Source organism: Mercenaria mercenaria, unplaced genomic scaffold, assembly GCF_021730395.1.
Source record: "Mercenaria mercenaria strain notata unplaced genomic scaffold, MADL_Memer_1 contig_645, whole genome shotgun sequence".
NCBI classification, from domain to species: domain Eukaryota; kingdom Metazoa; phylum Mollusca; class Bivalvia; order Venerida; family Veneridae; genus Mercenaria; species Mercenaria mercenaria.
The window spans coordinates 1-68049 of record NW_026463532.1 but is presented as its reverse complement, the minus strand read 5'-3'; the positions used below and the strand labels follow the sequence as shown (position 1 = coordinate 68049).

Sequence of the window (68049 nt, the reverse complement as noted above, 5' to 3'; positions counted from 1 at the left end):
TTAGACCTAGGGAACTGGTTCTTCCGCATGACACTGCGTCTCATGGTGGTGAACATTTGTGCCAAGTTACATCAAAATCCCTCCATGCATGAAGAAGAAATACTCCGGACAAAGTTGTCATTCTTGTATCCTTTGACCTCTAAGTGTGACCTTGACCTTAGACCTAGGGACCTGGTTCTTGCGCATCACACTCCATCTCATGATGGTGAACAATTGTGCCAAGTTACATCAAAATCCCTCCATGCATGAAGAAGAAATGCTCCAGACAAAGTCATTTTTGAATTTGACCTTTGACCTGTAAGTGTGATCTTGGCCTTTGATATAGGAACCTGGGGTTTGTGCATGACACTCCGTCTCACTGAGGTTAACATTCATACCAAATATAAACAAGATTGCTCCATGCATGTCCAAGTTATGGTCTGGACAAACAAATCCGGACGGACGCACGCACGCACATACACCGAACAGACATTTGGACAACTATGTCTTCGCTTCCGCAAGCGGGCTCGACAATAACAAAACCAATGTGATAATACATTATCTCTTAAAGTAACAGAGCTTAGTCAATCACTGCTGCTCTCAAAATAAATTTAGTTTCCAAGTAAATCCTGAATTCCTATCCTTAAATTTTTTTGCTCACCTGTCACAAAGTGACAAGGTGAGCTTTTGTGATCGCGCGGTGTCCGTCGTCCGTCCGTCCGTGCGTCAGTTGACCTAGATATCATCAAGATGAACATTCTGACCAACTTTCATAAAGATCCCACAAAAAATGTGACCTCTAGAGTGGTCACAAGCAAAAGTTTACGGACGCACGGACGGACGTGCCCGCGAAATGATGGTTAAGTGACTACATAACGGTACTTTCTCTTTGATGTCATGCATTCCGTTCTGTTTATGTGACTTTTTCTTTTTATGTGACTGTTAGAACAATAGAGAGAACAATGGGGGTGTCACATAAATACCGTTTCGTTAGAATGATGGTTAAGTGACTGCATAACGGTACTTTCTCTTTGATGTCATTCATTCCGTTCTGTTTATGTGACTTTTTCTTTTTATGTGACTGTTAGAACAATAGAGAGAACAATGGGGGTGTCACATAAATACCGTTTCGTTAGAACGTCCGTCCGTGCGTCCGTAAACTTTTGCTTGTGACCACTCTAGAGGTCACATTTTTTGTGGGCTCTTTATGAAAGTTGGTCAGAATGTTCATCTTGATGATATCTAGGTCAAGTTCGAAACTGGGTTACGTGTCTTCAAAAACGAGGTCAGTAGGTCAAAAAATAGAAAAACCTTGTGACCTCTCTAGAGGCCATATATTTCACAAGATCATCATGAAAATTGGTCAGAATGTTCAACTTGATGATATCTAGGTCAGGTTTGAAACTGGGTCACGTGCCGTCAAAAACTAGGTCAGTATGTCAAATGATAGAAAAACCTTGTGACCTCTCTAAAGGCCACATTTTTCATGGGATCTGTATGAAAGTTAGTCTGAATGTTCATCTTAATGATATCTAGGTCAAGCTCGAAACTGGGTCACAGGCCATCAAAAACTAGGTCAGTAGGTCTAAAAATAGAAAAACCTTGTGACCTCTCTAGAGGCCATATATTTCATGAGATCTTCATGAAAATTAAATCAGAATGTTCATCTTGTCGATATCTAGGTCAAATTTGAAAGTGGGTCAGGTGCCATCAAAATCTAGGTCAGTAGATCAAATAATAGAAAAACCTTGTGACCTCTTTAGAGGCCATATTTTTCATGGGATCTGTATGAAAATTGGTCTGAATGTTCATCTAGATGATATCTAGATCAAGTAAGAAAGTGGGTCACATGCCATCTAAAACTAGGTCAGTAGGTTAAATAATAGAAAAACCTTGTGACCTCTCTAGAGGCCATACTTTTTATGGGATCTGTATGAAAGTTGGTCAGAATGTTCATTTTGATGATATCTAGATGAAGTTCGAAAGTGGGTCACGTGCCTTCAAAACTAGGTCCGTAGGTCAAATAATAGAAAAACTTTGTGACCTCTCTAAAGGCCATATTTTTCATGGGATCTGTATGAAAGTTGGTCTGAATGTTCATCTTAATGATATCTGGGTCAAGTTCGAAACAAGATCATGTGCGGTCAAAAACTAGGTCAGTAGATCTAAAAATAGAAAAACCTTGTGACCTCTTTAGAGGCCATACTTGTGAATGGATCTCCGTAAAAATTGGTCAGAATGTTTACCTTGATGATATCTAGGTTAAGTTCGAAAGTGGGTCATGTGCCATCAAAATGTAGGTCAGTAGATCAAATAATGTAAAAACGTTGTGACCACTCTAGAGGCCATATTTTTCATGGGATCTGTATGAAGGTTGGTCTGATTGTTTATCTTGATGAGATATAGGTCAAGTTTGAAACTGGGTCAACTGCAATCAAAAACTAGGTCAGTAGGTCTTGAAATAGAAAAATCTTGTGACCTCTCTAGAGGCCATACCCTTGAATGGATCTTCATGAAAATTTGTCAGAATGTTTACCTTGATGATATCTAGGTCAAGTTTGAAAGTGGGTCACGTGCCTTAAAAAGCTAGGTCAGTAGGTCAAATAATATAAAAACATTGTGACCTCTCTAGAGGCCATACTTTTCATGGGATCTGTATGAAAGTTGGTCTGAATGTTCATCATGATAATATCTAGGTCAAATTTGAAACTGGGTCAACTTCGGTCAAAAACTAGGTCAGTAGGTCTAAAATTAGAAAAATCTTTTGACCTCTCTAGAGGCCATATTTTTCAACGGATCTTCATGAAAATTGATCTGAATGTTCATCTTGATGATATCTAGATCAGTTTCGAAACTGGGTAACGTGCGAACAAAAACTAGGCCAGTAGGTATAAAAATAGAAAAACCTTGTGACCTCTCTAGAGGCCATATTTTTCATGAGATCTTTATGAAAATTAGTGAGAATGTTCACCTTGATGATATCTAGGTAAAGTTTAAAACAGGGTCACGTATCTTCGAAAACTAGGTCAATAGGTCAAATAATAGAAAAACCTTGTGACCTCTCTAGAGACCATATTTTTCAATGGATCTTCATGACAATTCGTCAGTATTTTATCTTGATAATATCTAGGTCAAGTTTAAAACTGGGTCACATGAGCTCAAAAACTAGGTCACTATGTCAAATAATAGAAAAAACGACGTCATACTCAAAACTGGGTCATGTGGGAAGAGGTGAGCGATTGAGGACCATCATGGTCCTCTTGTTTATTCAAGTTCCTTTGTATTTCTGTCTTTTCATATTTTCTGGTGTTTCTTTCTTGCTTTTCAAGTATACTGGATTTGTTGACCTTCCATTTTGTAGCTGCCTGCTCTCAAGAAGTAAACCTGTAAAACACAAATCAAACATTGTAAATTGATAAAAAGAGACCCCAACCAACTTTCATACAGATCCCATGAAAAATGTGACCGCTAGAGTGGTCACAAGCAAAAGTTTACGGACGCACGCACGGACGACGGACGCAGCGCGATCACAAAAGCTCACTAAAAAATCAGTATCTGAGAACCGCTTCCTCCGGTAATACTAAGCTGTTAACAAAATTAAACTATTTGTTGATGTGATTTTTGGGAAATGTTACCTTGCATTTTGGGATGCTGGGAAAAAAATGCAATATATTTGGATTGGGAAGTGGCCGAATATAGGCCTCTGTCATATAAGGATGAAAAGCCCTGCCGGCTAACAATTTCTGACAAGAAATCATTTTCAAAGTTTTTCTTTTCGTTGAGTTCTATATGGAATTAAATCCTTTGGGTAATTTTGAAAGAGGACCACCCCATGATCATTCTTTGAAGTTTGGTGTAAATCTGCCCAAGGGTTCTGAATAAGATTTTTTACAAATTGTTGACACATGACGAACATCAACTCATGTTGTCACCCTGTGACATGTGATCGAGCTAATAATTGTTTAAATTTGCATACATGTATTAATTTTTATGGTTTTGTCCAGAAATGTTTTTTCATCAAGAAAATGAAATGGGAGTCTTTACTAAGGCCTAAAAAAATTCTTTGTTTCCGGTAACATGCTAAAAATAATTAGGGTAGGTAGGTCGGAAAAACTTTTTCTTTGGATTTTTTAAAATTATTTTTAGGGAGATTTTTTGGAAATTATTTTTGTGTCAAAAAATAAATACAAATAGGGGTGTTCTGCCTCTAGAGCATTAGTAAGTTGATTTATAACATCACTGTCCATGCTTAAAGCATAAACAGTGCAGTTTTGCAACTTTTTGTTAAAAAGTTGAAAAAAAAATGTTCTCAAAGGCCATAAAAACATTTATGGTAGGTCAGGATACAGGAAACAGACAATTTTTTTTACGCCTAATGTTCCTTGGTATTTGATTCTGTGCACTGACTCAATCGCAAAAATCTGTCCACACAAATACTAATTTGTATACAGTAATTATCATGCTTTTTGAATGATTGAAACTGCTGCCCACAGCTGCAACTATATAATAAAGAAACAGAAAGATAGAAATACCTTATGAGCTGCAAGCAAGTGGTTTCAGTCTGTCAACAAGCACTTTGGAGCAGTACAACAATACTCTGTATAATAGACCAAGATGCCTGAAAATAGTAAAAAAGTGAGCAAATTAAGAAAACATGGACAACCAGCAGTTTTGAAATTTCAAAGGTCTAAGGGCTACAATCTTTTTTGCAGTTTTTCAATTTTCATGCCAATAAAATGACCCTAATTATATTATTGGCATGGCGGGAGAAATTTGTGAAATAAAACTTTTTTCATAAAAATAAAACAGTAGCAAATTTTGTCAAAATGTACAATGAAACAAAGTAAATGCGGTTAAAATTTCAGTTTTGAAAAAGAAAAGTCACTGTATGAGTATAGGTTTGTTTACACGACTGACCAGCCAGAACAGCAAAACATTACTTTAACCCAGTGAATTCCAGGTACCTTTTTGACTTGGTGGTCTATGACCTTCACTTTGCTCGATATCATTAAAAGGCAAAAACAGACTTGTAAAGCAGCTAGAAGAATCTGTTCTGCCTTCCTCAGTTTAGTACGAAAACAGGAGCCGACAAAATGCTACAATTGTTTATTGGTATGTGACGGTCATGATTCATAAATGTATAAATATAACTTTAAACATATTTGAGTATGTGTGCAGTGTACAAAATTCAGATTTCAACTAACCCATTCTGGCAACCAGATAGAAAATTTTCCAAGCCTGACACCAAATTATTATTTCACATGCCTGAACTTAAAGCTGAATTTTGAACCATAAAACAACTGGTCTAGCTCATACCCTCAAAATACTTCATCATATTGTTTGGGACATGATCGACTGGGGATTCCTAGAAGAACAGGAATTGAATGCATCGGAACAACAAGTAATGTGAGCGGCTTCAGTTTGCATTTGCAGAGCTCAAATTTAACTTTTTTGACCAACGTACTGCAAATTTTAGCACGTAGCTTTTTTTTCTTGTTGCTAAATCTGAAATCTACTTGCAAATTTAGACTTTCAATTAAAAATGTTAGAATATCCTAAAAATCATGCTAGAACATCAATATTGTTTGCACGGTTTTCCTTGGCATACAATTTTGTGCGTTATAACTCAAAATGACCCTCAAAGTAATTCGGAACGCATCATTGATGGCGTAACTTAACTACTGGCTGAAACTACGGCAAGGCAAATTTTCTTACTTAATATTATAAATACCGATTCAACTGTATACATGTAAGAATTAGTAAGATAGCCTGCGTTCTAGATTTAATTATAAGATAGACCTCTACATTTCTTTTAATATAATCAGTAATCCATTCAACAAAAACTGGCTAACCAAAAAAAGATGTGATTTCTGTTATCCTCAAATGAAAGCGAATCTACAAACATTAACCAAAACCGCAACAATTTTGACTATTATTTGTATTTGCAAAATAAATTGTGTGAAATTTTTATCTTAACTCGCATTCCATGAAACTGACTTCATTTAGCGAGTCCAAAATTTGAGCCCTGTGATTTGTGAAAGTAATTACATCTTCTGCATGATTATGGTTCTGACTAACTCTTAAACTCTTGCATTTATGGAACAGTTTGAATTCAATTCCTTCATAATTCTGACCAACTAATCGAGCATGCTTCAGAGCTCCAGATAAGGGCTGTATTTTTGTAATTACGAATTTGTTAGGGATCAGATATGACTTAATCTTAAAATGTGGCCATATCAATACGGATTTATTTTAAAATGTGGTTGTATCAGTACGACATGTAAACAGTATTACATATTCCAAAGAAAGATCGAGCTGAATTGCATGTCTGCGCCAAGTTGCGCTTATCAACGCTATCCCGACTGTTGACAATTTGCACGGTGTCAAATGAGTGTGGTATATACGACACAAACGCCCATAGCATAATGAAAGGATTAATGTAATGCATTAACACATAATTATTTTGGACTTCAAAAATTATGCGTCATAAAAATCTGAAAAGGGGAAATAATTCTACCAAAACTGAAGGCAACCAAGTTATTTTTATTTTAATTTGTGTCATATGAACCAAGTTTGAAAGAAATATCTTTACTATTTTTCAAAAAATGTTAGTTTTTATGTCGAAAGCCAGATCGGGCAATGTTACCAGCCTGTTTAAAATCTATATTTTTTTCTATAAGCCAATCCGATTCCCTATATTTAGGCTGAGCACAGCTTATTGGCAGAATCATAAGCTCAACTTGCACGGTGTCAAATGAGTGTGGAATATACGAAACAAACGTAAACAGCATAATGTAATGCATTAACACATAATTTTTTTGGACTTCAAAAATTATGCGTCATAAAAATCTGAAAACGGGAAATAATTCTACCAAAACTGAAGGCAACCAAGTTATTTTTATTTTAATTTGTGTCAAATGAACCAAGTTTGAAAGAAATATCTTTACTATTTTCCAAAAAATGTTAGTTTTATGTCGAAAGCCCGATCGGGCAATGTTACCAGCCTGTTTAAAATCTATATTTTTTTCTATAAACCGATCCGATTCCCTTTAATTAGGCTGAGCACAGCTTATCGGCAGAATCATAAGCTCAACTTGCACGGTGTCAAATGAGTGTGGAATATACGAAACAAACGCAAATAGCATAATGTAATGCATTAACACATAATTTTTTTGGAATTCAAAAATTATGCGTCATAAAAATCTGAAAAGGGGAAATAATTCTACCAAAACGGAAGGCAACCAAGTTATTTTTATTTTAATTTGTGTCAAATGAACCAAGTTTGAAAGAAATATCTTTACTATTTTTCAAAAAATGTTAGTTTTTATGTCGAAAGCCCGATCGGGCAATATTACCAGCCTGTTTAAAATCTATATTTTTTCTATAAGCCGACCCGATTCCCTATATTTCTAAGGCTGAGCAATAAGGAATTTCTATGCTTTTTATGTGTGGGGTGTTTGTTTACATTATTATTATACAATGGAAAGTTAGTTACTCACGTTTCTAAAAATGTCAACAGATCCATCCATGCACATGCTGTACTGGAGTGCCGTCCATATTCTATACAAGTCAAATGGTTTATCGCGACCAGAAACTTGTACAAACCGGACAGAAGTTGCGAAATTGTCATTTGTGCAGGAATGAAGCGTTTACCATAATGTCCAGTACTGGACAGGTATAGTGACCATGCACGGACACAGCCAATTTTCTCAGAGGGGGTCCGATCCCCCACCCCCACCCGCCCTGGAAATTCTGCAATTTGGCACTTCATTTTTTGCATTCTGGGACAGTTTTATGGACTAACCTGTTAAATTTGCGAAAATGATAAAATCAAGCTTTCTTGAAGGTAAAATTCTTAGTTTCTTTTAGATAAATAATATGAATTATGTCGGGGTCGTATGTAGCAGCAGCCGCATATACTTTACATGCAGTCCTAATGTTGCCTTTTTCGAAAAACATTTTCTTTCCTTCTTGTCTTCTTTCCTTTTTTAAAGATTTTCCAGAGGGGGTCCGGACCCCCGGTCCCCACCCCCCATCTGGATCCGCGCATGGTGACATATCATGCTTTCTGTTTATGCAGGTAAACTTGTGTTTGGTTAAATTTCAACAGAGCACAATTGTCTGAACAGTGTACAAACTCATTACTGTTTTTTCAGGCAAGGGTGGAAAAAAAGTGGTAGACAATGAAAGCAGTAACATTTTTATTAAAAAAAAAATAAACAATGAGACAAACATCTTTGGACGGTTCAAAAATCCCATGTTAAACATACGATAAAGCCCGAAACGCGTGAAAATGTTCCGAATGTAAATCGGGTGAAGTAAGCGCTCTATGTAGATTATGCGTCTAGATTGATTAAACTGGGCGAGTCTACTTACTTATTACTTGAGGATGAAAAAAAAAACGTGTTTTTTAAATGTTGCTCTTAAACAAGGGTGGCGGTTGAACTACTAAAAGTACAACAACAGTTGATTCACAACAAATCGTACGGTATGTTTTATAATCAGTAGAAGCTAGTCGTATTTACGCTTATGAGACCTGTTTCACACATAAGTAAAGAATTGACAGGTCCATCATGAAATATTTTCCCCATCGTGCAAATACTTGTCCTATTCAATATGATCGCGGCCTCATCGGCCGCGATCAATAAAAGTAAAATAATTCCATTTATCAGTCATGCCTGCAAGTAAAATCACGGATTTCTTAATTCTAAAAATTCAATACTGTATGCTTAGTGAGTAATAGCATCGTCGGATACCCACGGTTGCTAATTACGCTAACGCTTCATACATCTATGGAGGTAACGGAATGGATCACCCGTGGGTATCCGACGATGGAGTAACAGAGAAGTTCAAAGAAACTAAAGTACCGGAAAGGAATTAAAATACGATCTGAAAAGCGACACAAAGGTGAATCTATTCTCTCATTCCCCGAGCTGAAGAACTCGTTGGAGAATGTTTTTGTTTTCTCAAATTTTCAAAATGTCGGCGCCAGTGTAACAGTACTGTATCCACTCTCACTCTAAATATAAAAATATTCAAAATGTCGCCGTTTAAAAATGCTACTCAGTATTGAAAAAAGCATGTTTGTATCACAAATTATATCAGTGTAGTCACGTTACCGGCTGATTAGCTTCTGACGCAACAAAATTAACAGCTTACTTTGAATATTCTTTCGGGTCGCAGACATCTTATTGTGCGGATATTGCGTTTCGCCTACTGATCTGACGGACGCTTATTAACATTAACGAAGACCGTGATATCCCAAATTTCATCGGGGTCGTCGCACGCCCATGGTCTAAACCGGAACTCCATATTTTTTTATTTGGATAGTATGTGTTGTTTGGATACCCTCGTATGTTACCGTAGTGGGATTCGATCCCGATTTTCTTCGCGACGAAAATCGGTAGGATCGATTCCCTATTACATTTGAAACATTACTTTATATAAATATATATCTGTTTGTATCATAATTTATTGTTTGCAAGAGTAAATACTGTCAAAAGTGGGTGGGGTACATTAATCATGAAAAAACAAATATTAAAAAGACTGACAATATTTACATTTCTCAAATGTAAACCATATTTTGAGATAGTAAGATATTTCGATTTTGGAATAATGTTCTTAATAAATATTAATTAAGAGCTTTTCAGCTCATTTGCATACTCATGAATATTAATTGAAATGTATCAAATATGCATTTAAAACGTTCATTTAGTACATATATATCTGTTCTTAACTTAGTTGATAAGAATCTTATCAGTTTTATAAATGTCCAAGTAAAGCTTGTAAATATTCCATGCATTAAGAATATATATTATTAGTATTTAACACTTATACAAATACTGCACAGCGTAGTTTACACAGTTCAATCTTGCTCATAGTCTTTTCTCTATATACAATACCATAAGACATTGTTATAAAAATGTCACAACTTTATTGTCCTTGTTGCCATTTACATTTCTAAAGTTGGTATATAAATAGCCTCGCGTGCACATTCAAACATGCAGACCTGGTTGGATCGGTAGCATTTGCACATTTAACTGCCACATTTCGTCATGCAATCCACATTAGTATATGATATGTTACGTTGGGTATTACTCAGTATAGGAATACAGTCATACATGTCACCCGTGGTATCTTTTGTATGCGTGCAAACTTAGATCCATTATTTTACGCTGTTGATGCAAAGTTGTGAAGCGTAATTAGAAGCGTATGTATATAACTGGCATATATAAATATGTATAGCTATGATGGTTTGTCAGTATAAACAGGATACACATGTTGTCAGCCTGTATAACCCAGATACCCAAAATGTCCTGCATCTATTCCTAAGGTACCAACAGTTGCCTCTTTTTATGCCACGGCCACTCAAAGTGTATCTATATGTATCACTAACCTGACCTGTATGTTTATCCATATATTACTTACCCAGAGTGACCTGTCTACCTTGGATACATTGCCGGTCTTTCTGTGTATCAAGGATATCTGTATTGGCATGCATATATAGCCCAGATAGCCTATATGTATAAAATGGATACCACGAGAGGCCTGTTTGAACACCTAGGATACCCAGAGTTTTCTGTATATATAACCAGGAAGACCTATATACCCAGTATACCCAGAGTGGTCTTTATGTATAGCAAGTTTACAAATAGCAGTACCCAGGTTCCAATAGTGGTCTGTATTTATAGCCAAGAAGACCTGACAGTATACCAAGGATACCCAGATAGACTTGCCTTTATACCGGTACACCGGTGGCATGTACTTATACCCAGGATATTCATAGCGGTGACATTAAGTAAACGGTCAGGATTTTTGTATACCCAGGATACTTAAGGTGGTCTACCTAGGGTGCACTCAGGTGACCTGTCCATATACCAGGCATACTCAACGCATATACTGGCCTAGCGAAGTAAACAAATTGCAACGAATTCAGAACATGTGTGCAAAACTTGTCCTAAATCGAAGAAAATATGACAGTTCCAAGCAAGCGCTGTATGACCTTCACTGGCTACCAATCAAAGCCAGAATCACATTCAAAATGCTCACCTACATGTATAATTGTTCAGTTGGAAACTCTCCAGAATATCTTTCTGAACTTCTCGTAAAACAAACACAGACAAGGAACTTGCGTTCTTCTAATTCCGTTACTGGGTGTTTCGTTGTTCCTTTCAACAAGCGCAAAACGTTCAGCGACAGAAGTTTTGGTACTGTTGGACCTAAACTCTGAAATGAATTGCCTCTCGAAATAAGGAACTCAGACACAATAGATGTTTTCAAAAAGAAGTTGAAAACTCATTATTTTGGAAATTACTATGCACTCTTTTAGAAACTGTGACTGTATTTTTTTAAGAGATTGAAGTAACGTGAACTGGATGATTTTATTGTGTAAATACATTCGAATTCTTACCTTGATAACAAACAGCTGTCTTACCGTATCTTAATGTTCTAATATTTTATTAATCTTATCTGATGTCTGATCTTTTTTTTTAATGCTTACTAAATAGTTTATTCACAATGATATTTATGCTCATTTATGTTATATGTCATTAAATATCTTATTTGTTTGTCGTATTTTTATGTATTTGTAAAACGCCATTGAATATGTTTTCCGTAAAAATAGGCGTTTAATCAAATAAAACAGTTTCAGTTTCAGTAGTGGGGGGGGGGGGGGGGGGGGGGGGGATATAGATTTGCTCTTGTCCGTCCGTCCGATCTTCCGAGAATGTTGTGTCGCGCCTAGCTCCAAAAGTATTTGACATAGAGTCACAAAACTTTACAGGAATGTTGGTCAGCATGTGTAGTTGTGCACCTGGGGTTTTGCGTCCGGATTCGTCTAATCATGAAGGAGTTATGGCCCCTGACTTATTAAAATATTGGTAATTTTAATGTTGTGTCATGCGTAGCTCCAAAAGTATTTGACCTAGAGTCACCAAAGTTTACAGGAATGTTGGTCAGCATGTGCAGTTGTGCACCTGGGGTTTCGCGTCCGGATTCATTCAGTCATGTAGGAGTTATGGCTCCTGACTTAGTTAAAAATTGGTCATTTTAATGTTGTGTTGCGCGTAGCTCCAAAAGTATTTGACCTAGAGTCACCAAAGTTTACAGGAATGTTGGTCAGCATGTGCAGTTGTGCACCTGGGATTTTGTGTCCGGATTAATTCAGTATTGTAGGAGTTATGGCCCCTGGCCTGGGAAAAAATTGTCATTTTAATGTCATGTAGTGGGGGCATCTGTGTCCCATGGACACATTTCTAGTTTACCCAGAAAGGCTTATTATGTAAAACCGGGATATCCATTATGACCAGTATGTACGGCCACGATGACATGTTTGTATATCCAGGCTACACAGAGTGGCATGACTTTATACCGTGGATACATAGGTAACCTGTCTGTATACCAATGCCATCCAAGGTGACCTGAATATATAGCCTTGATGGCGTGTCTATATACCCAAGATACCCAGAATTGTGTGTATGTAAATCGAAGATACCCTTAGCAGCCTTTATATACAGCTGTAAAGCCAGGATGACATGCCTGTATACCCAGAATATCCAGAGTTGAAAGGAAACTTGGTTTGCCCTTCTGTATATCCAGAATACCCAGAATTGTCTGTGTATTCAGTATACCAGTATTTGTCAGTATGTGTACATGTGTTACTGAGCCAATATGACCTGTCTGTATGCACAGGATACCCAGATAGGCCTTTCTGTATACCCATGACCTGTATTCATTGCCAAGGTACCCAAAGTGGACAGTATGTATGGTCAGGGTGGCTATACATGTATGCACAAAACACACAAAGTGAATGATTGTATAACTAAGATACCCATAGTGGAATGTACATGTATGTATACCCAGGATAATTTTCCTGTATAACTAGGATACCCATTTTATCTGTCTCTGTATCAAGGCTACCTATTGTTGTCTATATGTATAGCCAGGTTTTCCCCAGATGTCTGTATGTTTAGCAAGTAGGGCCAGTATGCATACAAAGGATACCCAGAGAGGCATGTCTGTATACCCTCGATACCGATAGTGGCATCAATATTTAGCTCGGATGGTGTGTCTGTAAACAAATGGTACCAAAAATAGTCTGACTATATATCACTTCTACACAGTTTGCCTGTCTGTATCCTAAGAATATCCATAATGACATGTATGAAAAGCAAAGTTTGCCTGCCGATATGCCAAAGATACATATTTGCCTTCTCTATACCACTAGATACGTTTAGTGCCAAGTCGTTATACCAAGTATACTATTGATACCAATCTAGGCTATCCTGTCTGTAAACCCAATATATGTTTTAAATAGTATATTGTTTAATTATCAGTCAAAATACTTCAAAACCTTACATAAAACCTTTTGTACATTCTCCAGTAAATTAGAAAAACTGAACATACTGACTACTTGACGGTCATTGTGAAAAGTGGCTGTCTTATTGGTTGTCTGAGATGGTGTCATCCTGATTTAAAATAGTAATGTTTTTCAATCACAATACTGTGCTAAACTACATACAACAACTATGTAAACTCTATAATGTATGCAAAGAAACCTTAACATATTGACATTTGGCAGCCATTTTGAAAAAATAAGCGCCATTTTGGTTATCTGAGGTTGCCTACATGGCGTATGGTCTTATTATCAGTTGTATTTATCAATCTTAATGTTGCAATAAATTACATTAAAACTTATGTAAACGCTCATATATATGCATACTTTTGAACATACTTACCGTTTGTGGTGGTTTTGGTCGCCATTTTGAAAAAATTGGCAGCCAATATAATATTGGCTGTGTGACATAGGTTCACAGTTTGAAATAGCGGCAGATGTGTACCTAATACAAAAGAATTGCATTGCTTTTGTGAAAACAACTACACAATTATGCTAAAGATAACTGTTGGTCAGAAGTCAACTCAACCCACCCACTTCTAGCAGTATCTACACATAAACACTTTTGATGGCGATATAAACAGTTGTGTTTATCAAGAAACGAGTATCTCACATATCATTTGTTACCTTTCTGTTTTTCAAATCATGAAAATTATATATAAAACAATAAATATTGTACAGCTGTACATACATGCCAATTTTTATCGTAATTTTGTACAATTTTGTCATTTTCATTAATATTAGTTAATATGCAAATGAGCTAATTTGCATATAGTGATTTATTTTCATAGTTGGCTTCAATTAAATACCGTTTTTACTCACTTATTTCATCAAAATGGCGAAGATATGATGCCATATAAGTGAAATTAGTAAAAACTGCACTTAAAACTTAAAGACCTTTGACCTAATTTCTTGACCTTAATTTGACCTTAGAATTGTGACTACCGGCATCAATGAACTACTTATATCATATACTTCACATATAACACATAAAACTTTCATCTTCACAAAATGCCTACGTGGGTGTTTTCCAGCCACATATATGAAATTAATTGGTAAACTAATACGGATAACAAATCATATGTTGTAATTTGTAAATAAAAAACTCCTTTACTGGTAAAAGCTGAATGAACAAATATTTATTTGGTATTTTGTTACTGTTATGACAACTGTCACATAACACCCATCTTAATTAACACAACTTTATAGGTGCAAGTTTGAAAGTACCAGAAAATAATCTGAACTGCACTTAACCTCATTCCAGTATATTTTGCTGAAAATAAGTCAATTGATTTCAAATCAACAGAAAACATTTGCATTTACATTGTACTTTGGATTTTATAGTATGAAAGTGGTTTACAATATACAGACAGTTTAACTTGTGTTTGTGGTCACCAAGATTAAACATCCATTCATCTTTATCAATCATTGACACTGTTATTATGTTTTATGTCACTTATATAAGCAACAAATTGTATAAGTTGCCACTTTTTCAGCTCAATACAGGTTTGACTGTAGTCATGAAGGGCAAGACATACTGTTTCCATTTCTAGTTAATTTACATACTGTAACTGTTTCATCTTTGCACTGATTCGACACATTTAAGAAGATTTCATCTAATAATCAGAATGCTGAATGAGAATTGCATTATATCACATGAGTTTGAAATTCTACCAATAAGAAAGACTCTGTATAGATGTGAAAGTATAAGCAACTTCAAATAGGTTTCTTCAGTATTTTAATTCCAGAGTTTTGACATTGAGTTAGTCTTCATTAGGGAATAAATGTCTGCATACAGTGAAAACACAGGTCAATATTAAGTGATGTATAAAGTGTTTATTTTGTGTAAAATGTGTATATATTATTTTCTTGATGAATGTATTCCGTGATCTTACTGGTTGAATTTCAAACTCCTGTGATTATATTATATATTCAGAGACTGAAATAGACTTAATTATATATCTTTGTCTGTCAGTCACTGTAAGAGAATTATTTATTACCCACTATCAATAGGTGCCAAGGAAACACAAACAAGTACGAGTGAGACGGTTGTGCAGGTGGAGGGGGAGGAGACAGTGGCAATCCACCCAAGTACTATTCATGTGCCAGTATATAATGTTGATAATGACTGTCCTTGGATCCAACAATGGCTAAAAGGTAAAAGTACATATTATTCAGTTCAGATGCATGCAAGCAGAAAAGGTGTCAAGTGGAAATGAAGTCCTTACGAAATCCCCCAAAATCCAGCTATGTTCACACTTAAGTTTATAAATGTCTGTCGGTTAAGGATTAAAAAGCATTGGAACAAGATTCCAATATGGCCAGTGCTCAAGTAAAATGTTAATTATTTAAAGTTTTAAGGGCTCATTCAACATCAACATACGTGGTGTCTCATTCAAGAGACATAAGTTCTTTTATATGTCAGTGTTGATAGCACCTATATATGAGATATTTTTAGCTTGACTATACGAAGTATGGAGAGGCTGTCCTACTCGACCTGGCGTCGGCGTCCTTCCACGTCCGCACTTTGGTTAAAGTTTTGATGCACTTTATCTCTTTAATTACTTGATGGATTTGTTTCAAACTTAAATAGTTATTCCTTATCATCACCCACATCATATGGCACAAGGGCCATAACTCTCACACAAATATTTCATGAATTATCTCCCCTTTTTACTTAGAATTTCAGGTTAATGTTTTGATGCACTTTTAATCTGTCTCAGTTATTACTAAAAGGATTTGAATCAAACTGAAAGTGGTTGTTCCACGTCATCTCCCACATCATATTATACAAGGTCCATAACTCTGGTACCAATAGTTCATGAATCATCCCTCCTTTTTACTTAGAATTTCGGGTTAAAGTTTTGATGCACTTTCACTCTATCTCAGTTATTACTAAATGGATTTGATTTAAACTTAAAATAGTTATTCAGCCTCTTCACTCATATCATATGACACAAGGGCCATAACTCTTGCACCAATATTTCATGAATTATCCCCCTTTTTACTTAGACTTTCAGGTTAAAGTTTTGATGCACTTTCACTCTATATCAGTTATTACTAAGTGGATTTGATTCAAGCATTAAATAGTTGTTCCACCTTATTACTCACATCATATGACACAAAGTGCATAACTCTTATGATTTATGCCCTCTTTTACTTAGAATTTAAGGTTAATTTTGATGCATTTTCACTATATCTCAGTTATCACTAAATAGATTTGATTCATACTTGAATTAGTTGTTCCACATTGTCACTTACATCATATGACAAAATATGCATAACTCTTGCACAAGTATTTCATGAATTACCCCCCCCCCCCTCCCCCCGTTTTACTTAGAATTTCAGAAAGTTTTGATGCACTTTCACTCTATCTCAGTAATTTCTAAATGGATTTGATTCAAACTTAAATTAGTGGTTCTACCTTATTCTACCTTATCACCCACAAGGTACTTACATGTAATTCTTGCACCAGTTTTTCATGAATTATGCCCCTTTTACTTAGAATTTAAGGTTAATTTTTATGCATTTTCACTCTATCTCAGTTATAGTAGTTTTTCATCATTGTCACCCACATCATATGACTCGCGGTGTATAACTCTTGCACCAATATTTTATGAATTACGTCCCCTTTTTGCTTAGAATTATACTTATTTAGTGTTTTGATACACATGATTTGTATCACTCTTATTACTTAATATATTTGACACAGACTCAAGCTATTGTCCAATACCTTCATCCACCATTGGAGTCATTAAACACTCCAATAACAGCTCCAGCTTCCTCAGATGTGCCCAGTTTCACTATCCAGCATTGAAATAGTCAAGCGTGCTGTCTCCTGTGACAGCTCTTGTTCAGTCTCTTGCAAATTCAGTTAACATGTCTTATAATAAAATTTGACAGTCATAGCATGTTAATGCAGAACAATGGGAAATATAATTCCATACCGAAAAACTGAGATCTATGAAAGAGGATTCCATCTGATAAGGATCTAATATTATTCCATTTTCTTCAAATTCATGCAATAATTTAACAGACTGTAACTTCCTAATGTTCTTTATTGTAAAAGACACATCTGAATGAAAAATACTTGCACTGCAGGTTGAAAGCAGAAAAGAAGTGGTAGATGAAGGAAGAGAGAGCAAAAAGTGGAAGAGGTATTTATACTCTTTAACATACTGTCGAGGACTTCGAGTGGTTTGTCGTCAAATTTACCTAAGTTAAATAATATAATGTTATTAATCAAGCAATTTCATATTGGCCTTGTTATTGGTCCAAGGGTTGTCGTATTGGGTCAGGTAGGTCAAAAACTAGGTCACAGGGTCAAATCAAAGGAAAAGCTAGTTAACACTTTAGAGGCCACATTTATGACCATATCTTAATGAAACTTTGTCAGAATGTTAATCTTGATGATCTTTAAGGTCAAGTTTGATTTGGGTCAGGTGGGGTCAGAAACTAGGTCACCAGGTCAAATTAAAGGAAAAACTAGTTAATACTCACATTTATGACCATATCTTAATGAAACTTGTTCAGAATGTTAATCTTGATGGTCTTTAGGTCAATAGGTCAGGTGAGCGATACAGGCCTTCATGACCCTCTTGTTTAGTAATTTATCAATTGATTTTGCAGAAACTTAGCTATAGAATTAAGGTAAGAATGCAATCATTCAAAAACATTTAGGTAAAATATAAGTACACTTACCAGTTTTCATTTCTTGTTTTTAGCTCACCTGTCACAAAGTGACAAGGCGAGCTTTTGTGATCACGCAGTGTCCGTCGTCCGTTGTTTGTCCGTGCATGCGTGCATACACATTTGCTTGTGACCACTCTAGAGGTCACATTTTTCATGGGATCTTTATGAAAGTTGGTCAGAATGTTCACCTTGATGATATCTAGGTCAAGTTTGAAACTGGATCACGTGTGATCAAAAACTAGGTCAGTAGGTCTAAAAATAGAAAAACCTTGTGAGCTCTCTAGAGGCCAGATATTTCACAAAATCTTCATGAAAATTAGTCAGATTGTTTACCTTGATGATATCTAGGTAAAGTTTGAAACTGGATAACGTGCCTCAAAAACTAGGTCAGTAGGTCAAATAATAGAAAAACTTTGTGACCTCTCTAAAGGCTATACTTTTCATGGGATCTGTATGAAAGTCGGTCTGAATGTTCATCTTGATTATATCTAGGTCAAGTTTGAAACTGGGTCACGTGCGGTTTAAAACTAAGTCAGTAGATCTAAAAATAGAAAAACATTGTGACCTCTCTAGAGGCCAAACTTATGAATGGATCTTCATAAAAATTGGTCAGAATGTTCATCTTGATGATATCTAGGACAAGTTTGAAAGTTGGTCACGTGTTTTCAAAAAGTAGGTCAGTAGGTCAAATAATGAAAAAACATTGTGACCTCTCTAGAGGCCATACCCTTGAATGGATCTTCATGAAAATTGATCAGAATGTTTATCTTGATGATATCTAGATCAGATTTGAAACTGGGTCACGTGACATCAAAACCTAGGTCAGTAGGTCAAATAATAAAAAAACCTTGTGACCTCTCTAGAGGCCATACTTTTCATTGGATCTGTATGAAAGTTGGTCTGAATGTTCATCTTGATGATATCTAGGTCAAGTTTGAAACTGGGTCAACTGCGGTCAAAAACTAGGTCAGTAGGTCTAAAATTTGAAAAATCTTTTGACCTCTCTAGAGGCCATATTTTTCAATGGATCTTCATGAAAATTGGTCAGAATTTTTATCTTGATGATATCTAGGTCAAGTTCAAAACTGGGTCACATGAGCTCTAAAACTAGGTCACTTTGTCAAATAATAGAAAAAACGACGTCATACTCAAAACTGGGTCATGTGGGAACAGGTGAGCGATTCAGGACCATCATGGTCCTCTTGTTTATTTATGAACTGTTGAAAAGTTTGATGTATTTAGGAAAAAAAGAATAAAAAACACCAAAAATAGTTAAGAACAGTTCCAGTCACTTGTCCGTCACTGCTTTGGGTTCAAAACCGCACTCTGGGTGTAGAATGATTTCAAATCAAACCAAACTTATTCATGTGTGGTAACTATTAGAGATGACTTATTCATGTGTGGTAACTATTAGAGATGACTTATTCATGTGTGGTAACTATTAGAGATGACTTATTCATGTGTGGAAACTATCAGAGATGACTTATTCCTGTGTGGTAACTATTAGAGATGACTTATTCATGTGTGGTAACTATTAGAGATGACTTATTCATGTGTGGTAACTATTAGAGATGACTTATTCCTGTGTGGTAACTATTAGAGATGACTTATTCCTGTGTGGTAACTATTAGAGATGACTTATTCATGTGTGGTAACTATTAGAGATGACTTTTTCCTGTGTGGTAACTATTAGAGATAACTTATTCATGTGTGGTAACTATTAGAGATGACTAACGGAAGGTGGATGATCCAACCCAGGGGCCAGACTGTCACTGAAATAGAGGACGGCGGTGTACCTACCGAATTCCTCTACCATCAAAAGCTAGAAAATCACCATATGATAAGAAAATACCTTAGAACAATGGAACCAGCTAATGTATTTTTTTTATTGAATCTGTACTTGATTTATACTGCAGAATAATGTCTGAATGATTTTCCTTGAATGCCAAATATTTTATTGAATTACGTATTTCTCTTTGGCATTTTGTAGATATCCATCGTACAACAACTTGCCAAGTTATGGCCGTGTAGTGAAGAAGTCTGGTGAATGTTGCCCAGTAGTTCAGTGTCAGGATGGATACTTCTTTTCCTCATCCACAAACCTCGGTTCCCTAGCTAACGGCTTGGCTCTAAGTGTTTCTAACCCTCCAGCAGGTGAGAAGAAATGTTTAGATATATATAATTGTAACATAAATTTATAAAAAGGAATTGTTTTGTACGTTGTTATTTCTGACGAAGACATAAAGGTCGAAACTAGTCAAGAATGTGTTGTCTTGGTAATTTTAAATCCTTTTGATCTAAAAAGGAATTAATAATATATCTCATTAGTGCTGTACTTAGATTCACATCACACATTACTGGCACGCAAGTATTCCCCGGACAGAAATTGTACAATCTCAAAAAAAAAGACGATTTACATAATAATAAATTTGGGCCATTCCATGAGAAAACCTGTATTAGTGACATGATATAACTATTGTATAATTAGTAGTGTAAAATGCTGAAAAATCGCTGTTTTTCTTATGTTGCTCCAGAAACTAGAAACTAATATATTGTAATTGTGTCATCTAAGACAAATCAAAATCTACCATATTTTTCATATAAATGTTGTTTCTGTTGTCATGGCAACGGAAATTCCAAAGCACCTATGCGTCATGAAAATATAGAGGTGTATAGATTTTATATACCTCAGCTCCGGTATTATCAATTTAGGGTTTTTCCTTTGAAATGACATCACGTTCGTGGGGGATTAGCGAGGCAAGAAAAGGGGTCTGTAGAAGGTCAAATTTTAACGTGCTTGATAGTAATGCCGGGACACCAGTTCTTAATGAATATACTTTTTGGAACTGCCCATATGAGCTGGAATTATGAAAAAGACAAATGATATTTTATATAACTGTAAAAAGATCACAAGTCATATTTATTTGTCCCAGCCACACAAAATTTGCGACAACAGAAAATAGGATAATTATGCTTAAGTCACAGATATTAATTTTACAATAATGAACTATTTTGGCAAATTAGTATTTTTGTCACAAAGAAAATAAGTTTTCTTGTTGAAAGTGTATGTCTGCTAGTCGTGAAGTAAAGACATGTAGCCTTAATTTTAAAACCCTCCAGACAGACCTCTTTTTCGCATCCACAATAAAAACGGAAGCCCCACCAGTGAAAATGTAAACAAGTAACCATGCTGTAGGATTTCCATGATTATTATATTCATTTGATTACCTGAAAAATGAACTTGATAAACTTCTCACATTAGACCCAAAAATATTTAGAAGAATCTCGAAAATAGGGCATTGTAGGAGTGTGTCCGGGGACTACTCGCGTGCCAGTAATTCCTGTTTAAAATAAACTATAACAAAAATATATTTTTTGTTACTAAGTTATTCCTAAAATGTAATGATGCTGTAGTTATTAAAGAATAAAGGATTATGTTACGAACAAAGCTGTCTTTGCCATCACAGTTGTAGGAAAAAAACAAGTGCTGCCAACTTTACCATCAGGGGAGGTGTTGCCACTGGGAGCTGGTAGTACAGGCTTTACAGCACCAACAATAAGTAAACGTTTTCATCATCATCTCAATATGTATTTACTTTTGACCTTTGACCCTTTCAAATGTAACTTATTACCGTGATTGAGAATAAAGACAAGAATCAGATATCTAAGTCGTTGTATTTCTGTACTTAACAAATGTCTCAGCAATAGAGAGACTATCATAAAATTAAAGTGGGTAGTTGACAAAAGTACCTACCTGGAATGGATGGAACATAGCAGGTGTCATCGTACCTCCCCAGCATCATGTCTAGGCTGATACAGCTGCAAAAAGTACCAGTTTAAGGAATTACCTAGCACTAACATCTAGTCACAACTGGGAATTGATACTCCGGTGTGCAACAGAAAATTGATACCAGGCTTCTAGCACAGTGGTTTAACCTGCTAACCACTGACTCCTATCAGTTACCTATTAAACAGAGTATCTACCTCAATTTCAACAAAAAATAGCTTTGAAAATAAGTGTCTGTCAAACAACAGTAACTTATTTAGTTGGCCTATCTTCTTGAGGTATATTATATTCTTTGCTATTTCAGATGGATGTTTATATTAAAGGAAAGTTGTACATTAAGGACCAGGCTTGAGAAGATGGAAGTGAATTTTCTTGTATCAGCAAGGATGCCAGTACAGGACTTTATTCATGCAAACACAAGTAGGTGTATTACTGTACAATCATTCTAGTTTTCATGGTTTTATCAGTCCATGAAATCAAATACCAATGAAACAATCTTTTTCACCAAAACCATAAATCTTCATGATCAGAAAATGAAATGAGTTCACAAGATATACAGTGAATCTTTATTTGCCAGAAGTTGCATATGAAACTTTATTATAGGAATGGTCTCCTTCCGTCCTTTGTGTCCGCTCTGTATCTCCTAAACCCCTTGAAGGATTTTCATGAACTTGGGTCAAATGATCACCTCATCAAGACAATGTGCAGAACCAATGAGTCAGTCATGTCGGTTCAAGGTCAAGGTCACAACTCAAGGTCAAAGGTTTGAGCCTACCATTCTGTGTCCGCTCTGTATCTCTTAAAGCTCTTGAAGGATATTATGAAACTTGGATTTAATGATTACCTCATCAAGATGATGTGCAGAACTCATGAGTCAGCCATGTTGGCTTAAGGTCAAGGTCACAACTCAAGGTCAAAGGTTTGAGCCTACATTTTGTGTCCGCTCTGTATCTCCTAAACCCCTTGAAGGATTTTCATCAAACTTAGGTCAAATGATCACCTCATCAAGATGATGTGCAGAATTGATGAGTCAGCCAGGCCGGCTCAAGGTTAAGGTCACAACCTAGAGTCGAAGGTTTCAGCCTTCCATTTTGTGTCCATTCTGTATCTCCTAAACCCCTTGAAGGATTTACATTAAAGTTTGGTCAAATGATCACCTCTTCAAGAACTCATGAGTCAGTCATGTCAACTCAAGGTCAAGGTCACAGCTCAAGGTCAAAGGTTTGAGTTCTGTATCTCCCAAACACCTTTTAGGATTTTCATGAAACTTGGGTCAAATGATCACCTCATCTAGACGATGTGCAGAATTCATGGGTCAGCCATGTCAGCTCAAGGTCAAGGTCACAGCTCAAGGTCAAAGGTTTACCAATTCACTATCCATACCAGTGGCGGGGGATTTAGCTGTCTTTCAGACTGCCTTGTTGAAGCTATGAGTATATTGTAATCAAAGGGAGATGTTTTTTATGTTTGAATACTTCTCAAAATATGATGGGTTTATGTGAAAGCAGTTGGAGTTTATTTTCTGCTGAACCCTTTTAATGTTTCCTAATGTTTCTATATCAGTGGTTTATGGCTTTCAAGTTTGATGTATGTATACAACATACATAATTATTACATACTAAATGGATGTAAAAACTTTGATGGTAAGTCACAAGTGATAGTCCTGCTCTAGTTTCAGTGGGGATGAGAAAAAAGAAGTTTTAAGATGTGAAATGAACAACATTATAACTAGCACTTACTTAGAACTTACATTTTCTAGTGATGTTAAGTATACATACTGAAACACAAATGCCACACATAATAATTTGATATGATTAATACATATTGATATATAGATAAAATTTACTATTTTAAGGTGCAGCTCAGGTACGGATTGATACGGATTACTGCATTTCTATCTGTGGCTAGACATAGCTATCCACGCCGTATGTGTGACTGGGGTATTAACAGTAACAAATTGAAGGGATTTTGTTTGGATTCCTGGTTAATTAGTTGATTTATTATTCCACACAAAATTTTATTGTACCCCCCGACAACAAAGTTGTAAGGGTTATACTGGTTTCAGGTTGTCTGTCCGTCCGTCTGTCTGTCTGTCCGTAGACACAATCTTGTGCGCACCATCTCTCCTCATCCCCTTGACACAATTTAATGAAACTTCACACAAGTGATCAGTAACAACAGTAGTTGTGCATGGGGCATGTTAGGTTCTTTCAGAAAAAAAAAACTTGCAGAGTTATGGGACTTTGCTTTTTGTTACTATACTATATACATAGATACAATCTTGTGCGCACCATCTCTCCTCATCCACTCGACACAATTTAATGAAACTTCACACAAGTGATCAGTAACAACAGTATTTGTGCATGGGGCATGTTAGGTTCTTTCAGAAAAAAAACTTGCAGAGTTATGGGACTTTGTTTTTTGTTACTATACTATATACATAGATACAATCTTGTGCGCACCATCTCTCCTCATCCACTCGACACAATTTAATGACACTTCACACAAGTAATCAGTAACAACAGTAGTTGTGCATGGGGCATGTTAGGTTCTTTCAGAAAAAAATTTTGCAGAGTTACGGGACTTTGTTTTTTGTTACTAAACTATATACATAGACACAATCTTGTGCGCACCATCTCTCCTCATCCCCTTGACACAATTTAATGAAACTTCACACAAGTGATCAGTAACAACAGTAGTTGTGCATGAGGCATGTTAGGTTCTTTTAACGACAAAAATTGCAGAGTTATGGGACTTTGTTTCTTGTTAACATACTACGTACATACAGTCTGCATATGCAATCTTGTGCATGCCTATTCTTCCGAACCCTTGCACACAATTTAATGAAACTTCACACAAGTGATCAGTACCAACTCTAGTTGTGCATGGTGCATGTTACGTTCTTTTAGATAAATATTCTGCATAGTTATGGGACTTTGTTTTTTGTTACTATACTGTATACATACAGTCTATATACATACAGTCCACATAATTATGCAATCTTGTGTGCGTCAAATTGCAATGTACTGTGTCAGTGCATGCGGGGGGTACATTCATCACCTTTAGTGATAGCTCTAGTTGCTTCAGGTTTTACAAATTTTAAAGATAGATCAAGAGCATTTGTTTGTTGGTATTTATAGATCAAGAGCATTTGTTTGTCGGTATTTAATTTCATGGATTGACAATGCCAAAAATCTACAAATGTTTCCATGCACTTAATATGTTTCCATGCACTTAATAATAAATTCTCAGTTACTAAGGAGAGAAAGGTGCAGAACACAAAGTAAGTCTCTTACAGACATCTATTACACAACAGCATTATCAATATCTATTATAGACACATTTGCATTCCTTTTGTAGCTTCAGCCTCCACCCAGTGTATCATATAGACTTGAGTTCTTTGGTGTGGCCATCATCAATTGTATTCTATCTATCATTCTAGAGGTAATTTATTTGGTATAATGACGTTTTGTTTTTAATCTTCAAAAAGGTGTCATGGATGAGCAGCTGAGAATGTTTTTTGTTAATTACTACTACTCTCTGCAGGTAAGAGCATTGCTCTACTTACCACAAGAAGCTCCTTAGTAGCTTTGGTATTGCACCCGCCTCGAGTGCAGGAGGTCATGGGTTCGCTCCCTGACCCCATCAATTTATACCAAAGCTGTAAAAAACAATACTTGTAGCTTCTTTACTTAGCAACCAGCATTAAGAGGATTCCTCCATCATTTAAAGCTATAAAGTCCCCATATGACCTAGACTGTACTAGTGCCCCTTGAAATCCAACAAAACGAACATTATTGCCAGTTGTTTAAGAAATAATTTATCTCATTCAGTGATTTGTCGTGGAGTAAAGTCATTGTTTGGAATTCAGAGGTGAAGTATTTATATCACGATGGCTAATAATGTGCATATCAACGTCAAACAATGATTTTATTCAGCGACAAATCACTGAATGAGATAAATTATTTTGATTCTAACATGTTACCAAGGATTTTAAAGTACATCCAACTGATATGCCTTTTGACGCTATGACATAGTAATTGTGACATTAGAAAAGTGAATTGTTGTAAAATAACACACAGTTTTCAACCTTCTTTGTTTAATAGGCAAATGAAACGGGTCATGTCAGAATTTCTGTCAATATTTATCCTTCTTCAGTATAGAGCTATAGTAAATAGTCTTTTTATCATATTGAACTTACTTTGTTAGTTATATATTCTGATATTTTGTCACTCCTATTATAATATATAACATCTATTGGTATTTCAGACATTCCTTCTCGGCCATGCTGTTGTCAGAGAAAAGTTCATGCGATTGAAGGAACGTTGGTTCCTGTATCTCAAGTTCAAAATATAACACAATTGAGGAGGAGATAGTATCTACACCAGAACGGCCACTTGTCAGAGGAGACCCTATTACAGCTCTATATTGGGATGTTGTCAGCTTCTCAGAGCTGCATCAGCAGGGGACGGACAAAATGTTGCCAAGTAATGCATACTCAAAGGACAGTTCAGCGTATTGCTCATCACAATCAGTTGGATTCACACTAAAAACGTCAACAAGTGAAAATCCAGTTGTCAGTATGCCTAAAAGCTCAGCATCTGATGCTGGTGAGGGAAGTAAGTTAGCTTCTGGAACCATAGCATAAACTGCTGAAATTGAGGACATTTTTGGTGATGAAAGGTAGATTGCGGGAGCTGTAGATTGGAGAGGAAGCACAAAAAATGTACTCTTGGTTCAACAAGAGGCAGAGCAGCCTTCTAGATGACACTCGTGTCGCTGAACACTATTTATATATAATGTCTTTGTTTTAGATAGTTAATAAATATTTGTCACTGATGTATGTGAAATTAGCTTTCTTTAGACTAATAATTTCAATTTATTGGCTTTATTTTAGCTGCATTTCATGTTGAGTGAATTAGGGTTATCAAAGTCTTACTGATTAGACTAGGCTGTAAGTTAAAATTTCAGGTTCAGGTCTTGCTAACTGGCCTAGATTTGTTATCACCATAATATTATTATATCTGCATCACTTGTTTCTTGATGGATAATTGTTCAAAGTAAAATTCATGTACACCTGTCTTACTTAACCTTTAGCTTGCTAAATTTCTAAAATGGATTGGTCCGTCATTTAATTTAGGCAGTACCATGGGTTGTTCACCTACCTTACTTAAACACATATAACCTGCTATTATGTTTTTGCCAAGAGCTGTCAACATTCCAATAAGAATTTGATTCAAAGACTCCAGCTTTTGTTTCACTATTTCTGTCTAACACATTGTTGTTTTTTTACTTGAATTTGAAAGGGCCAAAATCAGCTATTTTGACCTTGTCTGCACAATAGCAGCTTTATTTATGATTTGATTTTTACCAAACTTGCACACAATTTGTATCACCATAAGATCTTGGTTCCTTTCTTGAACTGGCCAGATTCCCTTATGGGTTCCAGAGTTATGGCCCCTGAAAGGGCCAGAATTAGCTATTTTGACCTTGTCTGCACAATAGCAGCTTCATTTATGATTTTATTTTAATCAAACTTGCACACAACTTGTTTCACTATAAGACCTTTGTTCCTTACTTGAACTGGCTAGATTCCGTTATAGGTTCCAGAGTTATGGCCCCTGAAAGGGCCAGAATTAGCTATTTTGACCTTGTCTGCACAATAGCAGCTTCATTTATGATTTGAATTTAATCAAACTTGCACAAAACTTGTGTTGCCATAAGATCTCAGTTCCTTTGTTGAACCGGCCAGATCCCATAATGGGTTCCAGAGTTATGGCCCCTGAAAGGGCCAAAATTAGCTATTTTGACCTTGTCTGCACAATAGCAGCTTCATTTATGATTTTATTTTAATCAAACTTGCACACAACTTGTTTCACTATAAGACCTTTGTTCCTTTCTTGAACTGGCTAGATTCCATAATAGGTTCCAGAGTTATGGCCCCTGAAAGGGCCAGAATTAGCTATTTTGACCTTGTCTGCACAATAGCAGCTTCATTTATGATTTGAATTTAATCAAACTTGCACAAAACTTGTGTTGCCATAAGATCTCAATTCCTTTGTTGAACTGGCCAGATCCCATAATCGGTTCCAGAGTTATGGCCCCTGAAAGGTCCAAAATTAGCTATTTTGACCTTGTCTGCACAATAGCAACTTCATTTATGATTTGATTTTAACCAAACTTGCACACAACTTGTATCACCACAAGATCTTGGTTCCTTTTTTGAACTGGCCAGATTCCATCATGGGTTCCAGAGTTATGGCCCCTTAAAGGTCCAAAATTGGCTATTTTGGCTTTTGCAGCCATATAGAGACTTCATTTATGGTTTTATTTGATACAAACTTCCAAAATATCTTCAACAACAATAAATCTTGGATTCCGTGACAAATCAGATCCAATTGTAGGTTCCAGAGTTATTTTATATCTGATTACCTCCCCTGATTGTAGTCAAAATGGATTTATATCAGCAAGTACTTATAGGACTTGTTTGAAATTTCATTATTGTCATTAGTTGGACTGAGCCAATCAGGGTAGATAACTATGGACTGATTTTATGTCAAATTACCTCCCTTTGTTTCAAATTAAAATGGGTATATCTCCGTAACTAATGAAGATACTGATCTGAAATTTCATTTATGTCAACAGATTTATTTGGCAGATCCTTCTTTTGTACATATTCTTTTTAATTACTTCCCTTTTACGTTACTATAAATAGCTTATTTTTAGTAACTTTTTTATTATTGACCGTAGGAAAAAACCGAGACCACTTTTCTGTGGTACAACATGGATGATACCTCCAATTTTTAGGTGTATTTTGACATATCTGTACCTTGTAAGAATTTTTTTTTCTTTTTGGTTAAATTTATTTCCTTTGTTGTTCCTGTCCTTTGGACTTAGATATTTTTTCTGAGGACCTTCTTGTCCTCAAGTGCAATGATAACAGGTGAGCGATATAGGGCCATCATGGCCCTCTTGTTTATTAACTGTGTCGCATGCATTTGTGCATTTAGTTTGTGTTATATATTGTGTAGAGACTACATTACAGTTTGTGTATTTTAGTTTTAAAGCAATGTGCTGTATTTATTTAAAACTAGATTTTATTTTCTGTTGTGTTATTGAAGGAGGTTAGATATTTTTGCCAATGAGAAAAAGTATAATTTTAACATTTGATCCACTTCTTCCATAAAAAGGATTTTCCTTGTTGATAATTTTAATTACGGTAAAAGACAATGCCATTGATTTTATAAAAAAAGGTAAAGGTAAAGGTCTTGTTATGTCTCCCCCAGGAGACATATTGTTTTTGCCCTGTCCGTCCGTCCGTCCTTCCGTCCGTCACACTTCATTTCCGAGCAATAACTGGAGAACCATTTTACCTAGAACCTTCAAACTTCATAGGGTTGTAGGGCTGCTGGAGTAGACGACCCCTATTGTTTTTGGGGTCACTCCGTCAAAAGTCAAGGTCACAGGGGCCTGAACATTGAAAACCATTTCCGATCAATAACTAGAGAACCACTTGACCCAGAATGTTGAAACTTCATAGGGTGATTGGTCATGAAGAGTAGATGACCCCTATTGATTTTGGGATTACTCCGTCAAAGGTCAAGGTCACAGGGGCCTGAACATTGAAAACCATTTCCGATCAATTACTAGAGAATCACTTGACCCAGAATGTTGAAACTTCATAGGGTGATTGGTCATGAAAAGTAGATGACCCCTATTGATTTTGGTGTCACTCCGTCAAAGGTCAAGGTCACAGGGGCCTGAACATTGAAAACAATTTCCGATCAATAACTAGAGAACCACTTGACCAAGAATGTTGAAACTTCATAGGATGATTGGTCATGAAAAGTAGATGACCCCTATTGATTTTGGGGTCACTCCGTCAAAGATCAAAGTCACAGGGGCCTGAACATTGAAAACCATTTCCAATCAATAACTAGAGAACCACTTGACCAAGAATGTTGAAACTTCATAGGATGATTGGTCATGAGGAGTAGATGACCCCTATTGATTTTGGGGTCACTCTATCAAAGGTCAAGGTCACAGGGGCCTGAACATGGAAAACCATTTCCGATCAATAACTAGAGAACCACTTGACCCAGAATGTTGAAACTTCATAGGATGATTGTACATGCAAAGTAGATGACCCCTATTGATTTTGGGGTCACTCCATCAAAGGTCAAGGTCACAGGGGCCTGAACATTGAAAACCATTTCCGGTCAGTAACTTGAGAACCACATGACCCATAATGATGAAACTTCATAGGATGATTGGTCATGCGGAGTAGATGACCCCTAACGATTTTAGGGTCACTCTGTTAAAGGTCAAGGCCACAGGGGCCTGAACATGGAAAACCATTTCCAATCAATAACTTGAGAACCTCTCAACCCAGAATGTTGAAACTTCATAGGATGATTGTTCATGCAGAGTAGATGACCCCTATTGTTTTTGGGGTCACTCCGTTAAAGGTCTAGGTCACAGAGGCCTGAACATTGATAACCAGTTCCGATCAATAACTTGAGAACCACTTGACCCAGAATGTTGAAACTTCATAGGATGATTGAACATGCAGAGTAGATGACCCCTATTGATTTTGGGGTCAGTCTATTAAAGGTCAAGGTCACAGTGGCCTGTTCATGTAAAATCATTTTTTGGAAATAACTTGAGAACCGCTTGACCTACAATGTTGAAACTTAATAGGATGATTGAACATGCAGAGTAGATGACCCGTATTTATTTTGAGGTCACTTGATCAAAGGTCAAGGTCACAGGAGCCTGAACAGTGACTTGAGAACCACTAGGCCAAGAGTGTTGAAATTTAGCGGGATGACTGGACATGCCAAGTAGATGATCCCTATTGCAGCCAACCATCAGTGTCTCTTTGACTTTCGCTCCTAACCCCTATTGACTTCTTGCCTATAGGACTTTGCATTGGGGGAGACATGCGCTTTTTTACAAAAGCATTTTCTAGTTTATTATAGTGTCACCCCTATTGAAAGGGCCAGCCAATTTGGCTTATGAGACACCTTTATTATGCATACCAATTACCTCCCAACTTTTACCACTATGCCAGGCGCCAGGCGGATAGAAGTCGGTAACCATTCATTTAACTAGCTCGCGGCTCACGAACTGGCCATTTTGGAATGAGTCCCATGACAAACATCCCCCGGACGAACGCTCCCCATGGGGCTTGAACCTTCGACCTCCCGATCCTGAGGCGGACGCCTTAACCGCTGGGCCACGATGACCGGTATATTTCATTCTAAAGAACTAAAGGTTGTAATAGGTAGTGGTTAATTTTTCAAAATATCTCGATTAGTTGTTTTGATGGGCACATTTTCTTCACTTGATTTTTTTCTAAATCAGTTTTGAAATTATTTGTCAATATTATAATTTTTTCAGGATATCTTAGTATTAAGAATAAAAACAATACTCCTATGCAAAAAAAAAATGTAAAAAGTCTAGAAATAAGTTGTCTTTTCAAAATCATAATTTTGCCTGAATTTGCAGTGTGAAAAATACATTTTTTTAGCCATAAAACTGACATATTTAATATATTTTAGAAATTCCAAAAGATCCTCCTACCGTTTTTTACAGACCATTAGAATGTTAAATAGTTTCTGTTAGGATTTTGCAAAAAAAAAAAAAAAAAATTCATGATAAAAACAGATTGGATGGATCAAACTGTAAGTTATGTCCAGTTTTAAAAATACCGTACAACCTGTAAATCAAGCATCATTAGATAACAGAGAGATGTTGTTACTTACAGTTACACAGAGTCTTGATATATATTTTCTTGTCCATTTGTAATTACAGTCCAACTTCATTAACTCAAACCCATCGGGATTGTCAAAATTTGTTTGAGTTGTCGGTAGTTCCAGTCTTTGAACAGTATACACAATACAGGGATTTTGCCGGGAACCGACAATGAGTTTGAGTATAGGGTGGTATTTGAATTATCCCATTTAAAGCAAACAAAGTTTGACTGTACCTCTGTACTTTTTAAGGTCATATATTTAATGAATATGTAAATTATTGAAGAAACTTTTGGAAACAACATACTACATATAGTTATGGTCTTTTTGAACTGTCTGAATGTCATTTTATCGGGTTTCTCTGTTCAGCAGAAGTAACTGAATATTGGTAAAAATGTTTTGTGAAACTGTATTCTGTGAATGTATTTTAAGTTTTAAATGCATACAGAATGAGTATATGTTTTCTTTTAAGGTTGAAAAGCGCTAATGTTTTAGGGTAATAGATTAGCATTAGGTTGTACATGTAGGGTAATATATAAGGATAAAGTGGGACAAATGTGTATGTAAGCTTTTTTTTTTTATAGTCCTGTCTGTAAAAAGTATTGCATTTACACTGTTACTTTGGGGGTGCTACGATTATTATACAGGTTCTATAATTATTAATTAAGGTATTAAATACTGTTTTTTAGCTAGACTATTCGAAGAATAGGGGAGCTATCCTACACACCCCGGAGTCGGCGTTAGCGTGGGCGTCACACAAATGTTAAAGTTTGCGTACCACCCCAAATATTTCCAAAGTCCATTGAGATATTGCTTTCATATTTTGCATACTTGTTAACCATCTTGACCCCAGTCTGTAAAAAGGAGGAGGCAGCTCTATCAAGCATTTTGACTGAATTATGGCCCCTTTTCGACTTAGAATAAATGTTAAAGTTTGCATATCACCCCAAATATTTTCAGAGTCCATTGAGATATTACTTTCATATTTTGCATACTTGCTTACCATCATGACCCCAGTCTGTAAAAAGGAGGAGGCAACTATATCAAGCATTTTGAGTGAATTATGGCCCCTTTTTTACTTAAAATATGCTTATTGTAATGTTAAAGTTTTACTCATTGCTTATATTATACTATCAAGCACTGAGAATAGTCGAGCGCGCTGTCCACTGACAGCTGATGTTATAGAGAAACATTTGAATATATTTTTGTTATTCATGTAAATAAGTGTTTATTATGAGGCTTATTGAATGGGGTGTATTTTAATAAATAAATTGTTATTTTCAAACAGTATGACTCTGAAATATGGCTAATATGAAATAAAACATGTTCATGATAAAAAGTGATTTTCTGTTGATAATTCTCTCAAATGGTTGAAAAACATCTTTGTTTACATTCCAGACTGGTGACAACAGCAAGAATACTTTTTTAGCACAATCTTATTCATTCTTATTTTCAAAATGAAAGAAAAACATGACCATGGCAGTAATATCAAAGATTCAAGAATGTTTAGATGTAGGAAGTGTGCATAACTCACAGTTCCCGATAGTTTCTGTAAATTTTTGCTGTTTTATTTTTATGCCCCTGAAGGTGGGCATATTGACTTGCACTGTCCGTCCGTCCGTGTTAATTCTTGTCCGGGCTGCAACTCTGACATACATAAAGGGATTTTGAAATAACTTGGCATTAATAAATGTTCACCATAATGAGACATCGTGTCCGGGACAAGATCCAGACCCCTAGCTCCAAGGTCAAGGTCACATTTAGAGGCTAAAGGTTAACAGGTCTGTTTCGTGTCCGGTCCATAACTGCCATCATTCAAGGGAGTTTCAAATAACTTGGCATATCATTACTCATTTGAAATGATTTTATTTAATTAAACTTTTTTAAACAATAAAGATCAAACACACTTACCTTTCAACATTCTTTAATCTTGTCTTTTGATGACGTCAAGTTTCCCGGATCATCCGGGAGTCTCACGGCTTTTTTGTCCAAGAGCTGTCTGTAAGACAGCGCGTTCGACTTTTCTCAGTGCTTGACTCTGAATTGGAGCTTTGCCAGTAAAAAAAATCCAAGTTAAAAAGGGACATAACTCTGTCAAAATTCAAATCAGACTTACGAGAATTGTGTGTCCTGGTGTAGACTTTAATAGTAAATAACTATTTTGAGTTTTCAAGTCAAAGCTTTAATAGTAACAGAGATATTGACTTATCAAAAAATTTAAACAAAAAATTCTAAGTTAAAAAGGGACATTATTCTGTCAAAATTCAATCAGAGTTATGGGGATTGTTTCTCCTGGTGTAGATTTTGATAGTAAATAACTATTTTGAGTTTCAAGTCAAAAGCTTTAATAGTAACAGATATTTGACTTTATCTAAAATTTTAACAAAAAATTCTAAGTCAAAAAGGGGCATAATTCTGTCAAAATTCAAATCAGACTTATGGGGATTGTTTCTCCTGCTGTAGACTTTGATAGTAAATAACTTTTAAGTTTCAAGTCAATAGCTTTGATAGTAACAGAGATATTTGACTTTATCAAAATCTTTAACCAACGGTGATGCCAATGCCGGGGCGAGTACAGTAGCTCTACTTTTTCTTTGAAAAGTCAAGCTAAAAACTGACCGGTTTTAATTCTTGACGTAGGGTTATTTAGAGTTTGAGCCATATCTGAATTTTATTGAGCCAAAATTAGCATCTTGAGCATTTGGCTCAAAATTCCCATTTCAGTGTTAGCCCTGTATTATTATTTACGTTGCTGCATTGAACGATAGGATTGATCAAAACCAGACAGCGGTGCTGGTAGATGTGTTTTGGAGAAGGGAAAAAATTTTTTGCTAATTTCAACTTTTTAAGACTTTTAAGTTGGTTTTATGGGTAACAGTACTGATGTGTCAAATCATAGAATTCTAGGTTTGCTATGACACAGTTGCAGTAAAAAGGTGCCAAGTTACTGGAATATCAGTCTGATTACAGACACAGTTTCTAAATGAACGTACCAGTTCTACTTTTGAATGGAGGCAAGTCGGTTAGCTAACTAAATGACCAAGCAGCAAAATGGACAAGTGATGTATGATTTACTGTAACAATGTTGTAATGTATTTTATCAATGTGACTGGTAATAATGGCTTTACGACATCAAGTAATAGTGAGAACTTTATAATTTACCAAATTTCGTTAGTGCTTTTTTGGTTTGTTCTGCTTTAGATTTGTATATCCAATGTAATTTTCAGTGATAATGTGAAATCGTTTTAATTTCATGAGGACAAAATTTTGTGGTTTTGCATAAGTACAGCTACTTTGCCGTTGGAATATAAGTTTGTGAATTCTCATCTTTAAATTATAAGATAAGTTGGAATTTTACTGTTTTGTTGGGAGTAAATTTGTGCATTGACACAACTGCAAAAATTAGTGATTCCACAGTATATGCTCTTTTCATTGATAATGCTCGATGTTAAAATTGTTCATTTCGTTAATTTTAGGAAGGGAGACAACTCATGTTGCCTTAACTGGCTTTTTACTGTTACTGAGTGACTTCCCTTGAATTACCTCAATGATCCTAAGAAGTTCTCTGTGGGCACATCGAGTAAGCTAAAAAGTTGCAAATAAAATGAGAAAAATACAGTAAAAAATATGTTTGGTTAACTCTACTTATAGTCAGAACCATGAGTAAAAAAAGGTGGTCCGTTAATGAAATTTTGTAATAAACGAAAACAAAATTACATGAACCAAGACACTGAAATACCCCCCACCCCACTCCTAACTATAATTTAGGGATAATACACGTTGTGTGTATCAACGACTGCATTAAGCAGCTTGGAAGTACGTGACGGAGACCGATGGTCAAGGTCACAACGTATCCAAAGGGCTTCTGCAAACGTTTATACACAAAACAAACGTGTGCTGTTGCTATATTATTTCATAAAAAACACATGAAATGACGCTGTTAAAAAATGAAATGAATTGGGGGAGAAGCGAGTAAGTACAATGATTTTGAAGCAGTGCGTTTGGGTTGTTAACTGATGCAGCAAAAACATACTAGTCTAAGGATTAGATTGCGTTTTTTGTTGTTGTTGTTGTTTTTTTTTTGTTGTTTTTGCTACAAAAAAAGCATTTCAAAAATGTATATTAACAGCATGTGAATTGCCTTGATACATGGGCAGATTGAAGTGGTTTTTGTACAAAAATAAAAATATATCCAAGTCGCAGGCTATTTGGTGTGTCTGAAAATCGCTTCCAATGCTGCCAACAGAGAACATTAATTCGAAAACGATGTCATATTCAGTGCAGAAATTTAAAGATATTATTAATAAATTTATTTTGTGTACAATTAATGAAGAGCTGTCCCAAAGTGTTCTTGTTGATATTTAGGCAGCATTTAGTTGTTAGTACAAATGTTCCGACAGGGACACTGCACTGTGTTATGACATCATTTTAAGCTCGACTGTACGAAATATAAGGAGAGCTATCCTACTCACCCCGGCGTCGGCGTTGGCGTTTTTCCACGTCCCCACCTTGGTTAAAGTTTTTTAACACTTTCTCTTTTTTCAACTTATCTCTGTAATTACTTAAAAACTTGAAATACTTATTCCTCATCATCATCCACATCATCTGACATACCGGTAAGGGCCATAACTCTGTTACTAATATTTCATGAAGTATCCCCCCTTTTCACTTTGATTTTCAGGTTAAAGTTTTGATGCACTTTCACTCTATCAGACTGTTATTACTGAATGGAGTTGATTCAAACTTAAAATAGTTTAATGAATTATGCCCCTTTTTGCTTAGGGTATACTTCTATAGTGTTTTGATACATTTTATCTTTACCTCTCTTATTACATTAAGTTGATATTTTTGACATAGACTCAGGCTATTGCAATATCTTCATCCACAACTGGAGTCATTAAACACTCCAGTGACAGCTCTAGTTTCCTCAGATGTGCCTAGTTTCACTATCCAGCATCGAAATAGTCGAGCACGCTGTCTCCTGTGACAGCTCTTGTTTTTCGAGCTGTCGCATCATATTGTCGTGTTATCGCATTGTGTTGTAGTGCTGTCACGGTCGGCAGAACCTCATTAATATCGCACAATAGCCTCGTGTTGTCATAGTGTTGAGGTTGACTGTATTCAGGTAGTGCTGCACGTTCGGATCAATATTTTTACTACAATATAGAATTTACACCACTTACTACAAGTGATAGGTATTTTTATGGCTTTATGTTTTTTTTCACTTTCTTCTGTCTTTATAATATTATACTCTTTTTCCCTTTCTTTCAGGAATTTTGTTTTTATGATTTTTACCCTTATTTCATGAATCGTATGACAGTAGGAAGAATCAGTACAAATTTAGAATTCACATTGTTAATAGAGTTGTTCCATAAATATTTACTGAGTAAAAATCCTGGCCCAAATTTCATGAAAAAACTTAAGTTAAAAAAACTTAAGTTATTACTTAGTTAAGTCTGCTTTCCTTATTTGAGATATTGCTGAAGTTATTGTTATTTAATGTTGATTTTTCCTGTAACAATGTATCTAATAGTTAAAAGTATACCACGGTATTAGTATTTGTCAGCAGTACTTATTCAAGTCACGCAAATATGATATTTCTATTTAAGCACAATATAAGAAAATTAATCCTTACCATGCTAAATTACAATAATGAACTTATCTATCTTTCACTTTGGAGAGTACTATTAATTATGAAATGGGGTGCATACCAAAAAAGCTACTGGCTGAATGGCAGAGTGCAGATCATGATCAGCCTGCACGGATGTGCAGGCTGATCATTATCTACACTGATCGCAAAGGAAGAACCAATCGTGTCCAGTATGGTAAGGGTTAAATATTTCCTTCTAAAAGTAGAAGTCTTATTTCTATACTTCTTTTTCTTTAAAGTGACTGGCCTCCAGATCGTTCTACAACAAAAATATACTTTTAAGACATCTTGGAAAAAAAATGCTATATTTCTTATGAAGGCTTCAATACTTAATTACTGACAAACTTTATGTTATGGAAATACATGAGAATTTGCTTTTTTTACTACCTATTACGATGAAAATCGAAACGCGTTAGTGATTTAGAATTTTGAAAATATTTTAGAAACAAAAGCTCATACTCTAATGTTCATAATCAAAGAAGTATAAAATACATTTATAGCTCTTTGTCATAATATGCGAAAGAAAGGGCGTATAGAGGAAGTACACTTACTAAATATTTTAGATAACATATTCATATTTCTAAATACTTATTTTATTTACAGACAGTTTCTTGTGCGTAAATATTTCTTTTCTGTACATAGATATATGTAAGCATGATGTTTCATGTATTAAAAAGAAAGTAAATTTATGTGTTCGATGTAGAAAATGTAATGATTTCTAATTATTATAGATAATATATTCATATTCTGAAATATTACTTTTATTTGACAAATAATAAAGTATTATATAAATTTTCGACTTGTTCTGATTTTCACTTTAATATTATTAAAACTTCATTCAAGTACATCATTTAGCAAACCGCCTGCCTGTAAATGCATCAGATAATGACCAAAGCTGTTAATTATCGAGTTTTCCCCACTTGTTACTACAACAACAACAACCTGTGCCACTTTAGCGGTTTAGAGAGTTTGTAATGATGTAGCTCTTAGTTGTAAATAAACGCATGACCTATAATGTGGTAAAAATAAATGTATAATGTTCATGTGCTTATCTTTATGATATTTGTCCATGACTGAAGTGAACCACATTTTTCAAGCTAATTTTAAGACATTATATTTGAATTATCTAACATGTTTGGAGTTTAGATGCGAAGGAATTATATCGCGAGGAGCCCAAGTGATATAATAATACGCATCTGAACGACAAACAATGATTTTATTCAAGAGCAAATCACTAAATAAGATATATTATTTTGATTCTAACACGTTACCAAGGATTATAAAGTACAGCCTTGACGGCATAAATTGAATATTTGCCCGTTTTCAATCGGTTTCTTTTCCAGCGCGTCGCTATGCTGTTTGACGCTGTGACGTAATAATTGTGACGTCAGAACAATGAATTGTTTAAGAAATAATATATCTCATTTAGAGATTTGTCGCTGAATAAATCTTTGTTTGAAGTTAAGATGCGAAGGAATTATATCACGAGGGCGCAGCCCGAGTGATATAATAATACGCATCTGAACGACAATGATTTTATTCAAGAGCAAATAACTAAATGAGATATATTATTTCAATGCTAACACGTTACCAAGGACTTTAAAGTACATGCTTAACGGCATTCATTAAATTTTTGCCCATTTTCAGTTGGTTTCTTTCCCAGCGCGTCGCTATGCCGTTTGACACTATGACGTATAACTGTGATGTCAAAACAGTGAATTGTTGTATAATAATTCACTGTTTTCAGCTTTCTTTGTTTAACAAATAATCAAGGCCTTCGAGTGGTTTATCATCTGATTTATAACGGTTCAGAGTTCAGATGCGTTTGAATTGAACCACGAGGGCGTTAGCCTGAGTGGTTAAATTCTGAAGCATCTGAACAATGAACCGTGGTAAATTAGACAATAAATCATAAGAAGGCCTTGATTGTTTTCATTCTGACATGCTCATTGACATATATTAACAAATATTATGCTGGACTTCATTTACCCGAGGAGTATTGTATTGGACGTCATACGGCAATTTGACGTCGTAACTGACGTCATAATGCCCTCTTACCGGTCCGCGCGTCAACCGTTGTTTATCGCAGAATATACAGAGCTTGATTTCCTTCTTTGTTTAACTGGAAATCAAACAGAGTTATGTCAGAATTAACAGGAAAATGAATCGGATCGTGTTAGAATGTATAATAATTCACTGTTTTCAGCCTTCTTTGTTTAATAGGAAAATGAATCGGATCGTGTTAGAATTTCATTTCTATGCGCCGAATCCAGGTTTTATTTAAGAAATAATAGAGCTATATCTCATTTAGTGACTTGTCGCTGAATAAATCATTGTTTGGAGTTCAGATGCGAAGGTATTATATCACGAGGGCTATATACTGAGCCGGATGTAAACAACCCTAGCAGACGTCACACAAGACCCGCATGTTACGTTTCCCACCATTTTGTACATGGTGCACACGAGTGTTCAGGTCATTACATCTGCCGGGAACCAGTTAATAATTGTCATAAAATCAGCTTAACCTCGTTGTTTTGAACGCCTATTCCTTTTGGTTCGATTATACGCACCAGGCAGGCGATTACGGAGGTACAGGCCTGTACGTAAGCTGCCGTCTGCATAAACAAAGAAATGGCGGGAAACGTAATGTGCAAGCTCAACGTAACTTCTGCTACAGTAATTTTTTATCTGGCTCAATATAATAACTCCACACAAACTTGAAAACAGAGGATATTTTATATCATTTGAGTGTCTTTTCATCTTGAATTTATTAAACGTGTTGAATAAAATTATATAATTCGAGATTCTTATTGTATGTTTTTTATAAATTTAATGTAGGTTGTGGCCTGGCGGACAAGCAGCCTGAAGTAAGCGGCCAGGTGGTATGATGACCTGGCTTTCTCGGGTATTTATTGTAAAATAATGATGTAGAATTTATGATAAAGAAAACTGAATACAAACGTTAGGCCCATTAGTTAGGCCGTCAGATTTTTTTTTTTTTTCAGAATAATTAAAGAAATTATTTGATGTATCTCATAGGGCATAAACCAACATGACTTGATTTCTTTGTAGTAAGTCTACTCTGACAGGTTGCGTTCATGATTTAAACAAACTAGGTAGAGTATTACGCAATGTACATCCTATGCACTAAGGTTTAGGCCTTGAGCTTTTAGACTAGAAACTTTTTTAAAGTAGTTATATAATTTGGGGCTATGTAAATATAGTGAAATCCAGGACGGGACCAATTTTGACCACATGAGTACAATTTGAACAAACATGGCAAATTGGTAACTCGTCCGGGAAATTGATTCTTATCTAGTGCCTAAATGGTACTTCCTTTGCCAAAATATGACTCCTTTGAAGAGGAGAAATGGTACGACCGCTTACACATAGCTTGTAAGTATAAATATAAAACAATAAAAGAGGGTCATGATGACCCTGGATCGCTCAACAGAGTAATATGAGCTACATGTTTCAAATGTCAAACTGATCATTTTTAGAAACTTTTTGGAAGATTTTCCAATGTACAATCAAGTAACCCCTGGGGCGGGGCCAATTTTACCCCGGGGGTCATAATTTGAACAAAGTTTGTAGAAGTCTACTAGGCAATGTTACATATCAAATATCTAAGACCTAGGCCTTCTGGTTTATTTTTAGCAAATTTATGAAGATTTCCCTATGTACAATCAAGTAACCCCTGGGCCTGTGTCAATTTGACCCTGGGGGGTCAAGATTTGAACAAATTTTGTAGAGGTCCACTAGGCAATGCTACATGTCAAATATCTAAGATCTAGGCCTTCTGGTTTATTTTTAGAATTTTTTTGAAGATTTTCCTATGTAAAATCAAGTGACCATTGGGGCGGAGTCAATTTGATCCTGGGGGTCATGATTTGAACAAAGTTGGTAGAAGTCTACTAGGCAATGCTACATGTCAAATACCTAAGATCTAGGCCTTCTGGTTTATTTTTAGCAAATTTATGAAGATTTCCCTATGTACAATCAAGTAACCTACATTCTGACCAATTTTCATGAAGATCCATTCAAAAGTATGGCCTCTAGAGAGGTCACAAGGTTTTTCTATTTTTAGACCTAATGACCTAGTTTTTGACCGCAGCTGACCCAGTTTCGAAACTGATCTAGATATCATCAAGATGAACATTCAGACCAACTTTCATACAGATCCCATGAAAAATATGGCCTCTAGAAAGGTCACAAGGTTTTTGTATTATTTGACCTACTGACCTAGTTTTTGATGGCACATGACCAAGTTTCGAACTTGACCTAGATATCACCAAGGTGAACATTCTGACCAATTTTCATGAAGATCTTGTGAAAAATATGGCCTCTAGAGAGGTCACAAGGTTTTTCTATTTTTAGACCTACTGACCTAGTTTTTAACCACAGTTGACCCAGTTTCGAACTTGGCCTAGATATCATCAAGATGAACATTCAGACCAACCTTCATACAGTTCCCATGAAAAATATGGCCTCTAGAGAGGTCACAAGGTTTTTTTTATTATTTGACTACTGACCTAGTTACTGATAGCATGTAACCCAGTTTCGAACTTGACCTAGATATCATCAAGATGAACATTCTGACCGACTTTCATGAAGATCCATTCAAAAGTATGACCTCTAGAGAGGTCACAAGGTTTTTCTATTTTTAGACCTAATGACCTAGTTTTTGATCGCACGTGACCCAGTTTCGAACTTGACCTAGATATCATCAAGATGAACATTCAGACCAATTTTCATATAGATCCCATGAAAAATATGGCCTCTAGAGAGGTCACAAGGTTTTTCTATTTTTAGACCTACTGACCTAGTTTTTGACCGCACGTAACCTAGTTTCGAACCTGGCCTAGATATCATCAAGATAAACATTCTGACCAATTTTCATGAAGATCTTTTGAAAAATATGGCCTCTAGAGAGGTCACAAGGTTTTTCTATTTTTAGACCTACTGACCTAGTTTTTGACCGCAAGTGACCCAGTTTCGAACTTGACCTAGATATCATCAAGATGAACATTCTGACTAACTTTCAAAAAGATCCCATGAAAAATGTGACCTCTAGAGATGTCACAAGCAAAAGTTTACGCATGCACGGACGGACGACGGACGCTGCGCGTTCACAAAAGCTCACCTTGTCACATTGTGACAGGTGAGCTAATAAAAAAAGAAAACAATCTCGGACAACTGCATGAGGGAGTCGACGCTTTCGCTCAGTGGTTAATGCATTGGACTTCAAACCCGTGCGACCTGAGCTCGAATCCCGCCTCAGACACTTAGGTTTTTTTCATCATAAAATTCTATCCCCTTCAATTTCTGTTACGCTCTTTAAGTCGTAAGAGCTTACTGACTTTCAAATGAATTAATCTGTAGCTTTTACTTCGACGCTGCACTTCCTACTGCAAAATTTAATTTCATTAGAAGGTCAATGATTAATGCTCTATTACCATAGGGATAGCTCGGTTCAGGGCTGGTATTCATAAAGCTCCTAAGGGAAAATTTTCCTTAAGGGACTAACTAAGGGAAAAGTTTCAAAGTGATCTTGTGGACAATCGTCAAGATAATTGGAATGTCTTAACAATATTGTCACATACAGACCGGCATAGTAATGAAGATTATCAATAAATTTTATAAAGTCTACACTTTTCTTTTGTGCTGTTGTTCAGGAAATTTTACAAAGTTAAGGATTTTCCTAGTTTTCTCCTTAGGAGCTTTATGAATATGGGTCCAGGTCAACTTTATTAGAAATAAGATTTCGCGAAACCGTCTATCTTTTGAAGACATGAATATTGTCCCTGTACATATGAATATTGCCCTTGTACGTATGGATATTTAGTATTGCCCTTGTACGTATGAATATTGTCCTAGTACATAAGGAAATAGCCATTTGTCATATGAATATTCCCCTTGTATGTATGAATATTTAGTATTACCCTTGTACACATGAACATTGTCCTAGTACATAAGGAAATAGCCATTTTTCATATGAATATTGCCCCTGTACATGTGAATATTGCCCTTGTACGTATGAATATTTAGTATTGCCCTTGTACATATGAATATTGCCCCTGTACATGTGAATATTGCCCTTGTACGTATTAATATTGTCCTAGTACGTAAGGAAATAGCCTCTTTTCATATGAATATTGCCCTTGTTCAGACGAATATTACCCTTGCTGGATATGTGTAGATACAATAAGGAGTAACCAAATCCTTGGAAAGTGTTTAGTAATAACACAAGTCCAAATTCAGTGACATATTTTAATTATATTCATATATTTATGCAATTTCAATAAATTACTCACACAATTTTTATTTATTATTTATCAAAATATGTGTTACCCTGAGAACCTACACTAGGTCATGCATTAAAAAGTTAATGACATAAAAAATGAAATAAAATATTCAAGTATGGACATACACTTCATGAACTATAATTATAGGTTTAAGTTATTAGCTTTGTATCTGGAAATATGCATGAGTTCTTCAGCGGAAATACTGCATGACTCTAGGAGCACAATATTCTTCTGCTAAAGAACGAGTGCATATTTCCCGATACAAAGATAATAATCTTTTTATTACATAAGCATCTACACGTATAAATATAATGTAAATATCATAAATTTGTTCAACAGCCTGACAATACTGAACTAAACAGAAAAAAATAGTGCAACAACACACACTGAATTATGTCACGCTCTCGATATGAAATTCAGGCGTCAGTGCATGGAAAAATATTGACGTTTACGGTACCAGTGTAACTTAACGGGAAATAGAAACGAATATGTAATAATATTTATTATGAAACTGCTTTTGCACAGCTGTGATGAGATAAAACCAATTTGTACACTACCGACAAACCGAAAGAATTCAGTTTATCATAATCATAAGGCTTTTTCGTCAGACTGGTCAATACTTGCACTATTTGAAAGCTCAGGACTGGGTAGCCAAATTATACCTGTCTTCATTGCTTATAGTACCAGGATTATAATACTGGAGTCAAAGTAGAGCATATTTTCTAACTTTTATGTGATAAAAGATTTTGAATAAAAATGCCTTTAGTTATAGAACTCGTTGATTAAACAATATTATGCTCGCCAAGTGCTCGAATGCTATCATTCAACTTAACTCGTTCAATAACAACTACTGAAACTACACCCATTTAAATTGATACTATTTTTATCATTAATATAGACAAAGCAAATATAATGAGCAAACGATTTTCAACGTCAATAAAGCAATATCATAAAACGACAATCTTTTATTACAGTATATACAACAGAATGTATGAAATTATATAACTTTTTATTATTTACCTATAAAACTTCTGTCAAATATATTGCTTGTATTTCACAAGTTAATATGAACAGCCAGAAAAAAATCTGTATTGTACCTTTTGTATTGTATGTTGCCGCAGTACTTTCATTTAATATGCATGACCTGATAGTTAAACAAGAGGGCCAAGATGGCCCTAGGTCGCTCACCTGAGAAACACACTATAATACAACATGTCTGACCTAGTGATTTCACGGAAAAAAATATTCTGACCAATTATCATTAAAATTGGAGCAAAAACAAGTATTTTCTTTGATTTGACTTAGTAACCTAGTTTTTGACCCCAGATGACCCATATTCGAACTTTACCTAGATTTCAACAAGGCTATCATTCTAACCAAATTTCATGAAGATCAATTGAAAAATATAGCCTCTATCACACACACATTGAGGCCCACATGGAAGATTGGGCACACCCAAATGTGTAGCCTCTCAAAATAAAGTTGTTATTATTATTATTATTATTATACACGGGGGTTTTCTTTGATTTAACCTAGTGACCTACTTTTTGACCCCAGATGACCCATATTCAAATTCTACCTAGATTTCATCAAGGCAATCATTCTGACTTACTGTCAGGAAGATCAGTTGAAAAAAACCAGCCTCTATCGCATACACAAGGTATTTCTTTGATCTGACCTTGTGACCTAGTTTTGACCCCAGATGACCAATTTTTGAACTCAGCCTAGATTTCATCAAGGTTATCATTCTGACCAAAATTCATGAAGATTAATTGAAAAATACAGTTTCTAACGCATACACAATGTTTTTCTTTGATTTAACCTAGTGACCTAGTTTTTGACCCCAGATGACATGTTTTCAAACTTTGCTAAGATTTCATCAAGGTTATCATTCTGACCAAATTCCATGAAGATCAGTTGAAAAATACATCCTCTATCGCATACACAAGGTTTTTCTTTGATTTGACCTAGTGACCTAGTTTTTGACCTGAAATAATAGAGTTTCAAATTCTATAGATGCAAACAATTTCTGGAAACATTATAAAATAACAAGAGGACTATGATGGTCCTGAATCGATCACCTGTCCCCACATGACCCAGTTTTGAACTGAGTATGACATCGTTTTTTCTAGTATTTCACACAGTGACATAGTTTTTGAGCTCATGTGATCCAGTTTTGAACCTGACCTAGATATCATCAAGAAAAAAATTCTGACCACTTTTCATGAAGATCCATTGAAAAATATGGCCTCTAGAGAGGTCACAAGGTTTTTTATTATTTGACCTACTGACCTAGTTATTGATGACACGTGACCCAGTTTCGAACTTGACCTAGATATCATCAAGGTGAACATTCTGACCAATGAATTTTCATGAAGATCCATTCAAAAGTATGGCCTCTAGAGAGGTCACAAGGTTTTTCTATTTTTAGACCTACTGACCTAGTTTCTGACCACAGCTGACCCAGTTTCGAACTAGATGTCATCAAGATGAACATTCAAACCAACTTTCATACAGATCCCATGAAAAATATGACCTCTAGCGAGGTCACAAGGTTTTTGTATTATTTGAAGTATGGCTTCTAGAGAGAACACAAGGTTTTTCTATTTTTAGACATACTGACCTACTGAGTTTTGGATCGCACATGACCCAGTTTACAACTTGACCTAGATATCATCAAGATGAACATTCTGACCAATGAATTTTCATGAAGATCCATTCAAAAGTATGGCCTCTAGAGAGGTCACAAGGTTTTTCTATTTTTAGACCTACTGACCTAGTATCTGACCACAGCTGACCCAGTTTCGAACTTGACCTAGATATCATCAAGATGAACATTCAAACCAACTTTTATACAGATCCCGTGAAAAATATGGCCTCTAGAGTGGTCACAAGGTTTTTTTTAAATTTTTGACCTACTGACCTAGTTTTTGACGGCACATAACCCAGTTTCAAACTTGAGCCATATATCATCATGGTAAACATTCTGACAAACTTTCATAAAGATCCATTGAAAAGTATGGCCTCTAGAGAGGTCACAAGGTTTTCTATTTTTAGACCTTCTGACAGTTTTGGACCGCACGTGACCCAGTTTCGAACTTTACCTAGATATCATCAAGATGAACATTCTGACCAACTTTCATAAAGATCCCATGAAAAATGTGACCTCTAGAGTGGTCACAAGCAAAAGTTTACGCACAGGCGGACAGACGACAGAGGCTGCGCGATCACAAAAGCGCACCTTGTCACAAAGTGACATGTGAGTTAAAAATGTGGCCTTTAGAGATTCAATAATGTTTCCTACGAATCTGACCTAGGTTTATAATTCATATGATAGAGTATTTTTTTAAGGCTATCATTCTGACCAAGTTTCATTGCAACTGTGCCAAAGTTGTTGACGACAGATGAAGACGGGCACAGGACGATCACAAATGCTCACTTGAGCATTTTGTGCTCTCATGTGAGCAAATAACGTGTCACTGTAACAAGGTTACGATCAAAACAGCATTAAATTATTTTGTATTCTGTTCACAAGCAATCAACATAAACATAACTGGTAAAACTCAAAACAGTTCATATATAATACAAATTACATAAGGCGAACATACCATACATCTACCATAGTCTATCAAATACATATACACTTACTAATTGCTATAATTTAAAAAGGAAACATTATCTTGCTATAATAGACCTACATGTAATGCAATACTAGTATTTGTAAGCTTATGTTTATTATATAGTCCGTAGTCCCCTTTTCTTGCAATACCAACGTTTGTTGATGAAAAGATTGTTTCTCTTGCAACATCTATTCATTTAATATGTAGAAATAAGTGAAACTTTAGAAATATTTAAGTAGAGATAAAAAAAATTAGTCATTCCATTCATTAAGTAACTCCAATAGGCTAAATTCGCAGTTTTACGAGTAATTTAAGGGCCATAACCCAAGAGTGCATGAGGCAATTTGGCTGGTTATCGAACTTGGCCGAGATATTATGCCCACAAACATAGTCGCCAAGTTTGGTGAAGATCGGATGAAAACTGACTTAGAGGACGGACAAGGCTAAATCTGCAAAGTTCGAGTAATTCAACGGCCATAACCCAAGAGTGCATGGCGCGATTTTGCTGTTATCGAACTTGGCCGAGATATTATGGCAACAAACATTGTCACCAAGTTTGGATGAAAACTGTTTGACTTAAAGAGAGTGCTTTAGGACACCGACCGCCCACGACGGGTGTTCACATAATACGCCCCGCTTTTTCAGAGACGGGCGTATAAACAAGAGCTGTCCGTAAGACAGCGCGCTCGACTTTTCTCAGTGCTTGACTCTGAATTTGAGCTTTGCCAGTAAAACAAAAATCCAAGTTAAAAAGGAGCATAACTGTTAAAATTAAAATTATAGTTATGAGAATTGTGTCTCCTGGTGTAGACTTTGATAGTAAATAACTATTTTGAGTTTCAAGTCAAAAGCTTTAATAGTAACAGAGATATTTGACTTTATCAAAGTTAAAAAGGGGCATAAAAATTCTGTCAAAATTCAATTAAGTGTTATGGGGATTGTTTGTCCTGGTGTAGACTTTGATAGTAAATAAGTATTTTAAGTTTCAAAAATTTTAACAAAAAAATCTAAGTTAAAAGGGGCATACTTCTGTCGAAATTCAATCAGAGTTATGGGGATTGTTTCTCCTGGTGTAGACTTTGATGGTAAATAAGTATTTTAAGTTTCAAGGGCAAAAGCTTTAATAGTAACAGAGATATTTGACTTTATCAAAGTTAAAAAGGGGCATAAAAATTCTGTCAAAATTCAATTAAGTGTTATGGGGATTGTTTGTCCTGGTGTAGACTTTGATAGTAAATAAGTATTTTAAGTTTCAAGCCAATAGCTTTGATAGTAACAGAGATATTTGACTTTATCAAAAACTTCAACCAAAAATTCTAAGTTAAAAAGGGGCATTATTCCGTCAAAATTCAAATCAGATTTATGGGGATTATTTCTCCTATTGTAGACTTTGATAGTGAATGAGTATTTTAAGTTTCAAGTCAATAGCTTTGATAGTAACAGAGATATTTGACTTTATCAAAAACTTTAACCAACGGCGACGGCGACGCCGGGGCGAGTGTAATAGCTCTACATTTTCTTCGAAAAGTCGAGCTAAAAAGGGTTCACAGTTTCATTTTTTATCAAAATTATGAAAAGTCCGCTGAGAACTTTACAAGGTTTTCGTACAAATATGTTCTTCTTAGTATAATTTTATTAATATTAATGTCGTCTGCTAGAAACAAATAATTTTCTACAGAGACTACAAGCCATATCAGATAAGTAGGGATTTTCCCTTTAATAAGAAGACTTATGCATGAAAGTATTAAATATTGTAGTATAAGGCTAAGGACTATGCAAACAAATAGTGATTTTGGTGACAACATAAAAACAAGCCTCACAATATATTTTTTTTCTTAGAACAAAATGCATTTAATATTTAAACAATTCCATAAAAAAGATTGCAACTTCTTTGCCATGGTATGTCAAACACAACAAAATTCCTTTGCAACAGGGCCGTTACCATTGCAGGCATTTTAAAACTTTATATCTTAAAATAACACTTAAATATTGTTAACATTTAACATCAAAATGAAGCCAAATCAAACACTATTTCAAGTTGTCTTTTGACAGCGCGCGTGACTGTTTGAAAACCCTTCCAGTATATACTTACTTACATACAAAACTTGACTTATTAACTTTCCTTTAATATATATAAAATGAGCTCAAAGCGATATGTTTATACAAGTGAAAGTCCAACATTTCTTTACCAACTAATTTAAGTAAAACAGTATGATTTGTCCATGGTAATGAAAATTAATAATTCCAAGTAGTTTTTCTCACAGAATTTTGGGTATAATACCATTACAGTCCTGCAAAATTCTTTTTTCCAATTGCCAGAAACAAGCGGTCATGCCATGTATGTAATGATGGTTGTATTTATGCTGCCTAGCAACCGGAAATACATCTATGCTCTTGAAGTATAAAGGGAAATTGAACCTGAAAAAGACATTGAAAATCATATAATTTACGGGTATTTACAATGATTTGAATGTTTCTCTTACTGCATACATGTAACCACGTAAATAAAAAAAATACTCGACGCAGAGGCCAAAGGTCAAACAATATTCGAAGACGCTAACATGAACCAAGGAAAGCAGCTACAGGAAATATATCCATGGGAAACACCGGATGTCGACTTAGACGAGAGTTGCCGAAATGTGCCGGACGAGCACTGAACATTGATACAATAGCTATGACTATGTATTAACCGGTACTGAGAAACTGGTGTAGAAACACAATCATGTATTGATTAGTTAATTACAGACGATAAATAGTCTCAGTGACGTTTAAATAATGAAACAGATGTGCATTAACTAAAACAATGTTAAGAGATAGATTATACTGAATTAAATCTGTAACTTTCTTAAGAATGGGAAAATCAATTTTGTTGGTAGTAACTGGATTTAACAGAAACGGTAGTGTTTAAGGTTTTAAATTGTTTTTGAATTTAAACAATCGATCTTTAATGAAATATCTAGAACACCTTTGAACACGAGATATAAAGTCAGAGAACACTAATTTAAACAAGAGGGTCATGATGACCCTGAATCGCTCACCAGAGTAATATGAGCTACATGTTTCAAATGTCAAACTGATGATTTTTAGATTTTTTTTGGAAGATTTTCTGATGTATAATCAAGTAACCCCTGGGGCGGGGCCAAGTTTACCCCGGGGGTCATGAATGGAACAAAGTTTGTAGAAGTCTACTAGGCAATGTAACATATCAAATATCTAAGATCTAGGCCTTCTGGTTTATTTTTAGCAAATTTATAAAAGATTTCCCTATATACAATCAAGTAACCCCTGGGGCTGGGTATATTTGACCCTGGGGGTCCAGATTTGAACTTTTTTTGTAGAAGTCTACTAGGCAATGTTACACGTCAAATATCTAAGATCTAGGCTTTCTGGTTTATTTTTAGAAATTTTTTGAAGATTTTCCTATGTAAAATCAAGTGACCCCATGGGGCGGGGTCAATTTGACCCCGGGGGGGTCATGATTGAAAATTTTTTGTAGAAGTCTACTAGGCAATGCTACACGTCAAATATCTAAGATCTAGGCCTTTTGGTTTATTTTTAGAAAATTTTTGAAGATTTTCCTATGTAAAATCAAGTGACCCCTGGGACGGGGTCAATTTTGACCCTAGGGGTCATGATTTGAACAGATTTTGTAGAGGTCCACTAGGCAGTGCTACACGTAAAATATCTAAGCTGTAGGCCTTCTGGTTTATTTTTAGAATTTTTTTGAAGATTTTCCTATGTAAAATCAAGTGACCCCTGGGCCGGGGTCAATTTTGACCCCGGGGGTCATGATTTGAATAAATTTTGTAGAGGTCCATTTGGCAATGCTACATATGAAATATCTAAGCTGTAGGCCTTCTGGTTTATTTTTTAGAAAAATTTTGAAGATTTTCCTATGTAAAATCAAGTGACCCCTGGGGCGGGGACAATTTTTACCCCGAGGTCATGATTTGAACAAATTTTGTAGAGGTCCACTAGGCAATGCTACATGTGAAATATCTAAGCTCTAGGCCTTCTGGATTATTTTTAGAAAATTTTTGAAGATTTTCCTATGTAAAATCAAGTGACCCCTGGGGCGGGGTCAATTTTGACCCCAGGGTCATGATTTGAACAACTTTAGTAGAGGTCCATTAGGCAATGCTATATTTGAAATATCTAAGCTCTAGGGCTTCTGGTTTTTGAGAAGAAGATTTTTTAAGATTTTCCTATGTAAAATGAAGTGACCCCTGGGGTGGGGTCAATTTTGACCCCGGGGTCATGATTTGAACAAACTTGGTAGAGGTCCACTAGGCAATGCTTCACACAAAATATCTAAGCTCTAGGGCTTCTGGTTTTTGAGAAGAAGATTTTTAAATTTTTCCTTTCGGTTGCGATGGCAACCAGAGTTCTGCATGGAATTCAATTCTTTGAACGATTTTTGTAGAGCTTCACCCAAGGAACATTCCTGTGAAGTTTGGATGAAATTGGCTTAGTGGTTTATGAGGAGATGTTGTTTAAAGGAAAGTGTGGACGGATGGACGGACGACGGACGGACGGACGCCGGACGGTGAGCGATCACAATAGCTCACCCCGAGCACTTTGTGCTCTGGTGAGCTAAAAAGGGGAACTTACTGGAAATTAGACCTTTTTAGTGCGTAAAGATCATTTTATTGTAGGGATAACCCATGTTTTTCATAATTATAACATCAGCAGAATCCCAAGGGATTGGTTCAACGGTTGATAACCGAGCCTGTAGGGCTAGGGGTATTCTAAAGATAGTAAAACACGAAAAGAAGATGCGCTAACACTATTCTAACATAAAACACGTGAAAACTGATAAATAAATATTTTGTTCCTAAACAATGAAATGTGTGGGAATATCTGTGCTTTTTTTCACGTTCATGTCATTCCCTTTTGAATTATTCGTTTTGGGGCCATAATACGTTTACGCTTTGGGAAGGAACTCATATGTATAAAAAGATGTTTTAACACTTGTTTTCTCTCCTGTTAAATCGTCTTTGAAAATTGAAACGAACAGCAGTTTAATGCCAGAATAATTATACATTTTGACAATATTTGCTACACGTGTTTGGTATTGACAGTTTCATGAAATGGTTTTCACTCTCTATGGCAGGGAATCATACAAATGTATAATTTGAAAGCAAAAAATGCTCAAGTAAAGTATCGCTTCTTAAATGTTCATCGTTCGTTTCTTTTTTAGGCGAAACGTATAGTAAGGCAGCAGCAGCAACGTGATTAAATATATACATGTTTATATTCATAGAATTTATAATGTTGTAATGTTGAATGGAAGTCTAGGCCGAACACCGCGTGAACGCGGTGACATTTACGTCCATCTTGTTATGTATTGTGGTTTTATAGCAGTAATTCGGTCAAAAATGTGTTTCTGTGGCGTCAAAGATGCCCCTTAATAAATACATCCTATTTCTTTCCATTTTTCGGGCACTTGCACGTTGCTACGCCGTATAGAGCTTGCGCGGTATATACCGTAGCTCACCTGTAAGCTGTATTCGTTGACAATAAAACCGTATATAGCTTACACTGAATATAGCTCACTGTAGATTGTATATGTAGAGATGCTGCATATCCCCGTATATATGGTTCATTTTTAAGCACTTCTTCTACTTTTACTACTACTACTACTGCTACTACTACTACTATTACTGTTGCTGCATTTATTGCTACTACTACCACTACATCTGATACTGCTACTACTGCTTCTACTGTTGCTGCTGCCACTACTACCGCTACTTCTGTTGCTTCTACAACTCCTACTACTGCTACTACTTCTGTTATTGCTTCTGTTGCTGCAACTGCTACTGCTACTTGCTACTACTGCTACAGCTACTTCTACTTCTGCTGCTACTATTACTCCTACTACCGCTACTACTTCTGCTATTGCTTCTGTTGGTGATGCTGCTATTGCTACTGCTATTGTTCTGCTGCTGTCATTACTACTACCACTACGTCTGTTGCTACTACTACTCCTACTGCTACTACTTCTGCAATTGCTTCTGTTGCTGCAGCTGCAGCTGCTACTGTTGCTGCTACTGCTACTACTGCTGCTTCATCTTCCACTTCTGCTACTATTACTGCAAATACTGCCGCTCCTATCACTATTACTACTATTGCTACTACTACTGCTTCTCCTACTGCTACTGCTACTACTACAACTACTGCTGCTGCTACGACTGTTCCTACTGCTACTATTACTACTACTATTCCTCCTGCCTCTACTACTGCTGCTGCTACTGCTCCTATTGCTTCGACTGCTGCTACTGCTACTGCTGCTGCTGATACTACTAGTCCTACTGCTGCTACTGCTACTGCTACTACTGCTACTGTTACTACTGCTGCTATTACTACTGCTGCTGCTTCTACTACTAATTCTGCTGCTAATGCAACTACTGCCTCTACTTCTGCTGCTACTGCTACTACAACTAATACTGCTACTACTACTACTACTACTACTACTACTACTTCTGCTGCTACTGCAACTCTCTACTTCTGCTGCTGCTACTGCTACTACTACTACTACTACTACTACTACTGCTACTTCTACTACTAGTAGTACTGCTGCTGCTACTGCAACTACTACTACTACTTCTACTACTGCTACTGCGACTACTACTACTACTTCTACTCCCTTTTCCTCCCCATCCTCCTCCTCCTACTACTGCTGCTGCTGTTACTACTGCTGTTACTGTTTCGACTGCTACTGTTGCTGCTGCTACTAGTCCTACTGCTAATATTGCTGCAGCTGCTCTTACTACTACTATTCCTACCGTTACTACTACTGCTGCTACTGCTTCTACTTCTGCTGCTACCAATACTCCTTCTGCTACTGCTACTACTACAATTACTACTACTACTGCTACTGCTGCTGCTACTACTACTGCTACTGCTGCTGCTCCTACTGCTCCTACCGCTACTGCTGCTGCTTCTACTACTATTCCTACTGCTACTACTACTGCTGCTACTGCTTCTACTTCTGCTGCTACTACTACTACTACTACTAATTGTACTTCTACTCCTACTACTACTACTAAAACTACTACTGCTACTGCTACTACTTCTACTGCTACCAGTACTGTTGCTGCTACAACTGCTCCTACTGGTAATACTGTTGCTTCTGCTACTGCTGTTGCTACTACTGCTGCTTCATCTTCCACTACTACTGCTGCTACTACTAATATTACTTCTACTCCTACTGCTACTACTGCTGCTACTACTGCTGCTACTACTACTACTGCTACTGCTTCTACTGCTGCTACAACTGCTCCTTCTGCTAATACTGTTGCTTCATCTTCCACTACTACTGCTGCTTCATCTTCCACTACTACTGCTGCTTCATCTTCCACTACTACTGCTGCTACTGCTACTGCTAACTGTTCCTACTGCTACTATTACTACTACTACTATTCCTACTGCTGCTGCTTCGACTGCTCGTACTGCTACTGCTGCTGCTGATATTATTACTACTATTCCTACTGCGACTACTGCTGCTATTTCTTTTGCTGCTGCTTCTACTACTACTTCTGCTGCTACTGCTACTGCTACTTAAACTACTACTGCTATTGCTACTACTAGTATAAATCTGGTATAATAATAATAATAAATACTACTAGTATAAATCTGGTATAATAATAATAATAATAAATAATACTACTACCACTGCTGCTGCTACTGCTACTATTACTGCTGCTGCTGCTATTACTACTACTATTCCTACCGCTACTTCTACTGCTTCTTCTTTTGCTGTTACTACTACTCCTACTACATTTACTACTTCTACACCTGCTACTGCGACTACTGCTACTGCTACAGCTGCTGCTAGTACTACTGGTTAGACTGCTCCTACTGCTACTGTTGCTGCTACTACTACTAGTCCTACTGCTACTGCTGCTGCTGCTATTACTACTACTACTACTACTTCTGCTACTGCTACTACTGCTTCTACTTCTGCTCACTGCCGCTGCTACTGCTACTACTATTACTGCTACTACTGCGACTACTGCTACTGCTACAGCTGCTGCTACTACTACTGGTTAGACTGCTCCTACTGCTACTGCTGCTGCTACTACTACTAGTCCTACTGCTACTACTGCTGCTGCTGCTATTACTACTACTACTACTGCTACTGCTACTACTGCTTCTACTTCTGCTGCTACTACTATTACTGCTACTACTGCTGCTACTACAACTACTACTCCTGCTACTCCTACTGCTGCTGGTGACTGCTCATACTGCTAATACTGTTGCGTCTGCTACTACTACTGCTGCTACTGCTACTACTGCACCTATGTGCTGCTAATACGACGATGATGATCGCAAATTTGTTCAATACTGACCATGTTAGCAATATATATCTGAAAATCATAGTAGGGTTATTATAACAGTAGCTTGATCTGTGATGCTGTATTCAGCTCAAGTCGATTTTTACCAGACCCGATTTCAAAAGATTCCAATCAATGGGTAGTTAGTTTCCAGCTAACATATAAAACTTTAACCAAAAATTTGCAAGTCAAAAAAGGGGCATAATTCTGCAAAAAATGCAAAATAGAGTTATGGAACCTGTGCACTGTATGTCAGATCATGACAGTTAACACGCATGTGAAGTTTCAAAAGAATCAAATTTGTGGGTACTTAGATTCCAGCTTACATACAAAACTTTAACCAAAAATTTCCAAGTCAAAAAAGGGGCATAATTCTGCAAAAAAATGCAAAATAGAGTTATGGAACCTGTGCACTGCATGTCAGATCATGACAGTTAACAAGCATGTGAAATTTCAAAAGAATCAAATCAGTGGGTACTTAGATTCCAGCTTACATACAAAACTTTAACCAAAAATTTTTAAGTCACAAAAGGGGCATAATTTTGTAAAACGTGCAAAAAAACAAAGAAAAGTATCAAACAGGGAATGCCACGCACTAAAAGCGCAGCCTCCTCAAAACGAACCCCCCAGCACGCAAACGCGTGCACCACATACACACACACTCAACCAACACATAAGGACAAAACGAACAACACACAAACACACGCCACACACACTCAAAGCCAACACATAAGGACAAAACGAACAACACACACACACGTGCACACAAAATCAACACATGAGGACAAAACGAACAAACAAAGGAACACAGTGGGGCAGTGGCAAAAACACCCGGGGAGCTTAAACCGGTTTATGGTGCGCACCCAACCTCACCCTTACCCCCACCATGTTCCAAAGACATGGGACAGTGTAAATAAAAGTAATCCCCTCCAGGTGAATCTCTAACACACGTAATGGAAACAAAAAGGCATGGCATGTAAAACAAAAATGCTCGTGTATAAATATATAAAAAAACAAACCTTAAGAACCAAAAACGTATGTACTCAATGCCTTTTCAGAAGACAGAGCAACAAGAGAAACACCCTTAAGGGCCCGACGAAACAGGCCAGAAGACAAATATCAAAACAGTTCAGTCCTGGTAGGATTTAAGAACTGCTTATCATAGAGTCCTCCACCTCTTCCGTCAGACGCAATCAAAGAGGAAAGCGTAGTGTCCAACTGTAAACGGGTTGAACACTAAACATGCGGTATGTCTCAAAACAGTTGGGTCGTAATCTCTTTTAATAAAACGTTTGATAATCTTTCCAAATACATTTGGAAAATTACCATGACCCAAGATCTTACGAAGTTTGTAAACCACATCCCCATAAAAAAAACGGGTTTAGAAATACCTTCTCGCAGAAGTGTCTTTAAATTACTTTTGAATTTTAAAACTAAATCAGAATTACGATAATAAAATTTAGTAAAATATTTACGCAATTTGTAATAACGGTAGCCTTGCTGAAGAAGTTTACTTGTAATATATTGGTTACGTTCATTGAAATGCTTGACATGACTACACGCTCTGGCAAACCGAATTAATTGAGAAATATATACCCCATAAGATGTAGCCTGAGGTACATCCCCATCCAAATGGGGAAAATTTACAATACTCAAATTAAAATCATCCCTCTTGTCATAAATTTTGGTATGTATAATATTGTCATAAATAGAGAGATGTAAATCTAAAAATGAAGCATCAGTATCCGAACTGTTAGTTTTAATTAACTGAAGCTCCCTAGGATAAATGGTACCCACCAATTGACCAAAAAACGGATTATCCATATTAAGAATATCATCCAGATAGCGTGATGTATTATTAAATGCAGTTATAATATCTGCCTGCGTATCTGGAGAAAGGCTCAACATAAAGTCTCTTTCATAACAATATAAAAACAAATCTGCGACAAGGGGTGCACAATTAGTTCCCATGGGAATGCCAACAACTTGTCTAAAAACTGCATTCCCAAACCTGATGTAAATGTTGTTCAATAAAAAGGAAAGGGCTTTACAAACTTCGTCACAGTTCCACATAGTATAATGTTTAATAATATTGCGAGTAAAAAATGCTTTATCAAAATTGCAAGCGATAAATGTAGAATTCTCTCTGGCAAAAGTCTTTTGAATTAGGGCAGTTAATTTGTCATTTATTAAGTTATAGAACAGAGTTATAGAACCTATGCAGTGAATGTCAGATAATGACAGTTAACAAGTGTGTGAAGTTTCAAAGCATTCCCATTAAAGGGTACTGAGATTCTAGCAAACCAAATATTTGTAAGTCGAAAAAAATGGACATAACTCTGCAAAATACAAAAAAAAAACCAGTTATGGAACCTGTGCACTGTATGTCAGATCATGACAGTTAACAAGCATGTGAAGTTTCAAAAGAATCAAATTTGTGGGTACTTAGATTCCAGCTTACATACAAAACTTTAACCAAAAATTTCTAAGTCAAAAAAGGGGCATAATTTTGTAAAACGTGCAAATACAGTTATGGAACCTATGCAGTGAATGTCAGATAATGACAGTTAACAAGTGTGTGAAGTTTCAAAGCATTCCCTTTAGTGGGTGCTGAGATTCCAGCTTATATGCAAAACTTTTACCAAAAATTTCTAAGTCGAAAAAAGAGGCCTAATTCTGTAAAAATGCAAAAAGAGTTATGGAACATGTGCACTGCATGTCAAATCATGACAGTAAACACGTGTGTGAAGTTTCAAAGCATTCCCATAATGGGTACTGAGATTCCAGCTTACATGCAAAACTTTAACCAAAAATTCCTAAGTCGAAAAGAAGGGGCATAATTCTGTAAAAATGCAAAACAGAGTTATGGGACATGTGTATTGCATGTCAGTTTTTTACAGTGAACAAGTGTGTGAAGTTTCAATACATTCCCATCAGTGGGTACTGAGATTCAAGCTTATATACAAAACTTTAACCAAGATTTTCTACAAGAGGTGTGACGGACGGACGGACGAACGGACAAGGTGGCGACTATATGCGCTCAACCCCACTCCCCATCCCCCTTCTTCACAACCCTACAGGGAGCATAAACACTCATTCTGTCATTAAACTACACAGGAATTGAGAGTAACTGTGATCAATTTGGAGACAGAGCTCAATTAACCTTTTTAATGAAACATTTTACAAAGATGGCCCTTTTTAACATGACGTGGCTCAATTCTATAAAATTGTTTTATAATATGAAATAAAGTTTAGAATATAATAAATAAAAGCAAATAAAATGACTTACTTGAGTATAAATCCATGTTATAAGAACGTCCATTTTTTCCTCCAAGAATTCATCCATGTTTATTTTATCACGCGCGACTGTCACTATTCCTGATAATTATGCACACGTGTATATACATGTTACACATATGTTATATGTCATCGTGTAATGATTTATAGTAACACATTTTGAATGAACAATGTTTATATACATTGACACTATCAGTCTGAGTTTATGTAGTAACTTAACTTTCAACTTCTGTTTCAAACACAAACTTCCAGCTCCAATCCTGCGGTATAATTCGGAGATTCTGAGATGAGCGTATATATTGTTTAACGTGTTCAAACTCTGTTCTCGGTTCTATCTTACACCTCCTGCCTATTGCTACTGTGACTTTGTGTGAAAGTTTCTCCACTACCTTAACGAGATCACGCAATGTTGAAGCAGACATGTTTACCTCCAACAAAGAAACATGTTTGATATTTCCCATTTCAGAAGGCAGCGACATTTCACCTAGATTGATATCCCGCAACTTCACGTGTTCCACTTGACTATTAACTTTCAATTGTGACACTTCAGGTATACTCCACAATACTAACGTCCTTAGATCTGAATGCTGACTAAAATCTAAACTGTAACTACACGACTTGAAGTGCTTGGCACACCGTAATCTCAACAATCTAATCTCCGTCATTGTTTTTCTGTTTATAATATAATTCAGAAACTCATTCAGTTCATCGTGGCTCATCTTGAAACCGTGGATATAACTTGCTTGTAACAGAGAATTATTCTTTAATATTTCCAACATTTCACGGCTACAAGAACCTTGAACACGCGATATAACAGTGAGACATTTCGGCGACCTGTTAAACAGTACAGGAAGTAGCGTATGTTCAAGGTCACCCCAGTAGCATATTTTATTGATCTGGAACAGTTCGTGCAATGCACAACAATCGATAATTTTACGTAAACTACGACCATCACTGTATAATGTGTTGATATTTATTGACGCCATGTTTGTTTTATTGTGTACTGCGAGCCGTGCTAGATACTTAAAGTATTTTTCTTCTATACAATCTCCTCTAAAGAAAAAATCTTGGCAGCAAATTTTGAGTTCCTTATCGCTCGTGTTTTCTTTCATACAAGAAATGTACATATTTTGTATGTCTTTCAGAGGTTCACAGTCCCGGTCAGTCGTAGTTCTGTATTCGCTCGTTCTCTTATCTTCACTGATTACTGACATGAAATTACGAGATATTGAAGAAATGATTTCTGCATTCACCATTCCGCTGGTGAAAACAAACACTGTCGACATGTCAAGAATACTTTGCAAACTTTTGCATTCCTTCAGCGAGATTTCTTTGACATCACTTTCATTTTGACAGCTGATGTACAATGCACAAAAAAATTCTTGTAATGTTTTGTGAGAGAACGAACATTTAGAAATTTGTTTTGTTAGTGTCTTTTCTGTACTTTGTGATAATATTCCCGAGTCAAGACTTAATTTCAAATAATTTGGTGACAGATACTTATCAGCCACTGACTTACTGAAAACAAGAGTGCTCTCCTTTGTTTCACTGAACAATGTTTCAAATGCTAATTTTCCTAAAGCTTTCAGATATGTGCTGTATTTAGTACAAAGTTCATGTTCACTGAAGCATTGTGGGATATCACTCTGGGAGGGTTCGCACGTTAGTTCTACTTCCGGGTGTTTGCTCATCGTTCTTGACAGCAGGAGTTCAATAATGCTTGCATATAGTCCGCACTTTGACTGTCCTAGTGGAATATTGTCACACCATAAACAAATGAGATACATCGTAAGAAGGGGAACGGATTCCAAATCCTCGAGTTTATTTTCCTTGACTTTTTTATTTAACTGTTTGACCAGGAGTTTTGCTTCAGCAATATCCAGATTCTTTATTTTTGAAACCGCCCTTTCCTCTAATGTCTGTGCTGACTCAGAGGTTAGTTTTACTAGTTCCACTTTCTTACCTATTTCACTAGTTTTAAGATTCAACACACTTAATTTCCAAGGTCTTGTCGTGGTTAGGATTACACATGTTTCACGTGCATTACGATGAGGGTTCGTTTTTGGCACTTTTGCACATTTCTTTTCGGGATGAATCCACTCGTCTAAACCATCTAAAATTACAAGATGTCGTTCGCGATGCAGAATCTCCTGTAGGAAATCTTTTGTCAATGCAAAATCCCGAGACAAATTTTGCATAATTTGATTCATTATCAAATCATCAATGCTACAATCATCAGAAGAATCCCGCAATAACACAAGAAACAAAAACTCAAAACCAAGCATGGCCTTTATCACATCTTCGTTGAAGTACTTTGTGCATTTAGTTTCGGGTCGATGAGCCTGGCACCACGTGATAGCAAGATATTTTGAAAATGCAGTTTTCCCAAATCCAGCATCTGCGGATAAATATATTTCAGATTTTTTTTCAGACTGGAATAAGTCCGACAACGATTTAACTGGAGTTTTAGTCTCTTCCCCAGCTGGCTTTTTCTTTTCAATGAAATTCATTACAGGCAAAATGTAAAAATCTACAAGTGGAGTGTCATGTTCCTCGAATAGCGGTGACAGTGGTATTGTACTGTATCTGTTTGAGTAGAAGGTTGCCAAATCGTCTTTCAGCTCTGAAATACAGGGAAAAAACATTTAACATTACAGTAAAACACATTTAAGCTTACATAGTCAATATCTGTAGTAATTACGTGACCGTTCATAAAATTCGGGCCATAGATTTGCCATGTATAAACGGTCTATATTGCACACATGTTAACCGAGTTATAAGAAAATAAATAGAAATTACTGTTAGATATAATTTCTGATGGCATGTTATTGTCCGTAAGTATTGACCTGTCACTCATGAATTTTCCTTTTATTTCCGTAAATTAATTCTCGGTGTCCGAACATGAATAGTGATATAAGTTTAACATATATATAATTTCTTGTCACATGTGCAGACGGCTGTGCGGACAAAGCGTTTTTTGTGGGTTTGAGTGCTACGTCTGACCGGATTTTTTTAGTAAGTTTTTATGCAAACTAACCATTTATCGGATCAAACGTGTCTTGCTTTTTATGGTCCATTTACCGAATGTTATCATATTCAACCGTTGTAGAAAAAGTGGAAAGAATTGTTTTAATAGTATCTTTGATATACAAAAATACAAAATACTTGTCACCAGCGTTTCCAGAAAATAAATACAACAAGAGAAACAATCAAAATTCATAAAAATATGATGCATAAAATAATGAACAATAAAACAGGCATCGATAGCATTACATTACATAAAAAATGATATAATGTGATTTCGAACCCGTGGTAACATGCTGGGAAGTCAGACACTTTACCACTGCGCAATCGTGTCATCTGTTAACTGTATCTGTTACTTAAGTAATATGGATATTTTCAGAATACAAGTATTGCGTAAATTAACGAAAACGTCCGAAAATATTGGCGAAGATTAATGAGTGCCAGGTCAATACTTACGGACAATATACAACATTTGAATAACAAAAATACTTGTCCTCGGCCTTTGGACTTCTGGCAGTACCTTTGATAACTAATAAATTATATCAATATGAATACTGCACTTTGATTGGAAGGAAAACTAAACGAAAGTGGCCATACAAAATCAGGTAACTTTATTAAGACTTAAGAAGTAAATTTTTAGCTTTGATTTATAATTATTGCAAAGAAACTAGTATTCAATATAATCAGTGCACATAGCAAAATCTATGGACCAGTGTCATGTAATAATAAACGTATATCAATCAAGGACAGTGTAGTAAATTTTTATTTTGTTAAAAAAGCACGATCGTATTTATATATATATATATATGTTATCACAATTAATCAATATCGAATCACATTTTCAGGTGCTGGTTTGTGAGCTTATCCTTACGTATAACATAAAATGTGCGCACTTGTTAGCGTGCATTAGTTTGATTATAACTGTCTTCCGTTTCAGTGTGCTGTGGATTAAACTATTCCGGGAAGGAAATTGACTATTGACCTACATCCAGAACCTATGGACCGAGCCGAAGTCATTTTCCGAGGCTAATTTAGTCTAATTAATTGACCACATTAAAAGTATATACATGTTTTATTATATCAACAAACAGTACGTGATAAAAGTTTTACAGGTGGAAAGCTGAACGTTATCCTGCGATGTCACGCTTTTTTTGAAAGTTGACGTTACGTCATTTACGTTTATCATTTAGTTTACCTGACAAAATATTACAAGTACTTTAAATCCGTGTTTGATGACATTCACTTTAACTAAAAAATACATAAAACACTAAAATATACACCTTCGTATGTAATGTCAGATAAAACAAGAATGATATCAACAGTGCATGACTGTAAGATTCTTTCACTGGTTGTAGGTGCAGATGGGAATATCCGGCCTCGAGGGTAACTGACTAACTGTTTAGGCGGTAACGAGGCTCCATGCCGAGTTACCGCCTAAACAGTTACCCGAGAGCCGGATATTTCCATCTGCACCTACAACCAGTGACAGGATCTTTTTCTTGCATACCGATTTCAAGAAATAATAATAAAAAGAAATAGAAATATACTATCAGGAACCAATAGGAACTGTCAAGTTATTGAATTTTTATTCCGTTTTTTAAATAAAATATAAATTACTACATAAATCTTTTACATATATGTAGTTCGTAATACGTCATTTACAGCACAAGAGTCATCTTACACCCCGGGGTGAAAGATGGATTTTTCCAGCACCGGTAAAAATACCGGAAATCCTCGTCTGGTATGCAAGAAAGAATGATAAACAAAATCCACAATAGGGCTTAGCTAAAAAAAATCGGACATGAAAGTTTTGAATGTTTCATTTCAAATAGACTGAAACTGTAGCAGAAGTTATGCTACAAAATACATAAAGGGGCAACAACTCCAAATAAACAAGAGGTCTCAGAGCACGAAATTCCCGATAACTGCACAAGGAATAGAAATTATTGTGTCACTGTGTACTAAAAGTTTGACTTATTGACCAAAACTCAAAATTAAGGGTCATTTACCAGTCATACATGTGACCTAGGTGTCATATGTGATCTCGGACCAAAGCATCATTCTCTAGTTATCTGGCAAAAATGTGACATTGACCTTTGACCTACTGACGTGCTGTCCCCAAAATCAATATGGGTTATCTGCTGGTCATACTAATCCTAGGCCCTAGCATTTTCAAGTTATCGTCGGAAACGGTTTAACTGTTCCGAATCACTGTGACCTTGACCTTTGACCAACTGACCTTAAAATCAACAGGTGTCATCTGCTGGTCATGATCAACCTTCCTCTTAAGTTCCGTGATTCTAGGCCTAAGTGTTCTTACGTTATCGTCCGGAATTCGTTTAACTGTTCTGGGTCACTTTGATCTTGACCACTGGCGACCGTTTACTTTTTATGATCCTTCGCCCAAGCTTTCTCAAGTTATCGTCCGGAAATGGTTTAACTTAATTTATGGTCACTATGACCTTGATCTTTGACCTACTAACTTAAAAAGTAAGGGCATTTTGCCGGTCATGATAAGCCTTTCTAATAAGTTTCATGATCCTAGTCTTAAGCGTTCTTGAGTTATTATCCAGAAACTGTTTAACTGTTCCGGGTCAGTGTGACCTTGACCTTTGATATACTGACTTCTAAATCAATAGGGGTCATCTGCTGGTCATTTTCAACGTTCCTATTAACTTTCCTAACTAGGCCAAAGCATTCTTGGGTTATCATCCCGAAAGTGATCGGTCTGCAAAACAGTCATGATTCTTCGAAGGGGGCATAACTGGTCAGATATAAAAGTCACACTAATATGCTCACGTCCATGAGGTGTAAGCAAGTTTCATTTCAAACGGATTGAAACTATAAGAGTTAAGTACACGACTGTAATATGTCAAGGTTCAAAAAGTCCGTATCTCTCAAAAATATAGGACATGAATGTCCCGAAAATATGCACATGTCCGCTTCATGTTGCTGCCGTATCGATATACCAAGTTTCATTACAGTTGTATGAAAACTGTAGGAGAGCACAGAACATTTTGCTGAACTGAAAAAAAGAACAACAAATACTTAATTAAATAGATTAACTCCTGGAGAAAGAATTAGGCATACATTTTGTAAAAGTTCCGAAAATATTTCGTGCTGATGGTGTTTGCCAGGTTTTATTTCAATTAGGTGGAAACTGTAGGAGTAGAAAATGTAACGGACGGACTGACGGACTGACGGACGAACAGATCAAACACAATATGTTTCTCCGTGTCTTCGATAAATTGGATATAAAAATAGGACCAAGAAACATAAAACAAATAATCAAAACGTGTGTTTTCAGTTGTTATCTTTTTAGTCTGCAGCAGCCGACAATCTATTGACACAGCTTTATTCCAAGAAAAAACCTGTATTTTCATAGTAACACAAAGCGAAAAATAAGGTAACTATAGAGGAAATCTACATATCTTTTCTTTTATTTATAGGCATAAAAATTTTATATTTTATTGATATTTCTCTCGTTTATGGCTAAAATGACACACCAACTTACGCTGTAACCAGCATCTAATGAAAAATACAGCATTTCTATAAATAGCGTTGAGTGCAAAGTGTCAAAAATCTATTGACACGATATGTAATGGAGCCGCACCATGAGAAAACCAACATAGTGGGTTTGCGACCATCATGGATCCAGACCAGCCTGCACCATGCTGTTCGCTTTCAAAGCCTATTGCAATTAGAGAAATCGTTAGCGAACTGCATGGATCCTTACAAGACTGCGCGGATGCGCAGGCTGGTCCCGCAAACGTATTATGTTGGTTTTCTCATGGCGCAGCTCATATATAAAATTCCGTACGTTTTCAAGTATCTTAGTCCTACGTACAAGGTTTTGAGTCCTATGAACATTTAATGACCTTCTTTATTCTTGTTTATTTATTTATTTATTTTGCTGGGTTAAACGTCGCACCGACACAATTACTTGTCACAATGTCATAACGACTTTCCAGTTTTGATGGCAGAGGAAGACCCCAGGTGCCCTTCCGTGTATTATTTCATCACGAACGGGAACCTGGGTAGAACCACCGACCTTCCGTAAGCCAGCTGGACAGCTTCGTCACATGAAGAATTCAAAGCCCCGATTGAGGCTCGAACCCAAATCGATGAGAGGCAAGTGAGTTATTTGAAGTCATCGGCCTTAACCTCTCGGCCACGGAGGCTTAAATAAACACTCGATATGAAACACAAGAACTCTAAGGATTTTCGCATGTCGCTATAACGCTTCAATAAAAGCATTTTCTATAACTAGCATGTTAAGACTAACCTTTCAAAGGGAGGACAAAGCGGTCAAGCGGCGTGTAATGTGCTTCGAACCTTGTCGTCTGCTGACTACATTGAATAAATTTAAAACAGAACAAAGGCCTGTTTCCAAAAATTTCGTACGCGTTTCGTTCGATTAAAAAAGTTTTTTTTTTCGTACAAATGTTTTTTTATTTTATTTTGCGATTAACAAAAATACAAGTAAAATAAAACAATGAATAAACCCGGACATAATTATTCATTATCGGAATTTTATTATACATGTATGATTATAATTTTCATGTCCAATATATTAAGTTAGAATTCATTGTACAAGAGATTGTTAGAAACACCTAAAGATCAACATTCAAATTAAAGCAGATACAAAAGACGCTCCAATTTCAGAAGCTTCTTTATCTTTACAAGGTGTAAAGCACCCATACACGTACGGGACTCTTATCCAAATGTTAGCAATTTTAGTTGGAGGAGCGGGGGCTTGAACTCATGACCACTGGTTTCGTCGTCAGACAATGTTACCACTGTACCACTGCGTCCGCTCTGGTAATTGTTGAGAAACCGGGATACAGTTACAATAAAACTGTAGAAATTATGTAAAGTGTTAGTCACGCATGAAATATCAATGTATTTATTAATGATTACACTTTACTTGAAAGTAAAGACAACGCTTTGCGGTAGCATGCCCAGTTTTATGCAACATTATGGAGATATTTCCAGCGAAATAGACTCGCGTGGCTTTCGGTTAAAGCCGAACTTGTAGAAAACAGATACATCAATATTCAAATTTTCGGATGTTTTTTTTTTCTTCTTTCAAGTTGTATACGGGAGATGACGTTTATAGTGTTAAGACTATGGAGGTTTTATTTCCTTTATTGTAATTCTCTACATTTGATAAACCCGAAATAATGACATAACGTCACTTATCCGGATAACATATCTAATAAAACACGATGGGTGGTAATAATTTGACAAGAGCATAGTCAAAATGGAATTATATGTACGACGTATTACCACCCGTGTTAAAACACAGTTGTTCTATAAATTAGTTCGATTCTAATATGCCCTTAATCTAAAACAGTAGATAAAATATAGAAGCGCTCTTTCTTGGTCGCAACATAAACGTTGACGTCATCGCACGTTAACGTGACGTAATTCTAGCGTAAGTGTGTTTTAACAGAGACAAGAATATTAGAATTTATCATCTGCACTAAAGCATTATGTTTCTTTTTCCGTTAAATGACTTTTTTTAAATATAAAGGAACAAAGAGAAACTACCAAGATATTCATTTTTCATCCCGTTTTCTACGGTGTTCCGTTGGGGCCATCGCAGTTTCGCGTTGTCGTCCTAAGGGCGAAATCGCGAAAACACGATATTTTGACGCGAAAACGCGATATTTTGACGCGAAAACACGATGCTATAACGCGAAAACACGAAGCAAAAATATCGCGTTTTCGCGCTGTTAATATCGTGTTTTCGCGTTTTCGCCCTCGATCTGCCATCGTCTTTTCGTGTTTTCGCTTTCGTAGTAAGTAGGGCGAAAACGCGAAAAACACGATATTGATAGCGCGAAAACGCGATATTTTTGTATCGTGTTTTCGCGTTTTCGCCCTCTCAACTGCAAAGGCGAAAGCGCGAAAACACGATATTTTAATATCGTAATTTCGCCTTTCGGTTGGACTTGCGCAAACGCTTGCAAGACATTTCGAGAGACCGTAAATTCGACCCCGATACATTTCAACCCCAACTCCTTGTACATTTTGACCCCTCCTTGGACATTTCAGCCCCTATCTAATCCCTTTTTAACACCTATTCTATGATATGCATGGAGGTTAAAATATGTAGCGGTGTAGTTATTAATCCATTTTAGAGTTAATTGATAAAGATAATATGTATAACATGTAATAGAATGATGAAATCGGGATTGACTTGATC

The 68049-nt window shown here is 36.1% G+C and overlaps 1 protein-coding gene and 2 long non-coding RNA genes across 3 annotated transcripts; all 3 read right to left on the bottom strand.

Moving 5' to 3' along the window:
* Positions 1-3239: 3239 nt before the first annotated feature.
* On the bottom strand, positions 3240-7545 carry LOC128554691 (uncharacterized). The gene is made up of 3 exons (XR_008369668.1): positions 7479-7545; positions 4512-4597; positions 3240-3363 (listed from the first exon to the last, which is right to left on the bottom strand). It is a non-coding gene; the product is annotated as an uncharacterized LOC128554691 (long non-coding RNA).
* A 35967-nt stretch (positions 7546-43512) lies between these two features.
* LOC128554690 (uncharacterized) lies at positions 43513-48052 on the bottom strand. Its single transcript, XR_008369667.1, has 2 exons — positions 45200-48052; positions 43513-45164 (listed from the first exon to the last, which is right to left on the bottom strand). It is a non-coding gene; the product is annotated as an uncharacterized LOC128554690 (long non-coding RNA).
* Positions 48053-53112: 5060 nt separating this feature from the next.
* LOC128554689 (uncharacterized) lies at positions 53113-58863 on the bottom strand. Its single transcript, XM_053535999.1, has 4 exons — positions 58807-58863; positions 54580-54778; positions 53819-54034; positions 53113-53273 (listed from the first exon to the last, which is right to left on the bottom strand). The coding sequence occupies exons 1-4, from the start codon at positions 58861-58863 to the stop codon at positions 53113-53115; spliced, it is 633 nt and encodes a 210-aa protein (XP_053391974.1).
* Positions 58864-68049: the final 9186 nt, after the last annotated feature.

Coding starts and splice junctions, on each gene's coding strand:
- LOC128554689 (XM_053535999.1), bottom strand. CDS start 58,863: ATGGATGAATTCTTGGAGGAAAAAATGGACGTTCTTATAACATGGATT. Junction 54,779..58,806: donor TAACATGGATTTATACTCAA/GTAAGTCATTTT, acceptor TTATTATACCAG/ATTTATACTAGTAGTAGCAA. Junction 54,035..54,579: donor TAGTAGTAGTAATAGTAGCA/GTAGGAACAGTT, acceptor TAGTAATTGTAG/TAGTAGCAGTAGCAGAAGGA.